This window comes from Mytilus trossulus, chromosome 7 (genome assembly GCF_036588685.1).
Source record: "Mytilus trossulus isolate FHL-02 chromosome 7, PNRI_Mtr1.1.1.hap1, whole genome shotgun sequence".
NCBI lineage: Eukaryota > Metazoa > Mollusca > Bivalvia > Mytilida > Mytilidae > Mytilus > Mytilus trossulus.
Genome location: NC_086379.1, coordinates 71688398 through 71760486, shown reverse-complemented (window position 1 = coordinate 71760486; position 72089 = coordinate 71688398). Strand labels below are relative to the sequence as shown.

Genomic DNA, 72089 nt, shown 5'->3' with positions numbered 1-72089 from the left:
TAGATATCTCCTAAAATATTCATCCAGTTTAGTTCTTTTGTTTTAATTGGACACCGTCCTGATATTTAATTTTGCAAACCATTCAGTCTCTTGCTTGCAAATGGTGCATGAAAATAGGATGGGTATGGCAGTAGACAAGTCTCTTTAAAGTGGGTTTGTGCCCTGAAAAAAAGTTTTATAACTTAAGTTTAATTGAAACTTGTGCAACACATATACCTAAATAACTATATAACATAGAAGAGAGCATCATTCATGTCAATGTTTTGTTCCTGTTTACATTGTCATTGATATTTTTTCAGAAAGCCTGAGGCATAGCTCATGAATTCCTGTCATTAGACATTACATCCTAAATTAACATAATTACTGCTAGAATGATTATCAGTATGATATACGTACACTATCATTGTACAGCCCAAGTCTTCAGTATATATAATTGTTGCATTCATTCACTCCTGTGTTCAGTCGTTCAAAAATTTCTAAACATCAACAAATGAACTTTAATAACAACAAGAAAACACTAGAAAAGATACGTACATACAACCCGTGTTTAAGTGTATTTGAAAGAGAAATAAATCTGGTTAAACGATGTAAAAAGGAGAAATATATCTGGTTAAACGATGTATAAAGGAGGAAAAATTGTAGATATTGCATTACGATGCGTTCTTCCTAATAGCACGTGGATATGTGTTTACATATTTAGACTTGACCCAGTATGACCCGTACCTTGTAGGTCACCGCCGTCGTTTAAACACTTGACTACAGTCGTGTATAAGCTAGACAATAAAAAGCTTAAGCCTGTACTATTTGTGTGAAGTAAATGTGTTTGTTCTGTACATTTAAATTGTTTTACCTGATAGCAAGAACGTATATCTATCCGTTTCCTTCTCAAATCACTTTGTCAAATTCTTCGAGCTTCTTCAAAACATACGTATTACTGCGCCGGAAGTGAAAAAAATATGAGAAATCCTCGTAAAATAATGCTATTTTCAATTTTGTGGAATCCATTTTGTTATATTAATAATACAAAGATAAAAAAAGTTACGATTAATTATGAATTTGCATATCATTATACGGAACGTTTATGGACTATTTTTTAAGGCGGTCATTTTGGCGGTAAATCATGTACACATACACACGTAGATTGGCTGGTACCCGATTGTAATGTTACACATCAAATATATCAAATAGCTAATACCCGGAACGTAGTACCGGGAACCAGGATAATACGTAGATAACATACATAACTAATACCGAAATTGAAAACGCTTTACGGTTTCTCGTTCATAAACCGAATTCCGCTTTGAATTATAGAAGATGCAATATTAATCATGTTCAGTCGACTTTTCATTGTTATATCAACGTCTGAACTAATTAAAGAATCTTTAGATGTCAGATAACACTTGAAATTGACCCGACCTCTTTCCACACGGAATATACAACTATTGATAGTTTGTAGTCAGGTTGACTGCTTATAATGCAAAATACACACTTATAACAAGTTCTATAAAACGAACAATACACACTGATCGTTTCTTTAGTCCCCAATGTAAATGAAAGAAACAAAAACCATATCATACCATAAAAAGAAGAGGAGAAATTCGAACATTTCCGGATCTATTTCTGGCCAAAAGACCCCCAGCATGGATTGCGTATGAAAAGATGAACCTCATGACTTAAAAGTCAGGCCTTAAAGCACTGCCTTTAAAAACAATGTCCAGTATAGTTTTCTGTAGTTGCAAACTGATATGATGTAACTTTGTCAATATGACAATGTATTTAATTAACCTACTTTCATAAAAAGGTTTAAATACCAAAAATATTTCAGACATTTAAAAATCCTATTTACATGTACCTTGTAGAATTATGATTTTTTTTTTGCTCATATGCCTGGCTTCAACCATGTGTGGTTGAGTACATGCTGATGTTATGTTGTCAATTGGCCTGAGGTTTGCTTGTTAGAGAACAACAACATGGCTGGCATGAGTCATTGCAAGGATTTTTTCTAATTCAGAAAGCAAATCAGTTTCAATCTAATGCATTATAATTAAATTAAGTCTCCATCCCCACTGGTCGTTTCTGCGTATTTATACACCCAACACAGTCAGAAGACACCTCACTCTCTATAGTGGGTTTTAATACTAATGGAACGATTGAAATCAAGGTAATTTAAACTTATTGAGAGGAGAAATAAAGTTTGTGTCATGCATATTTTTAATTTACATATGTGCAATTTCTTTGATTTGATCCTTTACAAATGTTCTTTAAATTAAATGTATTTACGGGAAAGGTTGCTGCTTTTAATTAATAAGTTTGTAATTTTGGTGGTCACTGTTGTACTTCAAATATAAATCTATGCAACAGAGGTATCAAATGATTACAAGCAATTGCCATTGTAAATTTGGTCACATTTATTTATCAATAATTTATCATACTCAAATATATTGAGACATATTATATATTTTTTCAATAAATTATCGATATCAAATGGCAGCAAAAGGACTTAAGATCGAGCTAAAATATTAAACACCGCCACATTCTGTATGTACGTACCTGTCCCAAGTCAGGAGCCTGTTATTCAGTATAGTTGTCGTTTGTCTATGACATACATGTTTGAATTTGTTCATTTTGTACACAAATTAGGTCGTTAGTTTTCTCGTTTAATTACATTGTCTTTTCAATGCCCTTTATAGCTTTCTATGCCGCGGTACATGCTTTGCTCATTGTTGAAGGCTATACAGTGACCTATAGTTTTTAATTTCTGTGTCTCTTAACTTAGTTGGGAGAGTTGTCTCATTGGCAATCATACCACATCTTCCTTTTTATAATAAATATTTTTACAATATTTAAACTACAAATCAAATAAAAAAAATCATTCTATTAATAATTAAAGGGCCCATCGGTACATATTAATTACAAACAAGAAAATAATAATAAAAAAAAAATACTACTTAATATTAAATTGTTATTTGACAATTTACATAATTATTCTTTTCTCTGATTTGCCTAGCAAATAATATAAACATTACGCCTTCTGTCATCTATTATGTAATGCAGTTCATTGGGAATTATATTATGGCAGTTAAAAAATATATGGAACTATATAGCTTTAATTGTCCTGCCGACTCTGAATGAAGCTATTTTTATTTATTATCCCGCATAGTGCCTCAATAGGTTTACCTGGAAAGGGAATTAACCCATATGTCTGAATTACAAACCAACAGAAATTCTACACTGTCGATAATAGTTATCCTCGAGTGATTGCGAGCGAGTGATTATCAGTGTGAAGAGTATACTACTATAGTTTTCTTCGTGAAGAAATTGAAACACAGTATTAAATAGAAAATAATTGTTAATCACCGATATCAAAGTTGTAAAATAGGAAGACACTTCTACGGAGCGCCGATTTTATAATTCCAATGAGAAAATATTTCATGTGGTTTGTAACGTCGTGAACGTTCACGGCTATCTTTTTTCTCCTTTTTTTAGACGAAACATACCATCTTTACCAGGGTCGCGCCTTGCTCATGTAGAACAGATCAACACATATCCAACATGATTTTACGGAGAAAATATTCTAGATTTTGGAAAAGTATGGATCCCCCCGTTATTTTTAGAAATAACACTTATTTTTGGCAAAAACATTAAAAAAAATGCCGTTAATATCAATAATTTCTTACCTTCTTCTACAATTTTACTCGAGATACTTACAAAATCAGATTCCTGGTTTATTTCTGCATTTGTGTGTCAATTTTCGTTGTCTGTTTACCTTTCTATAAATAGCGCGAGGAACGGAAAGGGTTAGCATTTGTCTGTCTCGATAGCTGAAAACTGACGTTTACGGCAACTCTTATCGTAGTTCAAAGATTTACTGCAAGCTAATATACACGTTGAAATATAAGATTATTACTGAATTAAAAAGCGCAGATACTGTAGTTTCTCAAGCTATTTTTATTTATTTTTTACAGTGAGGGAAAAGTTGCTTATTTTGCAGTTACAAAAACGTTGCAAATGCGAAAAATGCATTGCGGCAGATATAGGTTTTTTAACGTGACGTTCCTACAGAGTCCCTGGCTATATGTAAGTATATCAACCGTCCCCGAGGGTATCACCAGCCCAGTAGTCTATCAATAATGCGGTAATTTTTATAAATTTCCTGCTTACAAAACTTTGAATTTTTCGAAAAACTAAGGATTAAGGAAAATTTTTCTACCCAGGCATATATTACCTTAGCCATTTTTGGAATTTAGGATCCTCAATGCACTGCAACTTTGAACTTGTTTGGCTCTATACATATAGATTCTTACATTGATACCAGTGGATTATCGGATTTATCCAATCGAGATAGTTAAATTATCAATTTTAAAGTCCGAGCCGAGATTGGATAAATCCAATAATCCACGAGTAACTATGTAAGAATCTGTTTCTCTAATGATTAAAAAGACATTTTCTTTTTTTGTTAACCGAAAATCCCCTTCGAGTGCCTTTCACATTGCACGAAATTGTCAATTTCATTAACACCTGTTATCGTATTTTGTTTCATTCAGTTAGCTAAAAAGGTCATGACCCTCAAAATCATCCAATGATCTTTTGAGATCACCAGCAACCACACGTTGATTAAATTTTTTTATACAATGGGTTCGGAAAGGGATAAATTTACATAGAGTTAGAGAAATATTTTTATATGAGCGTCACTGATGAGTCTTATGTAAACGAAACGCGCGTCTGGCGTACTAAATTATTATCCTGGTACCTTTGATAACTATAATCATGTAGTTTTTCTTTAGACAATGGGATGATTATACACAGTGGTTTAACGTGGAGGGGGACACATCATAGTCCAAGTTGATCTCATTTATTAGCACTGTATGTTTAAAAAAAATACTTCTATTATCTTAAAATGTTAAAATCTGTTTACAATCATATATAATATGAAATTAATTTTAATCTATCATATAAAAAGAAAGGTACACATGTTCCAAGAACATCAACAGTTCTCATTGTTCTATTGTGAGATTTGTTACTAGATTATAACTGCTTGTTGTTTACACAGAGAAATAAGTTAGTAAATACGATCTTGTTTATTGAGATTATGGTGAATGTCATTTCCTTGTGTAAATTAAGGTTTATTGTAAGTGTCAACATAATTCAGTCCAATCTTAGTCGTCCCTGATTTAACTAGAAAATTAACATAACTTCGTAAAATATCTTAGAAAAATATGTAGGTTTACTTTTACAGATGTGTTGGAATCAATTTTTGTAATAGTACAAAGAAGTGTTCATTTTGAGTTTTGTCGGTCTGTAAGACTCCACTCAAAAACACATACATTGTAATGGCACACAATACAACACTGAACACTGTGGAAAAACAACACGGCTGACTTTAAATGAAAATTCTGGAATAAGTTTTGATGCACAGAATTAAATGATATGGCACCGGTTGCTTAAAACATTTTTTTTTTACAAATTTCTATAACAATGTGGAAGAAATTCTATTCACTTTTATAATAATAAATAATACATAATACTTAATAATCAAAGGTCATCATTGTGTTATACTTTACTTTAGTGTCATTATATTTGTAGTCCAACTTCCATGTATTTAGTTATGATAAAATTGAGAATGGAAATGGGGAATGTGTCAAAGAGACAACAACCCGACCAAATAAAAAAAACAATGTTCAGCAGAAGGTCACCAACAGGTCTTCAATGTAGCGAGAAATTTCCGCACCCGGAGGCGTCCTTCAGCTGGCCCCTAAACAAATATATACTAGTTCAGTGATAATGAACGCCATACTAATTTCCAAATTGTACACAAGAAACTAAAATAAAAATAATACAAGACTAACAAAGGCCAGAGGCTCCTGACTTGGGACAGGCGCAAAAATGCAGCGGGGTTAAACATGTTTGTGAGATCTCAACTCTCCCCCTATACCTCTAGCCAATGTAGAAAAGTAAACGCATAACAATACGCACATTAAAATTCAGTTCAATCGAAGTCCGAGTCTGATGTGTTATTGTGTTATTGTTTTATGATAATTAATGTATCATTGTCTTTCGTTTTTGCTAATGGTTTTGTCTGTGTGGCTTTTTATGTTTCTTTCTTTAATGTAACGAATCTCTGTTCTGATACATCCAGTCCTTATGTTATTGTGTCACGGTCATTGATTGTTGTATTTGTAATTTTGATCGGATATTGTTAAATGTCTTATCGTTTATAGTTGTTATTCTAATTCGTATGTAAAAGTTGAAAATAAAATCACCCAGTTAATTTTTAAGATTTAAGTTTAAAGCATTTATATGTACACTGATTATATGTTTTCCTGTTTGATTTAAATAAAAAAAAATACCGACATAGCTTGATAATTCAAGTAATTGTCTAATAACTAACACTAATATGTATTTATGTTCCGGACCATATGAGTATTTGGACCATACGCGTATGGTCATGACCATATGGGTATATACTCATATGGTCGGGGACTCGGGGTAATTAACACTCTGTTACAGTTTACTTTTAATACTTCTAAACTCTTCATATGGTATGACCGTTCATTCAAAATACGCTATCATATAGGTAATTTTATCATTATATTATAATAAAAAGATAAGCTAAATAAAAATAAGAAGTTTCACATAGTTAATTTTAATTAATTGTCAAATTTAAAGTAAACACATTTTATACCGATGGTCATTACCGATTTGTTATTACGAGTAAATGGCAATATGTCGACTAAAAAATTAAATTCCAAAAAATTCTTAATGAACTGTTACATAAGAAGTCACTGGAAAGTAGCATACTATTAGTTTATTTAAGTTGTGTTGTGAAGATGGTGTATTGCAGTCATTTTACGATATTTGGGATCTAGAGCTTCTTAAAAACACCGTAGACATCAGAATTGCCAAAGACCTCGGTATCACTGTACGCAGCTGCAAAAAAGGCTTGTTTTTCACTCGCAAACAAAATATGTAAATGAAAAAGATCGTGCACAAATTTCTTGCAAATGCAAAAAAGCTATGATACCGTGTGGAAGTGAATGTCATCCAAACCTATATGCACTTATGTAACTAGCGATGAAAACTAACTATGGCATCAATATTAAATTTTTACGTAGTTTTTTTAGATTATTAAATTAAAAAAAATGTCAAGTTTTAAACCATCACTGTTTTTTTAGATAAAGTTTTTGTATTATTGAAACGTTTATAATGTAATTTGAAAAAAATATATATACCTATATGGTCCAAATACTAATATGGTCCGGCCCGTTAATAACCAAACGAATATTATACTCATATGGTCCGACCATACGCGTACGGTCGGACCATATGAGTATACGCATATGGTCATGACCATATGAGTATGGTCCAAATACTCATATGGTCCGGAACATTTACATTATTGTCATTGTCATAAAATACATCAAATAACATAGTAAGAAACCTGATCTTGAACAGTATCAACATTTTTAAAATGTACATGTGACGTCACTTTTGTGGCGTTGAAAGTGTGAAAGACAGTTCGTTGTTCTGTTGTGCTGTTTTGTGTGCTGTCCTTTGTTGTTTTATGTGTTAGTTTTTATTCTGTGGTTAGCATGTCGAAATGTTCTATTGTATTGTTTGTTTGTGTATTTTTTCAGTCCTAGATCTTCTTCCCTTTTCACTAATGTGACCTACCGAATTAGACTATTTACCGGATGTGTAATAATATAAGCAACACGACGGGTGGCACATTTTTGGTGTGGTTCATGTAGCGTAGTTTTTAGTTTTGTATTTTGTGTCTTCTGTACTATAATGTTTCTGTTTTTTTTTTTATTTTAAGTCCAGGCGTTGTCAGTTTATTTTCTATCTTTGAGTTTGACTCTCCCTCTGGTATCTTTCCTCCCTCTTTTTGCATATTTTGTAATGTGATATTTTAGTGTTATCATATACTTAGACTAAATAACATATGATTTTTACTGTATGATAATATCATTAAATCAACGTAAATTCCATATTTTTCGAATTGGTGCTTAGCGGGCTGATATGAAAAGTTTATCACATGCTTCGAGTGTTATCACATGCCTTTCCGTAACGTTATCGCATGGCATTCCGGTGATGCTCGGCAAATTCCGGAAAATATACCTCAATGCTACATTTTCACTAAAAAACTTACAAAGTAGTGTACAATCTCAATTTTATTAACGAAACAATTATTTGGATACTGGAAAGTATATTTTGTAAAATAATAAAAAAAATCAAAAAAAAAAAAATCAAATTATTAAATAAATGCGTTTTTTTAAAGTTTCAAACATAATTTAGAAAGTTACGTTAAAAAGTTCACTTTTTCAAACAGTGTTCATTATGTATATTTTTGAATAATTTCTTTTGTCGTTTCGTCCATATTAAAAAAAAAAATTCTGTTGAGGCATCTGATAGAAAAATTTCATATCGAATGTACTAAATTTGGAGTCCGACGTCCGTGAACTTTTCACTCTTTGAAATTCTATTTGGGAACCACGTAAAATGATCAATATATGAATCTGTGATTTTTTTCCATTGTTGAAGCATATGATAAAAAGATCATAACATGTCATTTTTCATATCGCATGTATTATCAACCCTCGGTCAATATCAGCCCTCGAGCCATGCGGCTCTTGGGCTGATATTGAACCTAGGGCTGATAATACATGCGATATGAAAAATGCCATGTAATAATCTGATATTATATTTAACATTGCCATAAAAAGTGCGATATTAAGCTAGTCACAAAACCAAGATCAACCTACTATTTGATATGTTAAAATGTCTTGAACCAATGACAGCTGTTATCTTATAGTTCGTTTCTGTGTGTGTTGCATTGTCTTTTGTTTTTTGTTCATTTCAGTGTTTTTGTTGTTTTCCGCTTATAGTTACTGTGTTTCCCTCGGTTTTAGTTTGTAGCCCGGATGATTTGGTTTTGTCTTAATCGATTTATGACTTTATAGCACTGTTGCCTTTATTTCCAATGAGATTTTTTTACATAGTACAAGTTGTATACCCACTTGATAGACAACTGCAATAAATTAAAGCTATTATTTCCCATATGAAACCATCGTTAATAATATTATTAGTTCTACATCATTATTATTAGAGAATGTCTACAGTACATTATATCTATAGAAGGTGATATTTATCAGACTTTCAACAGGGCTTAAAGCATTTTGTACTTTTGACTTAGCGGTCAAGTATTTACAACACATTGTAATTCTTGCATGAAATCATTTTTCAACCGCCCTTTGATTTTAGAATAAGAATGATATGCACTTTTGTAGTAGTTTATGTCAGACGGATTCTAAACTTAAACGCATACAAACAAATAGCACTATTGCAGTATAAATTATAGATCCGCGCTTTCTTTACAAATAACACTTTTTTAGTATGAAATATAGAATGCAGCACGCTTAATAAATTACACGTTTGTAGTATAGAAGATTGGGTTCAGTACTTTGAATACAAATTGGACCTGTGAATTGAATTCTTTGTAAAGTTTTGATATCAAAGAGGGTTAACAGATCGTCCAAGTTATTCATTTCTGACAGAGGTCAACACGATATGTTTTCTTACCAAATATACTCCGATATATACAATAGTAAATCTACATCTAATTCACTATGTAGTTTGACGGCATACTAATGACAAATAAAAGGATCAGAGTATTATTGTTTTTTATGACACAGAGGAGGATGATGAGAAATAAACGACATTTTAAGCAAACTGCTATCAGGACGTAATTTTTATAATCTTACAAAGACAATAATAAGAGTTTAAATGTATATAAAACGGAAAAAATTACACAAACAACCGATTATGACGGAAGTTATACGATGTTATTACAGAAGGGAAACTTTATTGCGATTTTGATATGATGCGCCATGATATGCTGTCAACCGTTTCTTTATTTCTAGTCGGTATATGTTTGTAACCAAATTAAGGAATATAAAGATACTCTATATGCCAATTTTATATGGGTATAATGCTTGTTTGTCTAAAACATAGGAACCGACGTAATTAAAAGTAAATAAGTATGATGGTACAGTTTACCAGTTTCATTATTCAATTGATCTTATAATGAGACAGAGGTACCTGGAAGCCAGAACAAAACCCAGTATCACCATACATTTTACATTACAGAGGACAACAGGTGCAGACGAGCAAAACAAAAACAGTTTTATTTTACCTGTTATATCTCACACCAGAACATAACATAGGCAAGCACCACACAAACAGTTTTATCATATCTGTTATATCTCACACCATGACATAACATAGGCAAGCAAAACACAAACAGTTTTATCATATCTGTTATATCTCAAACCAGGACATAACATAGGCAAGCAAAACAAAAACAGTTTTATTTTATCTGTTATATCTCACACCAGAACATAACATAGGCAAGCAAAACACAAACAGTTTTATCATATCTGTTATATCTCACACCATGACATAACATAGGCAAGCAAAACACAAACAGTTTTATCATATCTGTTATATCTCAAACCAGGACATAGAATAGGCAAGCAAGACGATGTTATCATTCAAATTACTTTACAACGGGTCAGGAGTACAGATAAACAGGTCAAAAAAGTAAACTATTAATAATAAATTTAACATGGTTTTGTATTTTACACATTAAAGGCATGTCCTAACTGTGACATGCTACGAGATTAAAAAAAGAAAACAAAAATATATTCTAGTTCTATACGAAAGAGCAATGACCGTGAATATTTCCACAGATAGACATGCATGAATATTTATGTAAATATAATAGTTACAATTTTCCTTTTCGTCGCTTTTTAATCTCACAAAACTTTTTCATTTATACAGTTCGTACTAATGACCGATTCCACAGGAGTTAACTATTTCTGATCAAATCAAAGGAACAAACGGGAAAATATATACGTCATATTAAAGTGGGCTGTATACATAGAGAAATATTAATCTCTACTCAATTGCATATGAGCGAATTTGAAATAAAAACACGAAACTAATGAACAATAAACAAATTTAAAACCTTCCTAAAACTTCACACAGTAAAGAATCAATGACAACATATTACAAACATCACTATAGAGATTTCAGATTTGTTTTTATATTTGTATGGATTATGTAATTTTTGTACTTTTTTCTGTCTAATTTTGTTTTCAGTAATTTTCATCTTATCTAGAAAATCTCCATTTAATTACACAATAAAGAGTTATAAGTCTTTCACGACGAAATCACAATACCAAGTTTGTAACCATATAGGTTGGGAGCTTAATCAATGTTTACGATTGTGTGTTAAAATCCAGAAATTTCATAATCATGTGATGATGGATCATTCAGCTTCATATATCCCTTACCTTGGTTAATAAAATTAAAAGCTTAGAACAATCAAGATACTTTTTTCTCCAATATTTAAAAATTGGTTCATGGTTTCTTTACTAATTACAATGTACTAGTAATTTACACATTTCCTTAATGAATAATTCAACCTAACTGTACAGAATAACGACACGAATTCCCAATAAAGTATCTACGGAATAGAAAAGCCAACCACTTCAAAGACAAACCTTAACTACCATCATTTCCATTCACATAACTTTCTTTCCTCTGGAATTCATTCAGTTTTGCATACTAATACCTTAATCGTCTAGACTTAAATAGCCTTATTTCATTATATACAAATGCTCAATTATAAGACGCTCTTGGTGCATGACGTCAGACTTAGCTAACAAAGACCAAAAAAGAGAACTTTCTATAGTTTAATTATGAGTATATATCTCAGTAACACGTCTGTATTAAATATGTCTTATCACTTCACCTACTCATGTTGCAGTGTATACCGATCATTTTGTCCCTTCGTTCATTAACCCATTTATCAATTAACCTGGTTACTATACACAATCCACCGACTTCAAATAATATGTGTGACACCTATAAACTTTTAGTTTATTCAAATATATGATGCTCTTTAGAATTTTTATACAAATAAATGACCTAAAGAGTGTGCTAAAAGAATTGATTCCTTCAGTGGCGGATCCAGGATTTTTCATAAGTGGGGCCCACTGACTGACCTACGAAGGGGCCCGCTCCAGTCACGCTTAAGTGATTCCCTATATAAGCAACCAAATTTTCCCCCCAAAAATCCGCCTCTGTTCTTGGGGGCTATGCATTTGTGGGCTCGTGATAAGTTTTTTGTCGTTCATCGTGGTTTTGTTAGGAATTGTGAAGATCAAATTGAATAATTTAGTTTTTTTTTGTGAAACTAAACAAAAAAAATCAATTTCAGTCGAATTTTTGGGTACAATCTTTTGAAAGAAACAAAATGATAAACATTATACATCTTTGTATCTAATAAAGATAAAACGATAGTTGTAATTTTATAAAATGCTAGATTGAATCGGAAGAAGTTTTTCAATAAAAAAACGAATTAGCTCCGTATATGATTTCATTAAATTAAATAACATAAGTCTAATAATTATCAGATGTTTGTATCGAACCTCTCTAGACATTTATCAACATCCTAATACAACAATCAGTGTAATGAGAATATCTTTTAGCAACATTATTTACATTGAGTTGCATATTATGTAAATCATATATTTCCTTTATAAAGTTCAAACCCGGACATGGCACTAGGTGCGGCATTTGCAAAGCTTAACAGTTAAGTTAAAACAATAAAAAATGGAGGGCATATTTTGTACAGCAGTAGTTTTGATAGTTTTATTCGTGTAAACAAAATTATACACTCTTTGGATCATCTTTTACTGAGAAACACTAGAAACATATTAACCCATATACATATTTATCAAGAAAAGTAATACAATATTCCAAAATGTTTGGTTCTGAAATAAAATACTTGTATCTCTACAAATGTGTAAATAAGTTAAGGTAGATAGGGTGTCTTCCTCCATTTTGGATTTGGAAATACCAGAAAACAAGGTCTAGATCTTTAATAGAATGTGCACATTGGAGAGTAGTAGGAAACTCATGTGTAAGAACTTTCATTTCAATATAGGAAATGACATGTGTTACATATTTATGGTTGTATTTTACAAAAAAAAACCTTTTGTTTTGTTAATTTTTTCTTACTTTGCCACATAAGGGGAGCCAAGTCAAATGCAAGAACAAATAATTCAAAAAAAGGAACTTTTACAATAGAATGTAACATTGGGGTTTCCATGCATAATCTATATAAAATCTGTCAATTTTGAACACCGGGTATCGTGGAAATAAGCCCCGTGATCAATTCTTTTTATTATTGTTTTTTAAAAAGCATGATATAAACTACATTTTGGAAAATTATTAAAAAAAACTATGGATTATAATTTAGACACCCTTTCATCCTTAAAAGCAGACTTTTAAACATAAAACAGTCAAAAATATAAATAATTTTATACATTTTATATACATGTTGAATAAAAATGAATAAATTTAAAAAAAAAAAGATGACAATATGCACGGGTCAGGAGATCTCTATCGATTTGCATGATAAGCCTGTTTTGATTGAAGCAAAAATGTTTATATTCAATATTAATTGTAAAGAGTTTCTACTGTACGCGATCTCCTGATTATACAAAAGTCACGAAGTCAGATCAGAGGCTATGAGTGCATGTCACGTGTACTGAAAACTACTCAATCATTCTATCACAACATGAAAACAACATTTAACTGTCATTGATAGACAAAATCCAAAAATGGAAAACATTTAGTTCTAGGCATTTGTTATATGTGTTTGTTTAAAACGATTTAGGATATCAATACAAGTTTTTCCTACTTTATTTTGTAGAGAAAACGCGACATATTGTCATATTTCGTTTATTTCTTCCTACTTTTATTAGAATAAAAATTGATTTTACATTCTTTTGTAATTTCTCTTTCATGGTATATTAAGTAAGATATTAACTGGCAATTTTATAGGACATTGGGTGACATTGTAATAGGCGTAACAAAGAAATTACAACGTTAAGGAAATATATTGAATTAAAACAAACACAGAAGATAGATGTACATGCTAAATTCACTTAACGATTTTCCAATCAAAGCGTCACACAATTTTTCTTCTTATACATTGTTGATGTGTTCTGTAAGTTTACTTCTCTGAACGGATTATGTCTTGCTTTGAATCTGTATACAGCAAAGGACACGAAGTAGTTTTGCATTGTTTAGTAGTAATTTCATACTATACCTACATAATGAAATCTATCAATTTGAAATTAGTACAATGCTTTAATAGAAAAAAGAAAAACAATTAGAAAAATTATTTAAAATCTATAGATTTAGATGCATTACATTTAAACATGCTACTATGATGTTTTATCATTTGGATTTGTTGAAAAAAAATGGTGATGGTTGCTAGTTTACGAGGGTATTAATTGCTCCGTGATTAGTACTCCGGCACTGACAATAACTTATTCGAATGCCTTTCTTGAATTCTCCGTTGGTATATTTACAAGGACTAAGGTCCAAACTCCCCTGATTGCCATGGTTTCTTTTGTCACGTGTTCATACATTCCTGGCTTATAATCTGTAGAACTATCCCGATGAAGATCCACTATGAAAATTGTTTTGGATGCTCCAAATATACAAATCTTCCATCTTTTACGCGCGTCTGGTGCAAATATAAAATTTTAATCCTGGTATCTATAATGAGGTTATTTACCACTGGGTCGATACCCCTGACAGAGGACTACATAACCCCGAGGGTTAACACATTATCATAAGCTCATTAGTCAGTGATTTGTTACCGATGTGATTAAAAAGTATTTTATAACATACCTTTCTTAATCGCTCCGTTGATAAATTAAAAAATGATTAAGAAACTGAGGTTCAACATCTCTCCTGCAATGTGACCTGAATATAGGTTGATATGGCTCTTTGGTAAGTTCTGTTTGATGCAATAGCTTTTACAGTTATTACACAATATACATGTTTGGCTTTCAATTTTGTTCAGTTTGAGTGTTCCTTTTGAAGATATATCTAGAAAATCGATTCATTGAGTGTTCCTTTTGAAGATATATCTAGAAAATCGATTCACACGTTCTGTTTTAGAGTATCATTATATTTTCTCATCGTTATTATGTTTACATTTGATGATGTATCTTTGTTATTAATTTTTGCGTTTTTATTATGGATCTTAATATATGTTTTGTAGAAATAATGAATAATTGTGAAAATTTACTGTAGTTTGTTTCTATAATGCAACTAATCTCAAAAATTAAATTATGTCTTCAAGCCAAAATAATCATGTTACAATAATTTACGTCGTAACTACAATCCTCTTCCCGTTCATGAACATGACCTACCGAATAAGACTATTTACCGGATTTGTAATCACATAAGCAGCACGACGGGTGCAGCATGTGGAGCAGGATCTGCTTACCCTTCCGGGGCACCTGAGATCACCCCTAGTTTTTGGTGGGGTTCGTGTTGTTTATTCTTTAGTTTTCTATGTTGTGTCATGTGTACTATTGTTTTTCTGTTTGTCTTTTTCATTTTTAGCCATGGCGTTGTCAGTTTGTTTTAGATTTACGAGTTTGACTGTCCCTTTGGTATCTTTCGTCCCTCTTTTATATTTGAACTCAAAACATTTTTTAAGATTCTAAGAAGGATTGTTTGTTTTTTTTCCTTTTCCAATGTAGCAAATGTTTATCACCGATTTAAGATAATCAAAATTTTCAAATTTTATTTAAAGAAGTAAAATAACAAATACATTGAACTCCAAGGAAAATAAAAAATGGAAAGCCCTTAATCAAATGTCGAAATCAAAAACACATCAAACGAATTGTAAACAACTGTCATATAACTGGCTTGGTACAGGCATTTTTTTTAATGTAGACAATATTAGATTTAACAACGGTATTGCTCTTCTCGCTGACCAGTTCCTTTATCCATATGACAATGAGCTCACCAATGACCTTAATACACTTAAATCACGTTTTGTCCAAACAGAACTAATCGGTTGCACTTAAATCACAATATTTTCAAGATAAAATGAACTTAAAAGCAAATAAAAAAAAAATCAAACTCAAAGAAAACATTTAAATGAAAATTCCTTGTCAAATAGCAAAATCTGCAGCTGAAACGCATCAAACGAAACAATAACTCTCATTTTTCTGTATTTTTTTTATGTAGAAAACGGCGGATGAAACCTTTTATAGCTAGCCAAACTTCTAACTTGTATGACAGTCGCATTAAATAAAGGCAACAGTAGTATACCGCTGTTATAAAATCGTAAAGATATGGCCAAAAAACCAAATTTGGGTAACAAACTAAAACTGAGGGAAACACATTAAATATAAGGGGAAAACAACGACACAACATGCAAATGTTACACACACAGAAACGGACTAAGCCTAACAAATATAACATTAAAACCAAATACATGAATTTTGGATAGAAAAGTATCGTGACACGTTTTATAGTAATGTGAATTCACACTCAAATATAAGAGAAAACCAACGACACAACGAAAACACAACGTTAAAATGTAACAAACACAGAAATGAACTATGATATAAAAATGGCCATTTTCCTGACTTTAATTATTTTATATTGACAACTATGTGTGAAAAAAACCAAACAAACATAAACAACAAATGACGGAAATGGGTTAAAACCAGTCATCATTGTGTCATTATCTTGATTACAATACAAACAAATAGGCATACTGGACAAAACACTTTAGCATAGATGAGCATACCATACCAAACATTGTGTCACTTATGTCTGTATCATCTATACAAAAAACTAGTGTTTGGAATAATAATGAAAATTTATGAATACTAGATCAACGGCAAATGACTATAACTCATGAGTGCTGAAAACTGGTCTCATGACACGAATATAAGACAGGCTTAATACATATACAATGACCTCTAAAGAAGAACGAAAACAGATAGCACCATCATTCAACTACATTTAAGCTAATAATGTATGTATGTCTGTATCCCATATATGTTCAACTTGTAGCAAAAATGAAATCCTTCTTTCCTCGTTTATGATATATCCAGACAATACCATCAATGAATCTGTCTTCAGAATAAACCTATCCTCGTCTAGTAAAAAAAGTATTAATCACAAGCATAATGAACTCCGAGGAAATTCAAAAAGAAAAGTCCCTTATCAAATGGCAAATTCAAAACCTCAAACACCTCAGACAAATAAATAACAAGTGTCATTTGTCCTTGAGTTATCTTATACCTCTCTTCTGAATTTTGCTTCATGAAACAGACCAACGTAGATATAGGTATCTTGTTAAGGATTGAATAAATGAAAAATAAACATTCTGTTTTATGCAAGAACATATTTCAACTGACTAAACTGAAATCATCATTATGATTGAATTTTAAAAAGCCACAATGACAAGCAATGGGGGACTTATCTGCTGAACTGAAAAATGAGTTACCCTTCATTTACGTATGATAAAAGTATGTCGTATAGAATGGCACATGACAAGTCTTGAAAAGCTTGATATGAAAAAAAGATGTGGTATGATTCTATAGATAAGCAATTTGTGGCTTTCTTTGCTTTACAAAACGTGAATCTTTATCAGCAATCAAAGTTAGACTATTTAAAAAAAATCTAAATAACAAAAGGGCAAAACATACCATTGGAGGTATCAAATGATGTGTTCAAAGGGTAACTAAGTTTATATATTACCTGATGAGGGGATTCACATTGCATATATTATAAAAGAGTTCTTGAATTGTAGTAATCACATCTGATTTTCAAAAACCTTGTAAAAGATAGGTTTAGATTATTTCTGTGCCGAATTTGTAACTATTGGTAAAGGACAGGTGATAATTTTTAAACATATTTCTTGTAGAATAAAAAAAATAGTCAAATTAATGTTCCAATAAAGTAACAGAAAATGAAATTGTTTATCTTTGGTTGAAATTTCACAGAACATCCAACAGGTTTACATGTCGAAATGTACTTTTATATTATTTATGTATTTCTCTGTCTTAACTATTCTTGTATTTTTTTGTACTGTATTCCTTCAGGTAAAATTGCAATTTAAGTATTATATTTAACATTGACATAAAGCGCGAGATGTTGCTAGCCCTAGCCATAAAACTAAGTTCAACCCACCATTCTATTATTAACATGTTATATACGAAGTCACGAATATATGCAGTTGTTAACTAATAGTTGTTCTATGTATGTTGCATTGTCATTTGATTTTTGTTCCACTTCAGTGTTCTACTATTTCGTTGTATTCGTCTTATAGTTGACGTGTTTCAATCGATTTTATTTTTGTAACCAGGATTTGTATTCCCTTAATCGATTTATGACTTTTGAACAGTGGTATACTGGTGTTACCTTTATTCATATTGTTCTGGATTTCTACCGAGTGTCATCTATACTATTAAACGAGAAGAACTCATTTTGTGTGTCGCTTCTCTTCTTTCCACAATAAATTAATCATCATGCCTCTGTGTCCTATAGGTACAGTGAATAGTCACACAGAAGTAAATACACTTTATTTATAGTAATGAATGTTCATAATATACAGATAAGCGCTAAAATTATTCATGTGTTATTAGAATTAAAAAAAAACATGTAAATTTTGAAAATAAAGTAGAAGCCGGGCTAGAAAAACAATTGTCTTGTCCCAAAGTACCTATGACTTATGATACGTTTTCTGAACCTCTTAAGTCATTAAATCTTTTACAAATTGTTTTACAAAAAAGATGTGGTATGCATGGTGGGATTGCCATTGAGACATTTCTCCACAATAGACCAAAACGATACAGAAATTAACAACTAAATGTCACCGTACAGCATTCAACAACGAGCGAAGCCCATAGCGGATAGTCAGCTAAAAAAGACCGCGAAATGACAATGTAAAACAATCCAAACAAGAAAACTGACAGCCTTAATAATGTACAAAAACATGAACGAAAAACAAATATGCAACACATAAACAAACGACAACCACTGAACTGCAGGCTCCTGACTTGAATGTTCATAACATACTAAATGTATGAACATATTGAAATTGATAGAAAATAAAAAAATAAATGGAATTTTGCAGGAGGGACAAAAAACACCCAACATTTTTCTGTCCCAAGTACCTTTGACTTCAAATAATTTTCTTCAAATTCTCCAGTCATTAGATATTTGAAAAAAATCTTTCTACAACACTTTACATACTTTAAAGCAAGCACTGTGTTCTAGTTATATTTATTAGAATATTTGTGTGCTGAGTAGTAAAATCCGTAGAATGTGTGGTAATATTTGGAGTGATTTTCCTTTGATTTAAATAATTATATTTTTTAATATTTACTTCAGTTTATTGCAGAATTCTAATTTAAGTATTACAAATTTAGTTTGTTTCATTTTTTTTCTCCATAGAAGTCTGTCATTCATGTAAACTAGCAGCTGATACTTACTTTCTAGTTATATTGTCTCCATTTATAACTCGTATAGTACACAACCAGTTATTATACATTGATTAAATTGCTCCAACCCCTCGTTTCTTACATGATTAAACTACATGAGATTTCTTCCTGGAAAACAATTAAAATCTGTTTATCTGTCAATACCAGTCCTCCTTTTCAAGCATTGTTGAATACGTTTGTATACATAGTAATTATTTGCCCCAAAGTGTTAATGACACATTGCATAATAATAATGTAATATTCACTTATAAGGTACAGTGTGTTCGTATTGTTACGTAAGATTATCTAAAGTGACTTTCTTTGGATTGTTTTCGAAATATCATTAGAGAATACGTCATTTTAAAAGTAAAACTTGTACCAAGGGAACGGTTAGTGTAAATGCATGTTTTCTATTATCTATAATTTAAAAAGATCTTTTCTTATTTTGGCAATATACTCATTTTCAATAGGGCAGAGTTGCCACAATACCTTTCAATATAGAAATAGTATAATACAAAACACAGTTATTGCCTTTGGATACTTTACGGCATATTTTGTTTTATAGTGAACATTATGATAAAAACGTTCTACACATATTTTTACTGACAAGATATTTGTTGTATTAGAGGTAGTTTTTTCCATCAAATTATCGGCATTCCCATGTGAACAAGCTGTGTGCTTCATCTTGCGATCTCTTTTTAATTTCACATTAAAATATACTGTGAGGTTCTTTTTATCAACGATTTATATTTTTTTTATTAGTTTCATTAATATATCATCCAGAAATAGAAACAAAAAACATCAGACACGGCTTCTTATCCTTCTTTTTAGACTTTAATCTCGAATTTGACAAAAGCGGTCCTCCTATTACTCGAATGTATGAGAAACGAAACGATCTAAATTTTTAAAATTAAAAAAAAATCCCATTTCTTCACAACAATATACCTTCTTCACCTGCAAAGCAGATATACATTTCAAAAGTCTCGTCATTTTTCCAAATAGTGTAATCAGAAGATACTAATACCTTGTGTATAAATATAACGTGAAAAATAATACATAATGGTCTTTAATTTAAAAACAAATATGATGTGGCATGACTGTCAATGAGACAACTGTCCACAAGAGACCATTATGACACAGACATTAACAACTACAGGTCACCATACGGCCTTCAACAATGATAAAAGCCCATACCGATTAGATAGCTATATATATAAAGCTTTTAAAGGATAAATTCAAGGTACTGATGTTGTTTATTGAATTGCTTGTTATTGTCTTCTTTTGATTTGTCTTTATTCATTTCTAACCTTTACTGTATAATCGGTACAGCGGATATAGGTACTAATCAAGCGGGCGTGATGGATTTTGACCTTTAACGGTAAAAGTAATCTTTGTTTTGTTCACATAATATCAATGTTTACTTCAATCTAAACATAGTTGTTGTTTTAAGCAATTATTTGGTCGTAGGTTGATGAATAGAGAAGTCCCCATTATTTTCCCAAGTCAAGAACGATTACGAAAAACATGTTCAAATACTTTTCAAAGAAGTTGGCGCTCGTCTCATCCGATATGATTCTATATTCATTGAAACTCTTTTTCTGATAGAAGGCTATTATGTGTGCGTAATAATTATAGCTGCTTCAATATTTCGCATTGAAATCTTTCATACATATGTATTTTTGTAAAATTTTATTCCGAAAGGAAGCGTTGTATACGGTGTATAGCTGACCACATGAATAATTCTGTACGGTGTATAGTTAAGTGACTGTACACCGTACACAAAACTATATTTTCACACTTGTTTATTACCCAAAACGAAGCAAGGAATAAGTAATTACAAGTAGGTTTATGATTTACAACTATTACTTTTGTACTTTTTCTTTCAGACAAAACATTTAAATGGCTCGACAACTGTATCGAAATTGAAAGTTGATGTTGACATTCACAACTATATGCGCATGTAAACGTTAATTATTCTGATTAGAATGTTAAAGTTGTCTTACAAATAGGAAAAAACCGATTCAAAAATTATTTGGGAGCAGGAATTTCAGATGTTGAGAAATTTACACTGAATGAAGATAAAACAAAACAAAGATTTTCGATACCGTGTTAGGTCAAAATCGATTATGTCCACTTGGTTTGTACTTATATCTGCTGTACCAATAATAAACGGTGTGTGTATAGGCAGTTCCTTATTCATGAAATGGTGAATTTAACCTAAGTACTGTCAGTTTGTCATTTGAACACCTGAATGATTTAGGAATACACGCCACTGCAACTCACTACTTGTATCCAATGGAGGTCACTCTCTGTTGGTCAGATACAGTAGACACAAATAGGTAAACAGGTCAGTTCGCTTTGTGAAAGTACTATCATAACGGTGACAATTATCAACACACATTGCTTTCAGCTAAACCTCTAACTTGTAAGACAGTTGCGTAGAGTTAAATTAAATTAACAACAGGTAAAATGGTCAAAACGTGGGGAATTGGAGCCAACATTGTCTCATAGTTTTATTCACTATTAAACAAATAACTATATCACTGTATATTTTAGCACAATAACACAAAGGCGGGAAATACAAATACCGAGCCACGTCAATATTATATTACCAAGAAAGGACTACACAGTAAAGATTAGAAATGTGCAAAGACAAATCCAAAGAACACTTTTTAAAACACTTTATTCAAATGATAAACAACATCAGTACCTATAATCTATACTTCAAGACCATTATGTATTAGTTCAATTACATAAAATCCTCAACAAGATCACGCTAACTCGATTGATTTGAATAAAAAAAGTAAAATATTTAGGTCTTCTTTTTTATCATTATTTGATAAATTGCAACTGTTATCACATTTGAAATAAAGTGTGTCCTGGTAATAAAGTCAATAATTATAAAGCAAACACATAAACTAAAGTTTTAATGTATTAAAAGTAAGTCGAAATATTCCCAGGCGTTCGGTATATTTGTGATTTTACTTGTTCGGAACGATCAAAAGTAATGTGTTATTTAACCATAACATTTGAATACAAAATATTACACAAAAAAACATTTTAACAAGTTTTAGCAATAAGGTCAAACTTTCACAGCTAATCTAGAAATTTTAATTTAAAGTGACATATGATTTATTATGCGTTCGACAAGCTATCAATAGTTCATCGTCAGAATGACTCTTATGTTGATATATGTTTCTTTTTATCCCATTTGTCATTTTGACATATACTGAAATTGAATTCTCCTGAACAATATATATCTTCTCCAGTTTAAACGCAGTCCAGACATGACTACAATCTTTTGTTTGTTAGGTTATTAATGGTAAGAAATGGACTATTTTCGCTCTCTTTTATTTAATAAACATATGTTATCTATCCGATTATGTTCAAGTGGATTAATCAATTATCAGTAATATGGGTTGAATGAATTGTGTTAACCTGAAAAAGTAATGGATGAGAAGAAAATGATTGGTGTGAAGATACGCAAGAAGGAAGATGTCTTGAATACAAAAACAAAGTAGCACGGTTTTGTTTAGTAAATCGTAAATTTGTACGACAGCTGTAGAGTCTAGTACAAGAGTAACACCATAGCATATCCTTCTTCTTATGGATGACATGGTTTGTTGTTCATGCTACACTTTACGTTGGTAGAGTGAATGTGTTCTGTACTTGTAGTTATGCTCTTTTATATTTAACAGTTTTGAATTGTTTGCTTGTTTGGAGACAGATTCTCCCAATGTTATCTTATTGTGAATATGGTTTAAGCTGTTTATTTTGATATTGTCACATACTTATTTTCCAAATTATGCGTTAGTTGTTTTGTAAACAGTTTCAGTCCTTCATCCTGTCGATTAATGTTGATGTTAATGCACAATGTCATGCTTTGTCATACATATTACAATGCCTTAACACTTAATGTGTGCAATTAGAGCTTAAAATGGATTAACTATTAGTTAAAATGGGAACGATGTTGTTTTTAGTCATTTTGTTAGTTATTTTAGTTTACCTTATGCCTTCCTGATGTGTAAATTGAAAACATGCAGATGTGTTATGATTGCCAATAAGACAACTATCAAATGGAGTTCTAATGACATGGAAGTAGAAAAAAGTAGGTCATCGTTCAACTTTCAACAATGATCAATAGCTTTATCAAACTGATTTTTAAGCCACTTTATGTTGGTCGAAAGGAGTCTGTAATTTCGGTTTTTATGCTGGTTACTGTTAATGTAAAGCACATTTTTTTGCTATGATTGCCTTTTGGAATAAATCAAGCCATTTGTCTTCTTCTTTGAATACTGTTTCAGAACGTGTCATGCCCGAGGTATTTATAGGTAACTATGTGGTATGCATTTTTGCTGGCTGGCGATCGACTGCCTTGTACTTTTGTCTCCTTTGGTCGCATCCAAATAGTTATCTCAATGGTAAACAAACAACATATCTGTATTTTTATAAATCTAAGAGAGTACAATAATAAAACAAATAAAAAATCGGCAGAAGATTAAGAAGATACAAAGCAACTTTGGCAATCACATAAACTCATTAGAGATAGATCATTAGCCTCAACAGGGTAATTATCTTCTTATATGCATGTAGATCAACCGTGCCTATTCATACTCAATAAAACAGAGACGAAAGAAACCAAATAATTATTCAAACTCATAAATCGATAATTAAGGTGGTACCCAACACTACAGGGAGATAACCCTGTAACGTCAGCTTAATGTTTTAATTACGTTGTGCTGTAAATGGAATATTAAGCTTCTCAATGATCAAAATTGGTTTTTGTCAAAGTACTATATAACCAGTGTAATTTTTCTGACAAAACGGTTGGTTCCAAATTTTTGAAATTTTTATATTTTTGTTTAAGGGTCAAAGTAAATACTTTGACAAAATTTTATGAAAATTAAACAGCCAAATTAATTTTAGTGAAAGTGTTGGGTACCACCTTAATTGACGATGCCATGACAAACAATGTGCAGAAAAACAGACGACCTACAGTATACAAAACACAACAAGACTGAGCAACACGAACCCAAACCAAAATTATGTGCTACTAAAGGGTGAGCAGATCCTGCTGTAGATGTTGAAAAAAAGTAAAAACACAAAAATACTGAACTCCGAGGAAAATTCAAAAAGGAAATTCAAAAATCGAAAGGCAAAATCAAAAGTCCAAACACATCAAACTAATGGATAACAACTGTCATATTCCTGACTTGGTACAGGCATTTTCTAATGTAGAAAATGGTGGATTGAACCTGGTTTTATAGCTAGCTAAACCTCTCACTTGTAAGACAGTCGCATCAAATTCCATTACATTGTCAACGATGTATGAACAAAACAAACATACTCAAAGAGTAAAAATGGATCCCATCATGTTGCTCATGTCAATACAAATCCGGCGATACCAAATGGTAGGTAACATTTCAAGACCATAAGAATCAAAACCAATAAGTAAACAAAGACTCCAACAAAACAAAGGACATTTACATCAACAGTTATAAATGATAGATAAGAAACAACACGTACTCCGCTAAAAACAAGGAGTGAAATCAGGTGCTCCAGAGAGGTAAGCATTTCCTGCACCGTAAACGGCACCCGTTGTGTTATTTCTTTGTTCAGTTAGGTAATGATGGAAGGTTATTATGACTGAGGAAGAATATCAGATATGATTTCTGACACACTTTTGAAATAATGGCCAAACAGCTGATGATGGCGACCGTATGCGTATCGATAAAAACTGTTCTTATATCACATAGTGATATTGGCTTATATCAATTGTAAATATGCAGACATTCCATGCGGAAAATATTGTTTTTGGCAACGAAAAATTAAGAAAATACTAACTTGGAAACTTATTGTGCAAATCCGGCGATAACCAAATGGTAGGTAACATTTCAAGACAATAACAATCAAAACCAATAAGTAAACAAAGACTAAAAAAACAAAGGATATTTACATATTTGCATTTTCTTCGCCGTATACGGCACCCGTTGTGTTATTTCTTTGTTCAGTTAGGTAATGATGGAAGGTTATTATGACTGAGGAAGAATATCAGATATGATTTCTGACACACTTTTGACATAATGGCCAACCAGCTCATGATGGCGACGGTAAAATTTCTTGAGTTATAACTTTAATTTGATTTATTGATTTATACCCCTGTCTTAGCAATTTTTTAAAAAGCAGTAGTCCTCGTTCAAAAAAATCAACGTACTTTGAGCTAGCTTTTGAGTAACAATGTTAGAATTAGGGATTAGTTAAAATTGGTAAAATTGCAACTCAAACGATTCTACTGTTTATCAAAGATATGAAACACAGACACATTGTTATTGTCACTCAAATCGTTTAGGTGAATGTAATGAAACTGATTTCATCGACGAAACGAAAACCGTACGTGGTGAACATGTAATAGACTGGAACTTTACACATAAAGGCCAATCCTGAGTAACACGAACCGTCAAAACACAAATTTTTACTTTTTCGGAATGTTCCGTATGCATTATATTATTGCATAGCAAAATAATATTTCCCACAGAAAGAAACCAAAAGTAAGCTTGCAATAAATCATTAAAATTCATGACGTCATCAACGACAAAATCTTAGTTTAAACCAGTCTTTACTTTCAAATATTATATTGCTATACAATAAAAAGGTTATTGATATGAATTGTGGAATATTGTCCCTCGTAGAACATATATTGCACTCGCAACATTGTGTAATATTAAATTCTACTCAGGACAATCCGTTTCGTGAGTAAATATTTCAGAGACGACTTGAACCTTAAATAATTTCCACTTGATTTTTAGGGTTGCCATGTCTTATTTTGTAATTATAGAAATGCAGTTTGTCACATGTTCTTCGTTGATCAATTGACATTTATTGTATCCAAAACCAGCAAGTAAGCAATATAATGCTTGTAATGAGTGAGAAAACAAAAAAAAACAAAAAAAAATGTCAAATAAAGCATTTTCTTTTTTAATTGGGATTAGAAGTAAAGTAAAGTTTATTGTCTTAAAATGTTTTAAATGTTTATCATGGGCTAGTTTTAGGGTAGATTATTTTCTTCACATTTAAGTCATTTAAATGGAAATAACAAGAAAGATTTTTTTTTAGCATAACACTTTTTATTAAACGAGCGGGAGATATTTATTATTTTCAATCTACATTTGGAATAGTTAGGGTTTGAGCTTGTTCCTGTTGATAATATAGAAAATATAATAAGTGTTTTATAATATATTTGTTTCCAATTTATTTTAAAGTCAGAGGTCAAATGCTTATAAAGTCAGATATATGATGTTTTTTCGTAATTGATTTCAGACTTTCATTATTCTTTATTTGCCCGTCACTGGCGAGTTTACATAAAAACAAATCACAAATTACGAATGAATATACGAAAAATTACGCCACCTCCAGTGTATGGAAGAAGCGCATCGATAAAAAAATGTCTTATATCACATAGCGATATTGTCTAATATCAATTGTAAATATGCAGACATTCCATGCGGAAAATGTTGTTTTCGGCAGCGAAAAATTAAGAAAATACAAATTTGAAACTTATTGTTCAAAGATAAACAACAACTGAGTCTAAATATACATTCAGAAGTTTGCTAGAAGCAAACGTATATGTCCGTGTTAAAATTGAAGTGCTGTTTTTTTTCTCATATACATAAATATACAAATGCTATTATTTCTAATATCAATGCGATACTTTTAAAATATCATAGCGGTGTTTCTATAATATCAATATTAGAACTTATTAGTATTAATATTTGACTGCTGAACCCATATTTTGACAATTTTACCTATTATGTCTGTTTTGTTCCACACATCGTTTTAAATATGACAGAATTTGACAAGACTGTCATACACGTGAGAGGTTTAGCGCTATTAAACCAGGTTCAATCCACCATTTTCAAAATTTGAAAATGCCAGTACCGAGTCAGAAATATGACAGTTGTTATCGATTCGTTTGGTGTGTTTTATCATTTGATTTTACCATTTGATCAGGGACTTTCTGTTTTAAAGTTTTCGCGTATTTTTTTAAATTTTACTTCTTAGTAGTATTGTATGTAAATAAGCAGTTTTAAGACCATTGCTGAAATTCAAATTGTTTTTAGGTAACATCTTACAAATTTCTCAATTGGTTTTGGAAGCAAAACTTTTCAAATAAGGGTTTAATAAACAATGCCGTAATCAAATAGCTTAGTATCAAAATGATTGTTCACCATACATAACATTTAGCAAATTTTATAATGAACGAACCGAAATAACATTTATCCGATATGCTCGCAACGCACGCATGGAAGACTTTCTTTATTGATAACAATGAAACTAACTTGTGACAAAAATGAATCATACTGTCCTCGTTCAGATTGATTCGACAAAATCTGACCTGTATTTTTGAATCTCCCTTTTTATACAAACTAGACCGTTGGTTTTCCTGTTTGAATGGTTTAACACTAGTAATGTTTTTGTTCCTCTATATCGTGGTGTTCGCTGTGAGCAAAGGCTCCGTGTTTAAGGCCCTTCTTTGATATATAATGGTTTACTTTAAACACATTATTACTTTGATGGAAAGTTGTCTCATTCGAACTCATGCACCATCTTCTCTTATCTATAAATCATTAAAATTTCCCTTATAAATAACTGCTTTCCAGTCCTCAAACTGAACTATCTAAATTTTTATAAATATAGAAAAGATAAATACACATTTCTAACGTCAAAAGACATTTGCATCTTATTTATTTGTGTTGTAAACATTTTTTTAGTACTCATTGAAGAAATGAATTCATAACAAGCGATACGGATTGTTATTTTGTACTAAGAAATGTTCGTGTATTTATACGATCGGTTTACTAGTCAAAACGAAAGTTAAATCTCTGTGGCATCAATACATCGGAATACCCTATCGGTCATCGCGAAGTAAAAGAGCGTCCACGCGACGAGCTGATTATGTTCGATATCGATTTACCAATGAGAAAAGTCTTTGATATCCAAAAAAGAACTGTTTTCCTTCTCAATATTTGTTTCTATGATTATAATAAATAAATTTTCTGTTTGACAAGATTTTTGATTTTCGTTGTATCTTAAGTTGTCCAATTTATAGTCTGAGGCTACTCAGTTCGTGTCTTCAAAGTTCGGGACATCGGCATTTGTGCATTTTAATTTGTTTGGATTATTTATTTTACCATTTGAATATTCATTGTAACTTGGAGCTGTATTGGATTGGATTGTTTGAATGAATCTTTCTTTTAATTAATGATATTTTTCGTCTATTTCGATTTTACAAAGGTGGGTAGGCTATAGCAGTGTGACCAGAAGACGTTATTGTAGCTTGTATTTTAAAGTTAGATGGACCTATAGGACCAGATTAATGTGTTTTTTTACATTCTTATCAATACTTGTACTAGTACGCGTATATTTTGATAGTTTGAGTCTTCAGAAACAATGTTGGAAAATGTCAACGTTAAGTTTGAAATACTCAGCAGACAAACATATAAACATTTAGTTACTTAAAACGTTATAATATGTATATGAAATTATATTTTCTATATTGAACGGTTAATTAATAAATTAACCGTTTAATATATAGAAAATGTGATTTCATATACATATTACAAAACAGCTGCTAAAATAATATGTCATGTATTAAAGTAGGTTAGGTCATGCTGATATATGATTTGCTGTGAAAGATAAATGCACAAAATCATATACAAGACCTGCAAAATATCTCATAAAATAAAGTGATGGCCAAATGCTATATCGCCTATCACCTGCTCTTTAACAACATATCTAATTTATTGGAAAATACTTTCATGTAATGTTTCGATGCTACATATTTTACACATGCATGACTGACAATTGTGTTTGTAAGCGTTTAATCAGGTGGCAATGTTTTGTGTGATCCTCCTACTTATATTAGATAAGTGAAATTAATGATATTTCTCTTCATTTTAGAACGAAGGGAGAAATGCGCTAAGGCCCAATTTTGCAGAAGTACATTACGAAACCATATAAACAAACATAGATATAAATCATGTATTTGGTTGTGTCATGTGATATATATTTACGAGTTCAAACACTAAATAAAATAAATGTTGCTCTTCTAAATCGTTTGAAATCTCGGATCGTAAACTAACTGTTTATAATTTCTTTAACTTTGAAATAGGCATGCATGTTGCTTATAAATGTAAGAATTAAATTTTCTGCTAATAGAATAAGCCAAAAATAACCCGAATAATCATAATATAACACATTTTTCTTGAATAGACATAATATCCAAAGGTAGCGAAAATAAATACATGTACGCATTACAACTATTAAAGATGTCACCTGCTACATGGTATTTAATTTACATATTATTCTAATGATATAAATACTCGTGGGTATTGAATGTATGCCAATAGAGTAAATGGGGTATAATTCATGGGAGTAAATTGAGTATATGTCAAGAGGGAAAGGTGCAGTGGAGAACAATACCAATATACAGCAGTCCATCAAGTTTGATTAATTGATTTTCATACCGCACCATAAACAGATTCGAATGTTAAAATTAAACATAGACGATTTAAACAAAATGGCGCTAAAACTATATTGTTGAAGAAATGTTATTGCTAGAAACTATTTTACTAGTTATAACTTATGTTCGACCTCCTAAGAGTGATAAGGATTATAACAAAATTTGATAAGCATATCTATAAAAGGATGTTAAAATTGTACCAGTAACGCAGAGCAGGGCAATAGCCATATGAAACCATCTGAGATATATAAGGTAAATTCTGGGACGTCTTGTTAGGGTATTCTACTGAAAAAGATTTAAGTGTTAAGTAAAATAAAGTGACATCTGTTTGTGTATAGTAAATTGTGGAACATCAATTTGTGTCCCATATGAAGTCATTAGAAGACATAAAAAATCATCAAAAAATAAATAAATGACTCCTATCTATGACTGAATATCTTTTGGATACAAATTTTCATAAACAAATAAAGTTTTATTACATAACATAATTTGACAGTTCTTTATAACGTTACGATTGCTACGAAAACTCTCTTTCTATGACTGTAACGTCCTTGTTATGCATGTTACTGATAAAGATAATTTATATTTCATATTCAACAGCTTTTATAATCTGTTTGTTTTGTGTACCAAGTAGGTATGGTACTTGACAAAACAACAATATAGGATCCTTTTTACATGAGCGATGCAAGTATTCTCTGATTTTTTTTATATTTACAAACGTAAATTGTTCTACAATAATTGTCAGCTTTGCTAGAAATAAGTACTGAAACTTGTTCTACAATATTTGTCAGCTTTGTTAAAACTAAGTACTGAAACTTGTTCTACAATATTTGTGAGTTTTGTTAGAACTAAGTACGGAAACAATTGTATTCGCGTTTTATGTAGCATATCATCAGTTTGTATGTAGTACACCTTCTTATGTACCTTACTGCTCTCTCTAAAGTAGTGTTACACTCATAATTTATATACAAGTCATACATGAGCACATTCGAGACAAACGTTGTGTATCACAACAAACTATAGTTTTTTTGCGTAGAATTCAACACGCATACTCATTCATAAATTGTTATAAATAAAATAATGATTTTATTTTCAAGCACCGAGTTTCATTAATTAATTCTGTTCATGGTATCAAATTGACCATGTCTCTCTTCTCTCAACAATGATATTCAAACTATTGCAATAAACAGTAATTCCCACAACTATTTACGTTGAATCCTAGATATTATTTCTTAATAAATGTATTTGGATCGTATAAATATGAACAGCTATAGTAATCGAACTGTTATCTTTTACTAGTACGTTAAAAATAGGAAATGTTGGTGCCATTAAAACTCTTCTTTTTGATTTTTTGTTTTCTAAGTAAAACAGTCTGCCCTTGCATCCTTTCTTATCGTCAACTTATATATGTATCAATCAAACGGCTTTAAAGTGAGGTTGGCATCGTTGCGGCATCATGTGATCCATATGAATGTCCATACGAGTAGCCATTGTTGTATACATTAGGCTTTTCCTTACATGACACACAGTGCCAAACTCGCTGGATACCTACATTAATACAAAAGATAATATTGAAATAAAACTTTTTATGTTGGCATCATATTTTGAATTTTTCGGTTTCAAATATTGTACAACTGTTTTGTTTCGAGACATCAGCACTAATTTGTTTTTAAAATGTAGAAGAAAGTAAAATATCATAAATGCCGTTTTTTCATAACGGTAAGTCCATAAACAAATTAAAAAAAAAAACACGATTTGAAAACAACTGTCATATTCCTGACTTTGAAAATGTATTTCCCTATGGAGAAAATAGTTAATTAACCAGGTTTTATAGGTAGCCAAACCTTTTACTTGTATGACAGTGAAGTGAAATTTCCTTATATTGACAACATAGTATGTCCTATCAAATAATTCACTTGATTTCGTCGATGAGTTTTAAAAAAATCACTAGTACGACACATAACTATCAATGGCAAAAATGGTCTTGAAATAAACATTTAAAAGTATTTCTTCCCATTGTCCACAAGTTGAATCCAAACCTTTCTTTTCTTGAGGGTAATGTTCCATTGGCTCAGGCTTAGAATAATAATACTTGTTACAGTTTGTCACATGATGTAATCATTTGAATTCTTATTTTTAAGTTTTGAATAGATTACCTTAGGCGTAGAAAGTGTAATTGTGTATAAGCTTCAGTCGTTTTACAAATATTTCAATTTAAAAAAAAAACATCCTACCTCATGAATAGATCACATTAGCTGTATTTGGTAACACTTTTAGAAATTTATAGTCCTCAATGCTCTTTAACTTCATATCTCATTTGACGTTGATACCTTTTATTTATTCGAGCGTCACTGATGAGCATTTTGTAGACGAAACACGCGTCTGGCGCAAAATTAAAACTTTAATCCTGGTATGTATGACTTTATATGATTATTTTGACTAAGAGTTCAATGGTTAATATTTGAGTGTATGGAGGCTTTGTCTTTTAAGATTTGGTACTTATTTGTTCTTTGATTATTGTGTTTATGATTTTTTCCCCTGTGTTTTCATCTTTTGTAATGAAATTTCGCATTCAAAGGATTTTTGTTGTGTATTTTTACTTGTACGTTTTGTTATTTCAATGATTAAAACAAACAAAGTGACATTGAATAATTCTGGAATAGAAACTACTACTTTCCCTACTGCTACTGAAGTTCTTAATTAACCCTGAACATAGTAGTTAGTAGATTATACGCGTAAAAGCAAAGCTTAACATGTTCATACCTCTTCTGAAGTTTTCGTTAAATCCTGTATATATTAAAGGATTCAAGGCACTATTCGAGTACGCCATCAGACGTGCTGCAAATGTCAGATCATAGTACCAGTCACCGAGCTAAAACAAAGATAAATAAGTCAGGTAATATAACATTTAAATTGAAACTTGATATGTGTATAATGAATATTAAAGTATTGACAGATTACAAAATATTCAGTGCTTATATCCGCATCGAATGCCTTGAGAGGAAAGATTTAGTTAAAAATATTTATTCTTTTATACAATGTAATTACCTGGTCAAATGATGTATTGTTGACCTAGTCTATCTCTTTAGCATTCAATAAAGTCAAAGTGCATTCATGTCTTACAGATTCTTGTCTACACAATAAAAATGTCTATAGGCAAATTAACCCTGTCTGTAAACCGACATCTTCGTGAAAGGAAGATTACAGTCTCTATATCTGTACTATAAACGTGTCAAGAAATATCGACAGCTTACAAAAACTAACATTGAAGATTTGATTTGAAAATCGAAAACTCCTTTTAGGCCATTCAAGGTACGTAAAATCTGCTTAAACTAATAAAATTGACTCAATTAAGTTAGTGAAGAAGGAGCGTTGATTGAGGTTTTCTGTTTCTGTTTCTCGACCTTCACATAATCAAGACTTGCCCATAAAGGCATCGTTTCTGTAATTATCCTCTATTGTCTACCGCATGCCTGATTACATGTTAATTACTGATGGAAGGGTTAATATCAAATTGATTTATAAACCTATGTTTCAAGTTTACATAGATTTTACGGTTAATGTAAGTTACTGACAAGTACAATTACAAGAAATGTAAAAACTGCATTGTTCTACGTGGGAGAGAAAACGATGATCATCATTTTTTTAAAGTTTGATTAATATGTAGGAACTTGTGGGTTTGCTATTGAACATGGGAATTTGTCTGAAAAAAATTATAAAGTATTTGAACATACATCTGCAAATTTTGCGGACACTGCAAGAGTAACTGATCCTGTAAACTAAACTAAAAGGTCCAACATATTTATCTCGAATCAATTACCAATGGATCATTTATAAACAATTGAAGTTGATTACCTCATCCCGAATTACAGGATATCAGAAATTGTTCTTATAATGTATTATAAATATTTCAAAAAGTTATCCTCTGAATCTACTAATCAAGATATTACTCTTTGTTCTGTGTTGCATTTACACAGAAATATTGTTTTTGTATCATATTCTACGTCACTTGATCTTAAATCATGGGTCAATATTCAATTGTGACAACAAGTTATCTTGATTTTTCTAGTTCGACTATTGTTACATCATGGAAAAGGCAACCGTTTTTGGGAACTCTGCAATTGCTTTGAATAATAACCAGTTTATATTTCTCATGGGAGTTATCATTGACGATATCATTTGTGAGTTTGTTGATTTATCACATAGAAACGTCAACAAACCACTTTCCTGCACAGTGAAATAAACGAATGCATTCATAAACCAGTAACCCTTGCAGTATTATTGCCCATTCTAGCGATAAAATGTTCTACTATCAATGATATTACTTTCATCTGTCTCATAGCGGGAGTTATGTAACCGCTTAGATCATGCACCTTTTATATCAATCATCAATCAGCGAAGAAAAACCAGGTATTGCATTTTAATGAGAATATTCTTTCTTAAAAAAATAAAACTATGTACCTTGTTTCTTTTGATCACTGATATATGTGATATATTGATAATTAATAGCTTTGAGAACGTGTCATTCCTACTAATAATATTCCAATGCAGTTTATACAATGTGTTTTGTTGTCAGAAAAACATATTCAATTCAATTTTGTTACTTTCCATTATTGATAGTTTGAACTAATTCATGCTGGAGATAAGTTATAGTTGCCATAAACACAATTTGTATTAGATTCACAAAATGAACACGCTGTAATACAGTGCAGTTTGAAGCTCAATTTATTTTTTACCGGAACAAGGCTTTTTTGTTTTGGACTTTTTTTTTTACTTTTTTTTTATTTAGCATTTGATGCATGCAGTACTTTGAAATGAATCTGAGAGCTTTCCCACTGAAAGGTTGCACAAATTTAAGCGCCTCCCCAAAACACACAAAACAGACACATACAAAATACATTTTTGTACCATAAACACAAAATACATTTTTGTACCATAAACCTTTCCATAACACTTTCTTATGATAAAACTTACCGCTTCTCTATTTGAACGAAGTTCACTGTATAGTAATATTATTTGAAATGGTAACCAGCAAACAGCAAAGACAACAAGTATAGCAACTAACATGACGATAACCTGAAAAAAAGTCAATACTCTATATACATACATGGCTTACACTACGTAGGAAAGTACATTGAACGTAACTGGAAAACAATAACAAAATTCTATCGTTGGAAATAAGTTATGTGTATCTTATTGTTTATAAGCTTCTCCAAAACAAAGCTGTACTATTTGTAAAACGATAATTCAGGTCTGTATACTTTGGTATTAGTAAACCTTCTGCAGAGTGGTGACGATACAAAACCCTGTCATGAGAACTTACACGAAAATACAGAAAACATTAAACCTTTATGTAATTAACCATTGGTTGCTATTCAAACATTACAGTGTGACCCGTTAGAGCAAGAATGTGAAACTCACTTGTAATAAACAAATAATGTTAGGGAGCTCGTTAGGTAACACATATTTTATTGTATTTCAACACCACAACAAATTGTATAACCAACATTAAAGACGCAGACTACTCAAGAATTATAACCATTTTGTTTGTAATTTTATCGGAATGTAAAAGCGTAGATCATTTTAACTGATAAGTAGAAAGAACCACAACCACAAGACAAAAATATATACAAGAAAACAAATAAATTCGTTAGAACGAAAGAGATCATGGGTTCAACACACTCTTGTCCAAATAGATAAATTTCGGTTAATCGTTTATCCTGTCCCATTGCTAAAATTTTCTCAGAACAGAAAAGTTCTGACCCTGATTTATGTCTGATTATGCATTATAAAATATATAATTTGGGCAACTGTGCCATAACGTTTAATTGGAACATTTTAGTACGTAGTTATTACAGGCATAACGACGTACATTTTTGTTACTCCTCAAAAACAGATTTATACAAAACAGATAAATCGTTATACATTTGTATGTTAATCAACGTAAGAGCGTTGACATTCAGACCACGGGATTTTTTTTTATCCTTTTTCATGACTAGTAAGAATTGAATTGTGGGAGAAATACGAAAGAGCCTATCTACTTACCGTTAATTAAATAAAGTCACTTTACATGCATTTCCATATACTATTATTCTTACATTTACTTGTGTATTGATTTGCCTGTTAAATAAAGCTTTACGGCTATGTTTATACAAAACACTATCGACATGAAAGGATATGTAAATGTGTGAACATATTCTTTATAGACTTCATCTGTTTATACAAATAATCAACTTAGAAAATAGCTGAAAGCTTTGAAAATATCTAAATAAATAAAACCTTATTACGTTTAATAATTGTTTTGTTTAGCCACCTTGAAATAGGAGAAATTTGAATAAATAGCATTTTAGGACTGACTTCATTTCATTGATCTTTTATTTGGTATAATTCTTTTCCAAATTGTTCAATACTTTTTCGTAAAAGATTAGAAAACAGGTGATGTTGGTGTTGATGGAGTATCATTGACAATTCCTGTTAAAACAAATTTTATGTCTTTTTTTAACCATTGATATTTAAAAAATAAATACCAGTGCTTTATTAAAAACTTCAGTCTGAAAATGTACGAAAACATGGCAATCAAATCTTCTAACATATAATTAAAACGGTTTGTTGAACTCAAAATTTCTTTCAGTTATTTGTATTGTTATGGTCCTGTTATCAGACGTATATCCTACAAATCCTTTTATACATTGTTATCATTTGATAATGGACTGTAATCATGTTCAAATGTAACATATGGTGCCAATACTTAACAGAGATTTACACAAAATACGACAAAGATAAAAACTTTATGAACCGAAGGATATCATACAAAGTGTAACATTTGAGACCTGATTGTTTGGAACATTCTAGATGAAAAGAACAAAGCAATTTTGGTAAAAGTGCGTCAGAATCGTCCACAACTTCTAAAACGCAAAGAACGAAGTATGAAAGCGAAGTACTTGAAGAACGTAAAGCGTTATCTGCTCATTTTTATAAATTTCCTGTTTACAAAAATTGAGTTTTTCGAAAAACTAAGGATTTTCTTGTCTCATGAATAGATTACCGTAGCCGTATTTGGCACAACTTGTGTTGTATATTGGATCCTCAATGCTTTTCAACTTTGTACTTGTTTCGCTTTATAACTATTTCGGTATGAGCATCACTGATGAGTCTTATGTACACTTATTTATAACCCTGGTACTTTTGATAACTATTTACACCACTGGGTCGATCGATGCCACTGCTGGTGGACGTTTCGTCCCCGAGGGTATCACCATTCCAGTAGTTAGCACTTCGGTGTTGACATGAATATCAATTATGTGTTTATATTTATAAATTTCAAGTTTACAAAACTTTGATTTTTTTCGAAAAACTAAAGATGTTCGAAGTTGATTACCTTAGCCGTTTTTGGCACAACATTTTGAAATTTTGGATCATCAGTGCTCTTCAACTTTGAACTTATTTGGCTTTACAACTATGAGCGTTATTGATGAGTCTCATGTAGACGAATCGCGCGTCTGGCGTACTGAGTTATAATCCTGGTACTTTTGATAACTATTTATGACAAAACAAGAAACATGTTTCTAGAGGTAAAACAATCAATCAAAAACGAAATGTCCAATTTCTGAAAAGGTTCAAAAAGGGAAAACACTTCCTAGAAGGCATGAACTTTCTGATCTTAGTTGCATCGATTAATATTATATAACATTAAAACATATCTGAACATTTATTATAATTCTGCATGTTCTATTTTAATTTATGTTCATATTTTCATGTTTTTTTCGATAATGCGAGACGATAACACTAAATGTGTGTTACCCGCTAAACCATGTGTTAAATTAAAATACTACCTTCGTGGAAATCAATGAAAGTGAGAGAAAAAACACAATCATTTTGACATGGAATATAATCTAACGATGCAATCAAATACACACCGAAACTAAGCAGATAGTTTGAGAACCGAATGGTAGATTTGTGATTAATAGTACACGCTCATTCTATCGGACATCATGTTGACGGGTTGTTAACATGAACCTTCTACAAAACCGACAAACTTCGCCAACTATTCAACGTATCGGTTAAGAAGGTACCAATAAATTACATGAACTCATATCTCCCTTCCCGGATATTATAATCTGAAAAAAACTGTCGCAATTGGTATTTAAAAAACGTGTTGAATTTGAACGATATCTCGATGATTTTGGTTTGTTTTACTGTATTAGTTATTAAAGGTACCAGGATTACAACTAGCAGATAATTGTTATACTAGGTATACACGAAAATCCTAAAAATGATTTTGTTACGAGGGTTTATCGTTTTGAAATACCCACGGTTTATTTCCGTTTTTTAAACTCATTACAAAATATCAGCCGATGCTTAGATGTGTCTTGGTTTTAATAATTTAAAACGTCAATGAATCACAAATTATTGATTGAGATTTACCACCGAACGCTAGTTATTATTAGAGGTGTATTCAAACTATTCACTGGGCAGATGGGTTTGTCACTAGCCACCAGGAAGAGCTAAATAACTATTGAATTTGACGTCAGTACTTATGTAATTGTCTGACAAGTGTATATCTCCCACGGAAACATATGGTAAACATTGATATACCACGGAAATCATACAAGCTGAAACTATGACGTTTGATTGACAGGGAGCACCTGTTGTTGACTAAATCATAATTACCTAGCAATAATTACTGATATTATTGTAGAGTATATAGGAAGTTTTAATTATCAAAATTGGAAGCAGAATCTTACGTTAATTGCGAACGACTTTTCTGATGCTGTTTTTAACACCAAATATTTCAAAATTATTAATTAAATACGCAGGCTCATAAAATTTCACAACACCTGGCGTAAGGCTGTCGTTTACACCAATTTATATTTACAGTACATACTTATTAGTAGTGTTGCTTAATGGTTCAGAGAATGTACTAAAATTTGATATTAAAAAATGATAAAAAAAATAAAATAATATACAAACAGAGAAACTATATTGAGGGGAACATATTGTTTTCCTTTCGATAGAGAGAGAGCAAAGAACCAAGATCTTTCAACCTTTTTTTTTCAACAAGCACCTAATTTGTTCTGCATATAATCTGATAACATGCTATTTTAAATGTTATGTCATTCCCCTAATAGTGCAAATTAAAGTTCCTTCCATTTCAAAATATTAAGAGAAACGTACTATAAATTAACAAGTAACACACACAAATAAGTAAAAATGAATTCATTTCTGTGATGTTTTATGTTATTATTATTTTTGCAATCCTGGTTATTATTAAATATATCTTTTTTAATGCATGGGAAATGATCGTAAAGTCATCTATGTTATTAATCATGTTGTTAAAACTCTGATTGTTCTTCTTTTATAAAGCCTTTTCAACATGACATCAGTATCATCAAATTCAACACAAACGCATATTTTTATTTTTCAAAATGCAACACTAAAAAATATTCTTAAAACTTCATTGGAATTTTTTTTTAAAGATAGTTAAGAACGTAAACATAAGTAGATCATTCCACATAATAATAATTAAAAGGTACAAAGAGGTAACGTATCGAGAGAATATTTCCTATACCGTAATGTAATCAATGCACAAGCAATCTGAAATAGTAGAAAGTTACTCTTTTCAACGAACGTCACCAACACAGACGAACATAACAAATATTCAACAATTAAAAAATATAACTGTAATGTTGAGCCGCAGGTCAACAGAAGAGAATTAAACGTGCTACAAATGAAATCTAAATAATTACCATTTTGGTTGGTACTGAAAGATTGGTGGTTTCAATGAACACAAAGTTAATAATACTGTTTACGATAAAGGTTTATAAAAATAAGAACAAATCAAGGACGCAATCCAAGAAAGACAGTAACACGATGATATTACTTTTTAATAGGAGAGGATGACGATGAGAAAGCGAGTTATCATAACATATCTTGTTTTAAATATCAAGACATTACATTTCCTGGACATGAAGAAAAGATATTCAGATGATTATCATAATTTAAAAATTAAAAAAAAACGGTAATTATCTTTTCGAATTTAGATAGGCACGACTATTCGATTAAACAAGGCATTTTCTTTCCTGGGGCATGTAGTTTTACTGACAAAAGTATCTGTGCACATCAATAGACAATTAGTTTTACATATTAGATGATGATGAGTAGATGCTAAATATCAAGAAGCATACATTTCCCCAATGTCATGACGAGTACATGATTATGTGATATAAATAAAAGGAACAGTATCATTACATTGTTCAATAGTCATAATTCGATTAAACATAAACGAATTCACGTTACAAACTAAAACTGAATAAGGACCCTGTTTAAATAAAGACCGAAATGCCCACAAGATCAAAAGAAATGTTCTAAAGTTGATCTTACTTTTCAATGATTCGGTCTAAGCGAATATGTAGCATACTCATATCTTCAAACAGAAGATTTTCAACTGAATATCGAATAACATGTTTATCAGATAATTGTCAACTGTTAGTTTACCCTCAGTTTTTGGTTTTGAGTTACATCTGTTTCCTTTTGGTTAGATAATGTTTGTAGGTTTTTTCTTTCATTTTGATTTGCATTATTATAATCAAGTAAGAAGATATCTTACACTTATTCAATTAATATTCATGTTGATTTCGTAAAGCAGGTTTAACAAGATAGGTAATCAGTTATCACATATATTTAAAGACTTATGTACATGTAATAACTTGGAAAATATAAGATATAACTACCATCTAATTACTAAACGTCTACTAAACATGTGCCAAAACATAATTTCAAACGAAAAAGATTTAAACGACCAAAACATGATGTTATTTGAACTCTATTGTCCTGGCTTGGGGTTCAACTCTTTTATCGATGAATAAAAAAGTATGTTATTATTATTGATTACCCTACTTTATATACCTTCTTTCTTGCCCTAGCTTGGGCTTCAACTCTTTTATCCATTTTTTCTACTGGTATCGCACTCATCCATAATTTCATTATTATACGAGAATAGGCGAGTGTCATTACAATCATTGGTATAAAGTACAAAACAACAGATACAGTGGCATAATATGCAGTCCGTGATGGTATTGAATGTGTTGTTATATTGTTGTCAGAGCCAATAGACACGGGCCAGTCATCGTCACACCAACGTTCTGTATGATCCTTCCAAACACGTACTTTAAGTTGTCTGTAGATTAAAGTTGGACAAGCAATCAATGCTGAGGATAACCAAATAAGAATCAATGACGTTCGTGCCCTCCTGTCAGTCATATGAGCTTTCAATGCAAATACTATACCAAAGAAACGGTCATAGGCTATCAATGTCAAGGACAACACACTGGCTACAACGGACAATACTGAAAAAGAAATTAATAGTTATCTATTATTGGATCAAAACTAGAGAAATAGACTTAACGTACTAACTAAATTTTTGAAAAACTAAGGATTTTCTTATCCGATGCATAGATTACCTTAGCCGTATTTGGCACAATTTGTTGCTCTTCAATTTCATACTTGTTTGGCTTTATAACTATTTTGTTATGAGCGTCACTGATGAGTCTTATGTAGACTAAATGCGCGTCTGGTGTATTAAATTCTAATTCTCGTACCTTTGATAACTATTAATAAATAATTGTATAACGATCGGGATTAAAAAAACATTAAAGTAACAAAATAACAAACTCTATATGAAGGGGACCATAATAATAACAATGCATGTTGTATTTTTTCTTTTTACTTTTGTTTGCTACTATTTGTGTGATCGACGACCTGATAAACAGATAAGTAACCCCAATCGGAAAAAAACGTGTGAATAATCGAATTAAAGTCATTAGAAAACAAATATCATTCAAGTAAACATCCGGACAAAAGATAAAAGTAATTTATCATTAAAATTGATTATCGATTATTAATTATGTGTAATTATATAAAGGAAATAAACATTTTAAAATCAAACTATGTTAATACTTCATTTTTTTTTTATCAAGTGTTATATTCAAAATAGATAGCTAAAAGGCATACGTTTCCTTCAATCACTTAGACATTGGTTATTATGGATGATTATGTTATAAATTGGCAATTATCAGGGCAAACCGTTTTGGGAATAAGATATTCGACCAACAACTCAATATGCACAATTGTTTCATTCTCATCTTTAGAAAAATAAAAATTGTATTACTTTTATGTGGTAAACCGTAATGATGGCTTATCATTTGGACCATTAACTTAGTTGTTACTTTGGTCATTTGTTTATGCCATGGAATCGGAATTGAAGAAGAAGTTTATGTCCCTCAAAATGAAATTATCAATTTTGGATTTTCATTTATTTTTGTTTGGCCTTGAGCATAGAATTGGTACAACTAATGCTATTATATAGCAACAGATTAAATTCACAACCTCAAAGGAGTTTCATATATATAGTATTCTTCAAAATAGTAGAATTGATCCAAAGGCGAGAACGCAGATACAATAACCTCTTCAACCAAACGCAATATATAAAACTTACATATTATACAATTAACCGATTATGACCCTTTAGGCGAAATAAGGGACATTGCTATATCTCTTTCGCTTTGCTCTTTGGAGGATAAATTTTGACCTTGTAAAACACTCATGGTTATTTTGTAATTAGCAACAGACACATTCGAGTGTTAATTACTTACCAGGATTTCTGCTGTATAATTTGTTCCGATCATTAGTACAATAATTGAACAGTAACCAAAAATGTTACTAGCTGATTTAATTTGACCAATCAATTAGAAGCTGACGAGTTTAAATTTAGAAAATGAACAATTGTATAAATAAAGGCAACAGTAGTATACCGCTGTTAAAAACCCATAAATCCATGGACAAAAAACAAAATCGGGGCAACAAACCAAAACCGAGGGAAACGCATTAAATATAAGAGGAGAACAACGACACAACACCGAAACGCAACAGCACACAGAAACGGACCAAGCAACAGACAATACACCACGAGAATAACAAATATAACATCAAAACCAAATACATGAATATGGGATAGACAAGTACCGTGCCACGTCTTATTTCAAAAATAAGAGAAAACAGAAACGACTCAACGTTAAAATGCAACACACACACAGAAACGAACAATATTATAACAATGGCCATCTTCCTGACTTGGTACAGGACACTTTTAAAGGGGAATAAAAGTGGTGGGTATAAGACAGAAAGGTCAATAGGAAATATCTATACCTGGTATCACTGAAGAGAGGGAAAAGAAATAGTTGCATACATTTTGCATATGTACGTCTTTATGAGTTTTGAACAGCGGTATACTACTGTCCCCTCCATCCTATGAAATAATTAGAGTAATCAAAGACTATCAGTGTCTGTATTACTTCAATTAAACAATATTAAAGTAGTCGTCAATAATATACAGCAAATCCATGTATCAAAATCTCGTTGTTAAATACCCAAATTCTGTCATACCATTATATCTTTATTGTAACAGATGTGACTCAGAAATTTGTCGTCTTAAAAAATAGTACAAATCTAGGTCACGCGAAACCATTGTGATTTTAAGCTCGATGTTTAGCTTCGAAAAAAAGTTTTATGTACTATCTAATGTGTTTTAACGGTTGTTTTTAAATTTCATTCTCACTATTCACTTTGTTTTATAATCTTCTTAATGGTTTATAATTCAGAATAGGTCTAAAGACGTAGGCGTTAAGTAAATAAAAGCACAGTTAGATAAGGAAACCGTGGTATTCTGCTGTTATTGGGCTATTATATCAAGAACCAGGTTTGTTCGTGTATAATACAATAGTATATGCTACAAATATTGTGAAAACAAAATAGTTAGTGTTAAAAGCAAGGTGATTTGCTGTGTATTGTAAAATAACAACTTTGAAAAAAAATATCATAATAACGACATTTTCTTCAACCACTTCAGAACATCAAGAAGACAAAGTAATCTTGATTAATTAATTTCATATACTAGAACAGTTATTTTGATGATTTTTTTCCATTAACAAAACAATCTTTTCTAATCTTGTCCAATGCATATAATAATAATATACTCAAAATATTGCTATTGACGACCTTGCCGATTTACTCCCTGCTACGTCTTTTTGGTTAACGTTTGTTTTGAATTATTCTATATGTACGTTTAAAATTTTGAAGTCAGTTGTGTTTAAACATGTTTTTGCTGATGGATGCCAAATATTGATACATCAACTTTTTATATATTTTTGGGTGGCTCACTTTTGTCATTTGTAAGGACTTTCCTGTTTTAATTTATCTTTGAGTTATACTGTAAGCTTAAAGATGGCTGGTGGCAATACAAATAGAAATTCAGAATTCACGGAAGCAGAATTTAAAATGTTTAAATTTTGTTCATTATGTTCTGAAACATTAAAGAGATTACACTGGAAAGATAATTTCCATCTTCGAGAAAACAAGAAATCAAACTGACAGCCTGGAACGACTTTTTTGTTTCCTTTTCTATACTTCTGACAAGACATAGCTCATACACGAAGCAGAGATAACTAGATTAAAAAAGGTAAGCTGCCAGTGTTTTCCCTATGGTAAAGTCATTTTTATTATTTGAGGCTAATGTTTAACGATTATAAAGAAATCATTTATAAATGTTTCTTTCTAATGACATTTAGATGTTTCGTTACGAAATTTTTTCCAAATCTTAACAATTAAAGAAAAAAAAATCTTTTCCTCCTGGATTTGTTTGACGTAGACATGGTACTTTATAATAAAAAACGTTTGGAATGATTACATGGACGTATTAGTCTGTTCCTCATACAGTTAATGAGCTATCGTACAACTCACTGCGAAAATGAAGGAATAATAGAAAGCTGTTAGTGCAAACTAATTAGAAAAATTCCACATTCGTGTAGAAATATTATGATTTGATTATCCTTACAAACATATTGATTGATTAAAGCAGTTTATGATAAATGCAAGAATAAGTGTTATATAATACACTGAAAAGCTATTTCTGATAAAACTAAAAATGTCTTGTATATTACGCATGATACTTTTGTTATTAGATGAGACAAGTGTCTCAAACTTTTAGGAATTTTGGTCTCAATGCTGTTCAACTTCGTACGTTATTTGACATTTTAAATTTTTTTTGGATTCGAGCGTCACTGATGAGTCATTAGTAGACGAATAAACCCATCATAGAAACCAGGACTTAATTTAGTATATACGCCAGACGCGCGTTTCGTCTACAAAAGACTCATCAGTGACGCTCGAATCCGAAACGCGTGTCTGTCGTATATACTAAATTTAGTCCTGGTATCTATGACGAGTTTATTTCAGTCATTCACGTTTTTTCATAAGAGACTTTATAAACGGCAAATGCTAATTCAAAACTCAACAATACACGAACAGAATTGATCCAACAGGTGTTTGTCTCTAGACATACAAATATGAACACCGATAAGACAAACACATACACACACAAAATATAAATCGAAATAAATTTTCATAATTTTTTCATATGAGAAAGCGCATTTATGGAAGTCACTAGTTTCATATGTTAATGTTAAATTAAGTATACACATTGTCCATCTAGCCACATTAATTTGAAGGAGGAGAAAACGTGACCTATAATGCATATTTTTCAAAAACATCAAAATTTTTAAAATATAATATGTAATTTTAAGGAAACAACAAAATTGATATATTCATTTTGCACACCGTATCAATTGACATTTCATATACTTTGGATAGATTGACTTCTAACTGAATTAATGTAGGTTTTAGTACAAATGATATATTTATATGTTATAACCAAAAAAATATAAAATATTTAACAACATCAATAGCCTTTTTACATTTTGTAATGAAGGCGATAAACCATTACATAATGCGACTGCAGATCTCCTTATGGGACTGATATTTGCTATTCGTTATTTCGTATTCGAGGGACAGCTTTGTTAGACATTGATAAATATCTTAGTCAATGGTAAATATGACAAACTGATTAGTTAGTTGTCTAACCCGATGACATTGTAGCATGCGTCAAAACGTCAAAAATTTGCAGAAATCGAAACTCAATTTATATTACGTCAGACAAAGTCAAATATTGAGAAAATATGAAAAATCCTCGCAGATGTTTTTGACAATATGTGTCAGTTGTTGTGTTTACATTAGTAATTGTCAGATTATACAGCGGTAAAACATCAAGGCATATTTATCAATTACCGTACATTATCGATGCGTACGTCTTGACATAGTATGTAAATATCTGCTAAATAGAAATACTTAAGCTAATATCTTTCTACTTGTACCAAATTAGTTTGAGTATAAAGAAGGGTTATTAGAACGTTGAAGGACAAAAATTATCCTGGGTAGTAAATAAAACCCAAGAGAAAATAGACCTGGAAGCTTCCTTTTCTTAGATAGTTGACAATATACTTTTTTTTCTTCTGAAAAAATTTATCCGTAAAATATTTCGGAAATCAATTAACAGCATGGTGTTAAGTCATCTAATATATATCTTTGATATCTTTAGTTCTTCTCTTGTTTGTTTCTCTCTAGACAAACAGGGCGGTTATATTAATGTAATGGTACGAGACCCCCATTGTCGTCCCTTTGTTACAAATATAGTCCCTAGTGTTGACAGTGGGTTACTTGCCATTAATTTTTATACCCCTTCCAAATTTATTTCTCCATGTTTAATGCTTCAAATTGCAAGTAGGGGGATGAAATTACACTGTAAAAGAAATTGGGTCCAGAATTTTTAAGGGAAGTAGTGATTTGGTCCAGCTGAAAAAGGTTAAAAATTAGCACTTCGGAAGCTGTCTAAAGATTTCAAGAAGCCCTTAACATAAAATTGTCCATATTTTGAGTTGGAGCCGATGAAGTTTTCTATAATTTTGTTATAATTTGTCCCAAATGCAGTACAACACACTGTAACAGTTTCGTTGAGAAAGCGCATGTGAGATTTTTTTTATTTTCATTTATGTTCTAAAAGAAATGCACTACGAAATATTAGTTTACCGATTTAACTTAAACTATAAAAAAAAAAAATATAAATAAAAGTGCATTGATTGAAATTGTAACACATATCTTAATAACGCAAATAAGTACATTAATCTAAAATTCAAACCAAAATGTGAGTGTTTGGCGACAGTTAAACATATAGTGTATATTACAAAAGTGAAAAACAACAGACATAGAAACAGAAACAAGTAAATTGAAATAAGACGGCAGTATACCAAAGAATAAACAGGAACACATTGAAGTGAAATTAAAATGGCATTGTGCCTGCCTATCAATTATGTTCCACCAAAAACATGAACGAAAAGTGCACAAGAGAACAAGGACCTTATTGGTTAAGGAGATTAACCAATATATTATTTGTTAAGGTAGTTTGAGAATTTTGATTCATATACAGAGAGAGTTCCAGTTGTGAGGTGAAGGTTTTAATGCTTCGATTAGCAATATTAAACCAAAAATCCTAAATTAAAAAGTTTAATCAAAAGAGATTTTCATGTTGATTGTTATTATTTTTAAGGTTGACAATAAACGAATTGCCAATATATGTAATACATATAAGAGTTGGATCTTTTTTTTTTGCATTCCTAAAAAGACTTTAGTTATGCTCGTCTAATTTTTAAATTGTAGAAACAATCACGACTGCCTCAAAGTTGACATTACTGAATAAGAAGTCATCATATTCTTACTTGAAAATACCGGGATTTTTTTTGTTTGTGTTGTTAAATCTCAAGTTATTGTTGGTCTTTAGTTGATATAAGAATTTCGATACTCTCTGTTTTAAATTGTCCATGGAGTATTATTTTTTTTTGCATCACCTCCCCCTGTTGTATTAGGTAAGTGTGTTTAAAACAAACCGTCTTTTTCTTTGAATGAACATTGATCAGTTGACAATACATGATTGTTCTTCGTATCTTATTAAATGCAATCCTATCTCCGAATTGCACAAGTTATAGAAAAAGCAATTACACCAAAAACGCTTCTTAACGACTAAAGTATATTACCTGAAATCCAATTATCTCTAACATATTACACCTTTTAGATAACATTTACAATGACGACTAAAAGGTGATATGTACATAGAAATTGCACATTAATAATATATTTAACACAGGTCGCACGCTAATTGTTACAAAACTTTGCCCAGGTATTTAGAAAAGTGTTCTTAATTTAATGTGCAGCAAGACTGTTTGAAAAAAAACATGCTCGTGCATGGCTTAATCTAAACGATATTTGCAGAATAAGTAATTATTTCATTACACTTAACCATTACTTTAGTAACATCATCATTCTGTTAGAACGTACGAACTGAGTTTTTTCTGTTGATGTTATTTAAAGATGAGTACCGAACAGAAGTCTTGTATCTGATAGTTGTAATCATTTTAACAACGTCTATGTTGACTACCTGTATAATTTTAGGTTTAACATTTTAAATCCATGGAATTTAATTACTTACTCATCTACCATTGTCAAGTTTGATGTACAATTGTGTTCTTTTTTTTTTTTTAAATAAATGTTAGGCAACATATGTTTACTTGTGTTCAAATCTTATAAATCTTTTACAAATATACAACCCAGGTAAGATAACAACAACTGTGATAAATTCTAAAAGGTGTAAGACAAGCTGTGTTGATAGGGTCCGCATCTGCTAAGCTTAGAAACTTCACATTATCATGATTGTGTTAATAAACGCACAGATTATTTAAAGAAAAGTAAAAGTTCTACAAATAGGAGTAACTCAAAATCCAGTTAAATATATCTTGAAAAGTTTTATCATTTAAAGTTATGATTGTAATTTGTTTTCATTCAAGGTTGAGCCGAAGATAAACGTTAAATTCACAAATGAAAGAGTAAATAAGCTTTAGTTATCAAATTATCTACCACAAATACTAAAGTTCGTACTATATATATTTTGTATTACCTATTGGATAATTGATACAAACATATACTGTTATAATACATAACTCTCTAGATATTTCAAATCATCCGCCAAATTTTAAGAAACAGTACACAAACAATGCCCATGTTGAGATGGGTTTTTTTCAAAACAAAAATAAAATGGCATTTCTTCTAAATATGAAAGGTAAAACATAATTTAGATGTCAAAACAGTAAAAAATAAAATGGCAAAATTCCTCAATATGAAAGGTAATACACCAATTTAAATGTCAAAACAGTTAAAAAATTAACACCTACATGTAGAGACAGAAAATGTCGACACATCAAAGTATTATAATGAAAACTGATAAAACACAAAAGTGTAAATAAAAGCAACAGTAGTATACCGTTGTTCAATAGTCATAAATCGATTAAGCGAAAACAAACAAATACGGCTTTCAATCTAAAACTGAGGAAAACAAATCAATTTTAAGAGGAACAACAAAATAACAAAGTTTATATTTGTCACAAAAATCAAACGTTAACATACATTGAAACGGAAAATTTGATGACAACCGTCGTAAATGCAGAAACATAAAAAAATAAAACACAGAACATAATAACTAACTATTTCGATACAAATAAATATTTTTTGGCTTATACCAAGGAATGAAAATAATCAGGTAAAATGGATTGGTCAGACTGTATCGTGCATAAATCTTCGATGGAACACAGTTTTAATTTGAGCATGCAGAATTTCCAAATGTATAGCACTTAAGACTCTTGCTTTTGAAATAGGATGACACGAAAAAATACTTTTAAAACTTTTATGATGATGAAGTGCTACTGAAACGCTCTTAACAGCCTTAGTTTTATGTTATGGTGAATACAAATAGATGCTTGAAAATAACGCACAAGGTTGTAAAGAATGCTTGAAATAGTTGTGAGATAGTCAAGTATTCGAGTATTCACTTTCGACACTCCAGTTCAGGTGCCATTAATTAACATTTTCTTGTATTTTACTTGTTCTGACATAGAAGTGTTCAGTATTGTAATAAGAAATAACTTTTGAATTTGTTAATGTTTTCACAGGTATGGCATATTTTATTAATCATGAATAATATTTTGTTTGTCGTTATTGCGCAATGAAAGAGTGCATTTATGTTAATGACTTATGTCTTGTCATGTATCCAAAGTTTGAGGTGTAGACGCAAAGTTATAAAACTGTTCTCAATTTAGTTTTCCGAAAAAGCAGGTGTATTATGCATAAATGAGATGTAGAATGTGCATCAATTTAGAAAGGACATCTTCAGTTCAACAAGCGTTAGGAGAATATCTAATAGAACTCCTTATTGATATCACAAACAACTACTTAAAAGAGAAATAACAAAATAACAAACTCCAAGGAAACGCAAATCGGAAAATCCCTTATCATATGATATAATAGAAAGCTCAAATGCATATAACGAAAAGGAAACACCTGTCATATTCCTGACTTTGTACTGGTATTTTCATATGTATAAAAGGATGGTATTAACCTAGATTTATAGCTAGCTAAACATTGTTCTTGTTGGCAGTCGCATAGAGAGAGCTATAGCATATTTTCAACCCTGTGTGATCAAAACGTATGGCAAAATAAAAAAAAAGCTAAAACACATCAAACGAATGGAGAAACAACTGTTATATTCCGGACTAGTACAAGAATTCCTGTATGTAAAAATATTAGCTTAAACCTTGTTCATAGCTAGCTAAACCTCGCACTTGTTTGACAGCCGCTTAAGATTTTATTATATTGACAACAATGTGTGAACAATACAAACAGAAATAAAAGGTAGGAGTGTAAAAAAAAGGGCTACAGCGGTCAACATTGTGTTATAATCTTAAACTCTATAAAAGAACACACGAATTATTAGTTCACGTGTTCTAAAAATAAATTGATTGTGAAACCTGGATCAGTTAATAACAAGATATAATTTCAAAGAAGAAACTTTAAATAATTCGTTTGAATCAAGTAGACGCTTTTTGGCTATGTATGTTTTAATATTTTAGAAATCACTTTAACTGCTTGTTTATTGTAATAGCTGATATGTTTTTATTGCCCGGAAACAAGTTATAAAATAACTAAGTAAATCAACCGAATTTATATTTTCATCGTTAAGTAATACGTAGCAGAAGTTATTAGATGTTCGTAAATTCATTTGGATAACATATTACATGTAAACATGAATGTATCATCTTAAAACCCTGAGGGGAAATGAAATGTTCGATATTAGACACTGATATTAAATATGAGTGTCAAAATGATGAAATAATCACTAAAATTATCAAATACATTATGACCTGTCTTTTAAATCAAACCAATTCATATGAGAGTATTGTTTCAGGCTAAACATTTGTGTGATGTGGCATGAATAATTTCACTTATTTCTTATCTACAATTAGCAAGTATAATCAGGAAAAATGTTATGGAAAACAGAAATAATTCACATGCACTGCCAGGAACACGACATGGCTTGTAAAACACGTACTTGTTACTATAGAAGAGAACACCAAATAGAAACACTATTGACTAATGCAGCTGATTGTATTTGCATGTGGAAGTAATTGTTGTAATTTCCGATACGTATTTTGTTTTCACGAAGTATCAATTATATTTTATGAATTCATATTGTCATTTGTTTTATTCTATTTTTTTATAAATAGGCTTTGAACACTTGTTCGTTGACTCTTATACCTCTTTAACCATATCGGCGCACTTGGTCTCGTTTCCTTTTAGTTTTATGTAATTCCCTCAGCTTTTGTTGTTTTACTTTCATTTGTATCCTCATAATCTATTTAAGTAGATTTGAACACCAGTAAATACACATTGCTTCATTTACTTCATTGCTGTAAAAAAAAAGTTCGACTTCAAAAACTTTGAAGTCGCCTTAAAACCGATGATAAGGATAAGGAATAACCATCCTAAAAGATGGACTTATAACTCTTTAAACCACTTCAAGACGAATGCATTCATATTGAAAAGAAAGGGAAATAATGTTGTGTAATTGTTTCTCGTATTTCGATATAAGGCATTCGAAACCACCATTAACGTTTAAAAACTATAAATTTACACTAAATACATTTTTTCGACCGAAGCGCTTTTCTGGATTAACCTTCATCAGAAAAGGTTTAATCCGGGAAATTGAAGTCCAAACTAATTATTAGAAGATGAAATATTATTGACAATGAGGCAATTATCTACCAAATATCAATTATGGTTTCGAATGGAGGTTTGTCTCTTTCACAATCATCTCCTTAAGGTTTCGATTGGCATGCTACACAAGTGATCACATGTAAGACTGTATATATGTGCCAATTGAAAAACAAATAACAGTAAGAAAGATGGGTAATGTGCCTTTTGTTTTTCTTTACTTTTCTTGCATTCGAGCGTCACTGTTGAGTCATTGTAGACAAATAAAGGAATCAGTAGTATACCGCTGTTCAAAACTCGTAAATCTATGGACAAAAAACAAAATCGGGGTAACAAACTAAAACTGAGGGAAACGCATTACATATAAGAGGAGAACAACGACACAACATTAAATTGTAACGTACACAGAAACGGACTAAGCATAAGACAAAATCCGATGAGAATAACAAATATAACATCAAAATCAAATACATGAATTTGGGATAGAAAAGTACCGTGAAATGTCTTATAGTAATATGAATTCCCACTCAAATATAAGAGAAAAAAACCCGACACAACGGAAACACAACGTTAAAATGTAACACACACAGAAACGAACTATACTATAAGAATGGCCATATACCTGATTTGGTAACGCGCGTCTTGCGCAAAGACAAAATTACAATTCTCTTATATATGATGATTTTATTTGTATGAAAATGATTATTAAATGATTTCATCCTCGCTATTGTTTAGCAGTGGAATATTGCCACCAAATAACTCAGTTATAACAATAACCAATAACTGCATGTTCCCGTTTACAAACGACTGATGTTGAGCATCCAGGAAATGAAACAGCGCATTTAATCTAATTACATAAAGAATAGATATAAGAAATGTTTATTTATATAAGCGGTAAATATTTGTATATAAACTGTAAAAACGATACATGAAGAAAATGAAATAAAACATCTTTGAATGGGAGTTAAAAAATGTTAATGTAGGAAGTTATTCTGTAATATTGAAGGATGCGTTGACAAAAAGAACCTGATATATTTGAGTTATCATTATGGTGTTTATCATATCCTAAAGTCTTCCTATAACACAAAATGTTTGATTATTTTATATTTAAATGAGAAAAAAACATCTGAGTATGTGTAAGAACCCAAATTTACTTATCAATGAAATGATATTATACTGAAGTGTAAATTTCAGCCTAAATATATTGGTCCGTGAAGTCATATTTACTACGTATACTTAATGTGGTATTACGTTCAAAACAAATGATAATTATTTATTGGTGGACGACTTTATTTGTACACTAATCTGCTTCTTTATGGTTATATAAATGTTGCTCTGGACAACCATGCATGCGTCATAAATTTTTATAAAGATAACAACGCTACAGTGAGTATTTGTTGAGTTTTGCTGTTTGGTTGCTGGGACATGGACATTAGCCTCGGTTCTATCTTTCCGTTCAGGAAAGCAGTGCGTACTTTATCCATGTCGAATCTATAAATCTTTAATGCATAAATTGGACATGCATGTTAATATAAAAAGTAATACAGCCTCTTATCTCATCATTAAACACATTTTTGCTGAACATAAATATGTAAACATGCGATGACCCTGGTATACAAAAAGTATACAGACCTAGAGTTGTCTAGTGTTCAGTTCAGTGTCAATACAAATTGGTGATGCGGAAATTATATTTGAATATATTACCTCTTAATTGAGGATTTTTTATTGTCACATTAACATGTAAATAATTGAATAAAAATCTGGATTTTCAAATGACATTGAACTTGAATAATTGAGTCTAAATCCACAAGTATTCTATGTCATGCATATTGCATCGTAAGTAAATACACTCTTTAATTGTTTCTGATATATTAATTGTTACGTGGGAAGAGCTAAAATAACATAAACAAAAAAAAACATCCTCCATGAAAATTTTTAGACGGAAAGACCCTTTGCAAACAATCAAACAACATCTCAAACACAGCTAACAAAGGAAAAGAACTGTCATATTTCTTACTTTGTACGGGCAATTCCTTATGTGGGAAATGGTGGATTAAACTTGAATTTCCATTATTTTGACAACAATGTGAGCAAAACAAACCAACAAAATTGGCAAAAATGTAAAGTTAAGTGTACAGCAATCAATTGCTATTATTATTGTGTTATTATCTAAGTCACTATAAAACACAAAATGGCATGTAGACATAAACTGGATAATGAGTATTCATCTACAAGGTATTAAATCATATGCAATTATACTAGCTTAAAAGGTATTTAGAGCCAAATGATGGAGACATTATCTTTCAATCAGTTTAATTGAGGTCTGGAACTGGTATGTCAGTAATATGTTGAGTTATGTATCATTGTCATTTTGCTTAACCATTTCTTTTGTTACCTATTCTGATCTCGGACTTCCTTTAAACTGAGTTTAACTATACGTATTATGTGTTTCTTTATTCTGAATTGGCTAGAGGTTTAGGAGGAGGGTTGAGATGTCACAAAACATGTTTTGCCCCGCCGCATTTTTGCGCCTGTCCGAAGCTGAGTTGCGCTGCGTTGGAGACCCATTGGTCGACCTCGGCTATTGTCTGCTCTTTGGTCATGTTGTTGTCTCTCTGTAACATTTCCCATTTCCATTCTCAATTTTATTAAAATTGATATATTATTCTCATCTAGAATCCATGCATTACATAATTGATTTCCGAGACATTCGAGACGTTCATCATTTAAATTTCAATCGTAGGAACATTTGTTATCTTTTATAAATTATTATACAATTCGTTATCAAATTCCTGGTACAGATAAATTCTTAGCAAAACAAACTCGAAACGATTTCCATTAATTCATTCAGAACGCGTGCACTTGTCTGCATGTTACTGATATATTTAATTGGTCTTTTTGTCATGCAACCATGAAAGATCGTTCGCTTATCTTAGCATTACACGGCAGGGAAATGTGCTGTAATTTGATTATTTAAAAAAATAGTTTTCATTGATAAAATTCAGTTTCAAAAGGAACACTGGGAAATGAATTTGAAGTAGAACTTAAAACAGTTTTGAGCTAGTTTGGTTTAACTTGTAATCAAATGTTAAAGAGACATTATAATTCCTACGTACAATGATTTGATATACAGTGTATGTATGTGAAGCTAGTGGCCGGTTTATTCGATATTGAATGTCAAACCGGTAGCAAGCGTAGATATTCATGTGATTTTCATATGAAATTCAAGTGTTATTCACGTTAGATTCACGTGAAAACAAATAGGAAAACAGTTCACGTGACTTTCGGGACTCGTTTGAAAAGAAATTCACATGAGCAAGACTCCTTTTTGCGTATTCGTGTAAAAATTTATGAAAAGTTAGGGTGCTTCACTCCAACTGAATAAGGCCTTCACACTGTACTAATTGAGAAGATATGGTCATAGTGGTTGCTTGTTATAGGCTTTGAACTATATTAGAAGTACTCTTATATCGGGACAATAGTTTTATAGTTGTTTTGCGACCGGTGCCACATGTGGAGCAAGATATTCTTATCCTTTCGGAGCATCTGAGATCAGTGACACCCCCAGTTTTAGGTGGGGTCTGTGTTGCATATTCTTTGGTTTTGTATGGTTTGTCTTGTGTACTCAATGATCTTGATTATTAAATAGGTGGTATCCTGAATGACACCATACCACCAGCTGTTACAACGGTAGATTCCATACACTATATCGATATAATATGATTCCCGGCCGACATTAAACATCAATCGTGTACACAATAAAATTGAGAATGGAAATGGGGAATGTGTCAAAGAGACAACAACCCGACCAAATAAAAAAAAACAGCAGGAGGTCACCAACAGGTCTTCAATGTAGCGAGAAATTCCCGCACCTTGAGGCGTCCTTCAGCTGGCCCCTAAACAAATATATACTAGTTCAGTGATAATGAACGCCATACTAATTTCCAAATTGTACACATGAAACTAAAATTAAAATAAGACAAGACTAACAAAGGCCAGAGGCTCCTGACTTGGGACAGGCGCAAAAATGCGGCGGGGTAAAACATGTTTGTGAGATCTAAACCCTCCCCCTATACCTCTAACCCATGTAGAAAAGTAAACGCATTACAATACGCACGTTAAAATTCAGTTCAAGAGAAGTCCGAGTCTGATGTCAGAAGATGTTACCAAAGAAAATAAACAAAATGACAATAATACATAAATAACAACAGACTACTAGCAGTTAACTGACAAGCCAGCTCCAGAATTCAATTAAACTGACTAAAAGATTATGATTTCAGCATATGAACATCAGGCACAATCCTTCCCGTTATGGGGTTTAGTATCATGCCATCATAACATATATGAGAAGAACATAACCCGTGTCATGCCAACAACTGTTTTTAGAATAAATGTGTTTAGTTCCGAAAATTTCTACTGTCCCCTTTGTCATTGCAGCACGATGCTGCCACAGTGCCGTCAGCCGGTTAAAGGGCAAAATATAAGATTACTGTATTTGTTCTTTCTTTTGCTCAGCGGTTTTCTGATAGTGTTTGTTTTCTGTAGACATTATAATATTTTCTCAAACTGCCACTGACATATTGACTTTAACTCTGTACCATTCAAACACACATGTAGAATAAATCAAGGTGTGTTTCATTTACTGCTGTCTATTTTCACCAATAAAAAAGGCAGTAATTGAAATTCCGGTTATAGCTATTTTATGCATTTATTACTACATGTAATTAGAATAGCAACGTTGCCAAACTATATAAAAAAAAATTGAGCGAACACCAGTTATTCAAATCAATAACTAGAAATCAATATAATAGTTTACCTTATTCAAATAATTTTCTATCAGTATTTCTATAACAATACTTTAAGTCGTAGATCCCATAGGATTATTGAAAATCTGTCAATATTACGTCTAACATCATTATATATATAAAAAAGAAGATGTGGTATGATTGCCAATGAGAAAACTATCCACAAAAGACCGAAAGGACACAAACATTAACAACTATAGGTCACCGTACAGCCTTCAACAATGAGCAATAATTATTGTGATTATTTATATGTACCTGTAGACTAAAATATTGCCATCTCACGGGGTGAACATCATCCATGGCATGAACTTGTATATTACAAAACCATGGACAGACAAAATATCTTATATTATAAAAAAAAAGATGTGATACAATAGATATTAGACCACTCTCTGTTAAAACCATATTAAATACATAAGTAGGTAAAACATTTAGTTTTGTAAATACTAATATTGAATCAGCGAGAAATATTGATATATTAAAGATAAAATTCTCAGTCACGTGTTGAAGTGCTAAAAATTAAAATCGCCCATTTATTGAACGAATGGAAATGGAAATTAGTGGTTTATGAAATTACAGTTTAAAGGACTGTCAAGTGATTTGTCACAGCTGTTTTGAATACAAAAAGGTTAATATAAACAACCTTTTCATTAAAGTTAAATTCAAAGAAATAATCATAAACTTATATAGATCAAAGTCAAAATAGAATATTAGTTTACAAATATGTCAACAAATGTTCAATTTTATTAAGGCATCTTGTCTCTTTCCAATCTCATTTGAATAAAACAAAACTTCCACAGAAAATAAGTTATTCACCATGGAACTCTATCAAATAAATTTTATCAAGAGTTAAGATTTAAGAGAACTGTCACAGTTGGTAATTTTACTATTGAAACACTTCATTGAAATTATTATTATGAAATATTAATATATTTTTGGTTAATAAAATCTTAAGGCAAATGATTTTTCAGAGAACAGTTTTTCTCAAAAGTATATATACATATAACTAATTTAAGTTTATAAAAGAGAGAATTCTAAAAAATATCTTAACTTATATAAGATCAATAGTATAAGAGGATATAACAAGAATACAAATATGTCAGCGATTGTACTAGTTATTAAAGACATCTTGTGTTTGAGTGCCTCAAAAGAAACTATGATGGAAAATAATGATTTTATGTCACTAAACAAACAACTTCAAACGTATCTTGACCATTTCAGAACCGTAAAGAGATAATTTCATTGTTAGTACAAGATAAAAATGATTTTACGCCATTAGTTTATATTTTAGTTTTCTATTGCGCACAAACCGCTGTAAAATAGCTTCACAATCTATAATGTGTATCAGTAAATAAAATAATTAAAAAGTTCCTTAGAGAAAATTCAGTTAAATGAATAGATGTTAGAGAGATTTCAGTCGTATGACTTAAAATTAGATAAACTCTTCAGAGAAAATTGGTTAAAATACTATAACAATTTATTAATTTATGAATGTCTCAGATATATCAAGAATAATTATGTTCGTGCAAAAATATGATTTTATAGCATTTAATGTTATTAAAAGCAATATGAAAACAAATTTCAAATCTTAAGGAACGTTGGAATTTTATTTCATGAGCACCATAAGAAAATATTGTTACACCTTAGAATGAGTACTTATAGTTTAAATTCCAAACATCCCTTAAAAATCAACGTTTTCGTGTTCACCGTTGAAACATATACGTTCTGCATACCTCATATAATGAGCGTATTGGTGTACACCTCCTGGAAATAAACGTATTGGCTGACACCTTGAAAATAAACGTTTTGGTGTACACTTTCGAAAATAAAATAATAAACTTTTTGGTGTACATCTTCGATGATAAACCTTTTGTTGTACTCCTTTGAAGATAAACGTTTTGTTGTACACCTTTGAAGATAAAAGTTTTGCTGTACACCTACAAGGCACTTTGAAGATAAACGTTTTGGTGTGCAATTTAAAAAAAAACCAGATGTCTAGATCATATTTAAAATGTTTTAGATTCTAACTAAGAAGCATTTCTGTAAACTCTATCTCGAATATTTGAATTCATTTTGTATATTTTATTTATTAACAGTGCTATTTCTCTCTTTGAATATTAGTCACGGAAAAGACGAAAAAAGAATGTCATATGCAATCGCATGATATAAAATATTGCTTTGGCGAAAACAATATTAACTACTAAATCAAGTATTCCGTAGAGATAGAAACCGATTTGACTGAAGCACATATTTATGCCTATGTATTGAGATTTTGATTTAAGACAGTCAACTTCAGAATGAGGTGTATTGCCGCTAACCATGCAATGTTTTTATATATTAGTATATTAATTTATACAAATGTGTTATCTATTGTCAATATCACAATTTTATTTTTTGCCAATATCTTATTGCACTTTTGATAAGTAGCTCCTTCTATTGAATAAATCGTTTGTTTTGTTCCTCTCATATAAATGAAGTCAAACTACAGTACATAAGACGCACAAAGCTCGAATCAATATCAAAGGTAAAAATCAAAGGAAGAGACAATCGAAGTATTTTGCTATGTTTATTTATGCCTAGGAGAAGAAGGATCATTGTTCAACTTGCCTGAGAGAAGAAGGGTCACCTACAATGTATGCTTGGGAGTAGGGAAATCTTTTCAGTTACAATATATTTTATTATCTTATTGACTGCAAATTTAAGAAAAATTATCATATCAAAGATATTTCTATGCAGTCCAATATTCGGATGATACATAGTATATTAAATTATCTAGAGATCTCTAACAGCAGACAAGTGTCTTTGAAATGTGTCAACGTTTAACTACCCTAGTCAAAATTTTGAAAATAAATATAGAATTAAAATGAATTGTAAAATGTATAATCAATACAACATTCCGTATTAAACAATAAGATATATCCATAGACAACCAATGCCGAGCAAATATGGCAAACTTCAACTATACAAAAAAATAATCCTTTAAATCTCAAACAATGGAATGATTAAATATAATGACTATATAGACATTCAATAAATATCAGTACAAAAACAACACTAACTCTCTAATATATGTAAGAAAAAAACAACAACCCAGCAAATAAACATAAATACAAACAATAGTACTTCTGATTACAAATCACAGATTAAAAAAGGTCTCGCTGTGACTGTAATATAAAAAAGAAGATGTGGTATGATTGCCAATTAGACAGCTCTCCACAAAAGATCAAAATGACACAACAGTTAACAACTATAGTTTACCATACGACCTTCAACGATGAGCAAAGTCCATATCGAATAGTCAGCTATAAAAGACTCCGAACTGACAAATGAAAACAATTCAAACGAGAAAACTAACGGCCTAATTTAAGTGCAAGAAATAACCGGAAAACCTATATGTAACGTGTTTTGAGGGTATCACCAAGCCCAGTAGTCAGCACTTCGCTGTTGACATGAATATCAATTCTATAGTCATTTTCATATTTCCTGTTACAAAACTTTCTTTTTTTTCGAAAAACTAATGATTTTCTTAATCCAGGAATTGATTACCTATGGCACAATTTTTGGGAATTTTGGGTCCTCAATGCTCTTCAACTTTGTACTTGTTTGGCTTTTAAGCTATTTTGATCTTAGAGTCACTGATGAGTCTTATGTAAACGAAACGGGCGTCTGACGTAATTAATAACAATCCTGGAGTCTTTTTCACAAAAAAAAACTTACGACTAAGATTTATCGTAAGTACACTGAATTGATCATGACTTACGATCATTCTTAGTCGTAAGTTTTTTTGTGAAACCGACTCCTGGTACCTTTGATAACTATTAACACACCAACAAACGACAACCACTGAATTACAGGCTCTTGACCTTGGACAGACACATACATACAGAATGGGGAGGGTTAAACATGTTAGCGGAATATCGACCCTCTACCTACGTGGGACAGTGGTGTAACAGTATAACAAAAGAACGAACCATCTAAATCAGATGAAAAAGGCTTTTAACTCATCAGATGGATACAAATAGAAAAACATCTAACAAAATCACAGAGTGGATGTGGTCGGGTACTTGTAAATCTTATGCATTACGTATTATATGATACAAAGAGTCAATATACAATACATAAAGTCATGATCTTTTGTGATATACAGTATGAAAAGTTACGATATTGGCAATATTATAAAATGCAAGAAGTCATGATTTTGGCAGTATACAATACAAGACACGATATTGGCAATATGCAATACAAGAAGTCATGATTTTGGCAGTATTTTATACAAGAAGTCATGATTTTGGCAGTATTTTATACAAGAAGTCACGATTAGGGCAGTATTTTATTCAAGAAGCAATGATATCGGCAGTATTTTATACCAGAAGTCATGATCTCGGCAGTATACAATACAAGAAGTCATGATCTTGACAATATAGAATACATAATTCAATACAACAGAAGCCAATACAAGTCTCGAGAAGGATAAAAGTAACATACAATTATTGTATAAAACCAAAAATAAATGACTCGCAATGAATGAATAACAATATAAAAGTAAGTTTCAAAAAAATCTCTAAAGTAGAAAGAAAGATTTAACGAACAATTTTCAAACTTGTTTGCTCTGAAAATACAATTGCTGTCACAAACATATGGTGTTCAATGCCAGTATTTATAAAATGTCTGCAGATAGTATCGTGATACAACAATAAATCTATGAATCTTATTTTGATGATGTAAGTGGAGATTTAGCTATCTTTGATATATCCGGGTCACTCTTGTAAAGGTGTTTTTAATGAAACCATTATTAACAATAACATTCAATGAAATATGAGATGTTAGTGCGAACAAAATGCCTGAAAGTATTCAATATGTGAAAAAAATCCTTGAATAATTTAGCGAGGATTTGATTGACTATAAATTTACTTCGCTGTTGACTTTTCTCAGAATTTCAGAATAATATAATAGTAGTTGACGTAAAATAATACCCCTTCCTTGTATCTAAATTATTAATGAAAATTTCAATTTTAGCAGATTATAAAACACGTATCTTAGATTCGAATGGACTTATTGTGTATCTTGATAACCAAACAGATTAAGGGAAAGAATATTTTTTTAGTATTAGATATTAAGACTTTAAAATGAAAAGCTCCATCTTCAGAATTTCAAACTACATTCTATATAGCTTATTACAGGATAAGCTTTCCTTTGTATTTAACTTTCAATACTTTCAAATGTTTTACCGTTAAGATATTGAGCTTTTTTGCATAAATAAAAAAAATTGTGTTGTTCTTATTGTAAACAGTATAGGTTTTACTCATTGTTTGAGGCCGTTTGGTGACTTGTGGTGGTAAATCTCATCGTCTTTCAAATTGGATCACGGGTAGAAATTTGAATTATTTGCGTTCGTATCAAGTCTCCTTATAAATTATTGATGTCAAGTTGTGTTGCTATAATAGGATATTAAGATTATTTTAGAAGGTATTGTATCGTAATAAACGTATCCTTCGATCCTAATATCAATGAATTTTTTTTTCAAAAATGATTTTTTTTATTTATTTACAACTTGTTGGGTTTCTGTCACAATGACATAACATCATGTCTCATTTTGAATGATATGCAAAGAGGACGTTAGTAACAACAATATACAATATATCCTAACCTTGTGTGAAAGTGTTGATCTTGCAGAAGAACGCTCCAAGTACCCATCCTTCAGATACGTCATCAACAAGCGATACCCACATACAGCAGACGGTCACGAGCAGATCGGCCACAGCCAAATTAACAATGTAATAATTGGTGGTTGTTCTCATGGACCGGTTCCGTAATACAACGACAATTATCAGAAAATTTCCTACCAGTGAAAAATATATAATAACTGCAAAAAGTAAAGATTTGAGAATAACTTCCCATTCTGGAACTTGTTTAAGTTCTCCCATATATGGATAATCGCTGTAATCCTGTCCACCTTGGTCAGTTATATTGTATGTCCCGTTGACTTCAGAACTATTATAAACAATTACCTCCATTGTGTAATATATTGTATCAATTCATTGTTCTAATATAAAACTATCTGTTTGGAACTATCCAATAACTTTATATAAATGAAGACGTGAAGATAGCCTGTGTCACATGATACAGATCCACGTAAATCACGTGGAATCGATCATTAGTTCTGGAGGTTCTCATTTGATAAATTATCCTTTAGGATTGCCATGCACCTCACTCTCTCAACCCTAACCGTCATAATTAGCATCAAGAAAATTAACAAAAGATGAATATTATCATACTTGCCAAAAACACTTTTAAAGAAAACATATGCTAATAAATAAATGCATAAAAATGTAATTTTTCTTCGTCTAAACTATGTTTATTTCTGCATTTCGTTTCAGTTATATTGCAAGTTAAGATTAATAGTATTCTTTATTCTCAGGTCGTTTTGTCCTCCAGTATGAATTTAATGTGTTAAAAACTATAAAATATTATGTTTTTATAGATTTCATAACCCGATATAAACAAAACGTGTTTTCTTTGACGGTGCATAATAATTAAGTACACAATTGCCTGCATTAGTTACACCACATATATTCACAACCTGTGGTTTTCTTACTTCATAAAGAATTAATCAAAACTAAGGTGAATAGAGTCGTTGGACGTCTTAATAGTTATAGTAATATATTTATTGATGTCAAGAAGCATATAAATAATGCAGTTATCTATGAAATATTACTTAATGAACGATATATAATAGTGTATACTTCATGTAATTTGTAAAGTATGTTTATAGAAGGTAATGCCTTAATTAGTTTATTTTCAAGTTTAAATTTGTAAGATTTTGATTTAATGAGCAAAATTGATAAAGCTCATCTAGTATGTGAAGATAAGAAATATAAGCATCTAAGGTCAAAGCATTTATCTTAGTTCCATAAGAAAGATTGTTTACACAGCTACAAATTGATGCTTTTTTTTCGTGTTTTTTTTTTAACATAATCTGTCATGTTTTCTTTATGTTGTTGTTGGAAATGGAACATTTTTTAGTTTTTGCTAAACCACATAAAATTGAGAATGGAAATGGGGAATGTGTCAAAGAGACAACAACCCGACCAAATAAAAAAAACAACAGCAGAAGGTAACCAACAGGTCTTCAATGTAGCGAGAAATTCCCGCACCCGGAGGCGTCCTTCAGCTGGCCCCTAACCAAATATATACTAGTTCAGTGATAATGAACGCCATACTAATTTCCTGTTTTTTCATATTAATTATTATTTTTTTCAGAAAATAGGGTTACTGATTGATATTAATGTCTTAGATGCATGATTTTTTTTATTAGTTTGTTATAAGCTTTGAACTAGCTGTCAGTAACTGTGGATTCTCTCAGGTCTGTACTGTGTGTCTTTTTTGTTGTGTGTGGGGGGGGGGGGTAAATATACTGTAACGTCCGGTCTGTAAGCTTAGACCTTTTTCTACTGATATTTATAGTCTGTTCTTATGTTGTACGATTAAACCACCGTCCCAGGTTAGGAGGAGGCTTTGAAGCCAACAAAGTTGTATAACCCTGCCACATTCTGTACTTGCCTGTCCCAATTTAGGAGCCTGAAGTTCAGTTGTTATCTTTTATTGCTGTGTATCATATATGATTTTCGTTCATCGTTTTGTACATAAATCAGGCCTTTATTTTTCTAGTTTTAATTGTTTGTATTTCCGGCGTAGCCTCTGATAGCGGACTGTAGAGTTGTTTCATTGGCAATAATACCACACCTTCTTCTAAAGTGCAAATAAAACAAATTGATATTCAATTAAAATTCTTTAAACAAATTGAATTAAAAAAAGTATCTAGAACTATATGTTTTGCAATTATTATTATTATTATTATTATACAGTATTTATAATAGCGCATTATATAATATCAAAAATTACCCTAAGCGCTTTACAACATATTCATACAGATATACAAGTATTAACAATAAAATATGAAAGCCCATGTTATGAGATCCTAAAAACAAACATATCTAAAATAAATGGCATATAAAAGTGTACTATTAAGTTTACTGATCAACAATCAAATTTAAAATAAAAGGAGACATTGAACCCGTATAAATAAAAATAAGTTAAAAATATTTGCTTAAAAATTCAAAAAAAATAAAATTATATATTTGCTTAAAAAATAAATAATATATTTGCTTAAAAAATTCAGAAAATATATGCTTAAAAAATTCAAAAAAAAAAAAGTATTTGCAATCAGTGTCAAGGGACCCAAAGTTACATGTTCCAAACCGGTAGAAGTAAATTATTTCCTTTTTCTATAAAATAAAAGTGTATAGAAACAATACATTTTTGTAATCAGCTTTAAGTAAGCTATCGCTGGACATTATAAAAGACTGTTTTCAGTTTTAGATACATATACAATATATGTATGTTGTCGGAATGTATGAGCTTTTCTCCTGTTTCGTATAAAAACAAATAAATTGTATATTTTCAGACAATGTACATAATTATATTGTTTTTATCCTGAAATTACTCCCAACACTCGAAAATAGTTATTGAAATCTAAATCATTGTCACTTATTTCTGAGAAAAAAAAATCGACATAGTTTGAACGCGGACCGCGAAGAGGACATCAAAATGAACTGGTTAGGAAACAGAAATATTTATATTAACACTAGCTCAACATGTTAGTGGGATAACAGGAGACTTTATTTGCACAAACACAAATAAAGCAAGTACTTGTTTGTATACCTGTTATTTGTACAATAGTTGGCAAATTGCAGGATACATGAATATTTTTATTAGTTGTTAGCAGGCTAGCTTTGAACTAGCTGTCAGTTTATCTCAGATCTGTACTTAAGAGTATTTTAGTGTTTTGATATACTATACTGATTTTTGTTAGATGAATTACAATGTGTATCCATCTGATGAGTTAGGCCTTTTTTCAACTGATTGTTATAGTTTGTTATTGTTATGTAATACTTTGTACACCACTGTCCAAGGTTAAGTGAAGGGTTGGGATCCCGCTAACATGTTTAACCCCACCACATTCTGTATGTATGTATGTGTCTGTCTCAAGTCAGGAGCCTGTAAATCAGTGGTTGTCGTTTGTTGATGTGTTACAAAATTGTTTTTGTTCATTTTTTGTAAATAAATAATGCCGTTAGTTTTCTGATTTTTATTGTTTTACATTTGTCAGTTCGGGGCCTTTAATAGCTGACTATGCGGTACGGGCTTTGCTCATGGTTAAATGCCGGATGCCGGACGGTGGTCTATTGTTGTTAGTTTCTATTTCATTTGGTGTCCGGGGAATAGTTGTCTCATTGGCAATCACACCCGATCTTTTTTTTTTGTATTTCAATATTTTCATTCCTAGTATGTGCATTTGGGATAAAAAGTATTTCAACTGTTCTGACCAATCGTTCTTTTTTTTCAATTACAAGTATATTTATTTTTAGCTCGTTCCCAAAATAAATAAAACAATAAGAAAAGGAGAAGATTTGGCTCTCAGATTTTATATGTGGATCAACTGAAACACAATACCAGGTTAGAGATTGTAGGAGCCTCTAGTTTCACATTGCCAACATTACTTGATGTATTTTGTTCTGTGATATGTTGTTATCGTCACATACATTTTTTATTTTAGGAGAACTATAACGAAATAATCTTTTTTTTATTTTTGACCTTGTTACATGTTATCGTCCTTACAACTTATCTTCATTTAGCAACTGTCAAGATTACACGCAATAAAACGCTAGTCTGTAGTAGAAATAACGTTATTTCCTGGTTGTTGATGAAATGTCTGTCTCATATATATCTACTACATGCCTCTACTTATTCAAATCAGGAAGTCAAAGTATTATAATAACTTACTCGAATTTTTATTTTATTGTCAATAACCATATAAACAATTAAACCCAGACAGAGTTATTCAGATTAAAAATTGCATGCCAAGGACACAACAAATATGTCGTCTAATAATAATGCATCACCCTCATTATAAACCGTTATTATAATTTGCTCTTTGTAACTATTACTGAACACTCATGTTTTGAAATTCAAAAAAGAAAAAACATAATGAAAGTCGAATGGAGATCGATTCCCGAGGCAGCTGCATGTATGTCCGAACTTGAATTATAGATAACTCAGCATTGTTATTTTTTTGCATCGGACATGCAATGTACCTAGAATTGAATAAGTTATCCAGTCTCTCGATAAAATAGAATATCATGATTTCTTGATGTATTTTCGTCGCACAATAACTCTGACAATACCTCTATTCAAGTCGAAAAGAATATACAGGAACAATGTGCACAACCTTGCAATATTTGAAAAGCTGATTTGCTTTGTCAATTGATTTTTCCTTATAATTAAATTATACTTATGTTTCATTATAATACCTTATTCTGATTGGCTACACTGCAATCCCGCGTTATTCCATAATCAACTTCATTACACAATAAAGTTTATCATTCATAATGACACGAGGTCCCACAATAAAGACTTTAAGTGCACAGATAAATTAAGGGAGTTTGCTTCTCAGTTTCAACGTAATTAACTTTTCAAAACACTAGTTTATATAGACAGGGGATTAATAAAAGGAATCCAAAGAGCAAAAGAAATAATATAAGCCACCGTGCTTGTTATCGATATTAGCCATTGAAATTTTGGCGGGAAAATATTCTCTCTTGACTTTTCATAACTTTATCATTGTAAAGTTGAAATTCTCAAAAACTGTTAAAAAGTAATTAATTGTTTTAAGACTTTTACAAATGGCTTATCATTATACATGTAAAAGATTTACAAAAAGAAAAATGGGGATCACCAGGCAACTTTTTTCAAGGCATACAAATGGATAAAACCAGAGGATTCCGAAAATCTGACAAAAATTCTAAAACATGACAAGCCAGCTTCCTTAAATAAAAACTTAATTTTTTTTTGTGTTTTCATGATCCTAGCTATAAAAAAATGTAATTATGAGTATTGAATTTTTCTTTTTAGTAACTTCATATATATAGGGTTGTAAAAGCGTTGACCGTGCGCACATTTTTATAATTTATGTTAAATTCAGTCATTCATGCAACTGCCTCGGGAATCAATCTCCGTACAAAAAGAACTTCGGTCAACGTTTTTACACCCCAATTAAGTTACAAAAAAAGCCTTCATTCTTAAACATCAAAATAATCAAATATAAAAAAAAATCAAACTATCTGTAAATATTCAATATCTATTATTTTTAAACTGACATCTTTTCTTTTGTTCGTTTGTTCGTTCATTCCATTGTTCGTTCGTATATTCGTTTTATATTAATTATTTATTTCATAATTACAGCCATTGGCCAGGAACTGCTTATCCTCCTAAGAAACCTCATTTCCAATTCTTTATGTGTTTAGGCCGAGTCTTTGGTTATCTTTGTAGTATTTTGTCAATTTTACCTTTATAATTACCTTCTTCGTTAAAAGTTTTTTGTTTTGTCCTATTATTGTATATTCTTCAGACTTTTTATATCTACTTTTCATCACCTTTTTGTCTTTGGCAATTCGAAATTGATAAAAACTAGTAAAAATTTAAATTGCCAAAGACAAAACCTGTCACGAAACATCTAAAATGCATTATTGATTAGAAATATATTTAAATTTGGATATATTCGTTTGCTCTGCACTTTAAAGAAACAAGCAAAGTTTTAATTCGGTTAAAGGAGTTTGAAAACATTGCATTTTATTAAACGATCGGGCACTTGGACTGATTGATAACACAGTCAACAACTGTGTATATTTGTCTTTCCTGACATTTTCCAATTCTGTGATTTCAATTTTCTCAAATTCAATTAAATCTAGAGAGTGTGTCAAAGACAGCAGTACATTTCAATATGAACAGGTTTTTTTCCACAAAGATATTGACATCTCGTTTTGGAAAGCTTGAGGAAAAATACATTTATAATAAATGGAGAAAAACAACGGTATGGATGAATGCTTTAAATAAGTATTTTGTTTATTGGTGTAGCCTTTTTTTTATGTACAAGGAACAAAATTCGGTCAATAAACATTCTTATTGAAATGGAAAAAAAAGAAATATGCGCTTCCGGTGATACACTCAGTGGTTAAGAATTAGTGGCATGAATAATGTAAGATGAAACGCATTCTAATCGTATGTTGATATGAAGGATTATGTTTTAATTTCTGTTAAACTTTTATTTTCTCCTTTTCGTGCAATATTTGCTAGTAATGGTTAAATTTCGGTCAATATGTAAATTGTTTGAAAAAAAATATTTCCTTATTGATTATATTAATAAACTGTGCTGTGAGTGTGCCTTAACACATGCTAATAAAAAAGTTAAGTGCTCATAATTTTGCTAAATCTCGCTATGTGTCTGTCAAAGTCAAAAGCCTTCAATTGAATGGTTTTCGTTGGTTGCTGTCTGTCATGTTGGTTCATTTTTTTTTTATTTCAGCATATAAAAAAACAACATAAGTTTGATTAGACTGTCATATAAGTGACAGGTTTAGCTATCTCTTAAACCAGGTTAAATCTATCTTTTACTATATAAGAAAAATGCCTATAACAATACAAGTCAGGAATAACACAGTTGTTATTTATTCCGTTGTTGTGTTTGTGCTTTTGATTTCGCCATTTGATTAGGAACTTTCGTTTTTGAATTTTCCTTTGAAGTTCAGTATTTTTGTGATTTTACTTTTTGCATGTCTTTGTAAATAAACTGATTACGAAGACAAGTCAACATAGCATACACAAACGGATGAAAACGCATGAACTCCAAAAGGAGTGAAACCGGAGGTGACGCATTAGTAAGCGTTTACCCTTAATCAGTTTTCTCTTTTGAAATGTTTCATAGACAAAAACATTAACATCGTACAATGGTATGGGTTTTACTTATTGTTAAAACCCTATGACCTATTATAGTTGTTAATGTCAGTGCCGTTTGGTCTCCGTGATGAATTATAGTGGTCTCATTGTATTCCAATGGTGATCTTTTGAATCAGATTTGTAACGGAATTTGACAGAATTTGATTGCTTTTTTAATGTAATTATTAAAAAAATATGTTGATGTTTTGTACATATTTACCCATCTTTTAGATCTCAGAAATTATTTTCAATCTATAAAACAAATGAACCGCTGAAGACGTGTTAATCCATACTCCATACTGTATCGACACCAAAATGAAACTTTTTCATCAGGGATCGTTCACTATATCAACACATTTCAGAGGTGCTGTAAATGTCAATTCCTTTTCTCTTCGAAGTAAATTGCACATCAACAAATCCTTTGGGAACAAACAGGAAGAACGGACTGTTGGCAGACTTGATCGATCTGCTGACCGTATTTACAAGAACTTTTACAGTAATTTTCGAAATAAGGCACTCTACGTTTTTTATCAGAACCAGAAAGGATAAATGAAGTCTATTTTGATTGAAAGTAGGAGCATGCTTATTAATTACTGAATGCTATAAAATTATTTAATATTCCCAACATTGAGCATAAAAAAATCAGAGTAACAATAATACACTATAAAGCATCTCATGGCGCAGCCTGTGTCGATAGTGTGAAGAAATCCCCACAGATACCAGGCAAGTCAGATCGATATAAAAGGCATGTCAGATACACACAGTTGACAAGTCAGATACACACAGTTGACGAGTCAGGTGGACACAACGAACTTGTCAGATGGACATGGTGAACATGTCAGATGGACACGGTGAACGTGTCAGATGGACACTGTGAACATGTCAGATGGACACGGGGAACATGTCAGATAGACATGGTTAACATGTCAAATGGACACGGTGAACGTGTCAGATGGACACTGTGAACATGTCAGATGGACACGGGGAACATGTCAGATAGACATGGTTAACATGTCAGATGGACACGTTGAACATGTCAGATTGAAACAATGCACCACAAATCGGTTTGCCACAGTCGGCAGTTCAATTAGTTAAATTGGACTGACATAGTTCAAATTTACACCGTAAACATTTGAGATGGACACAAGTGACACTTTAGATGAACACAAAAATAACTAGATGAACATAATGAACATTTAAGATGAGCACATTTGGTATTTCAGATTAAAAATTCGACACGTCAGATGACATAGTGGACATATCAAATAGATACAGTAAATATGTCATACGGACATAGCGAGGATGAATATTGGACGTTAATGACAGGTCTGGTCGAACCATTTGACGTGTTGGCTTGACTTAGCAGACATGTCCGATGGAAACATTGAACAGGTAAAAGAGACACAATGGAGATGTCATATTGACAAATTTAGCATTCCAAAATACACAAGGTTTATGTTAGATTGACGCATTAAAAATTTCAGATTGCACAGTGGACATTCCAAATATACACAGTCGATATGTCAGATGGGCACAATGAACATTTTCCGATTTTTACGTAAATATAACTTGAAGATATTTGTGTATTCTCGATTTATTGTATAATTACACCTTATGTAAGAATCCGGGGTTTTGATTGGTTGAAGGTCATTGTATTTTTCACCAATTTACTGTTATCAAATGAATATCGTTCATTTTTAATGCTGCCGGGGTATTTGCTAAAAGAATATGTCCTTTTTACCCTCTCTGCCGTGGTATTTGCCAAAAAATACTCTTTCCGACTGGACGCTTGTAACGTCACGATCATCAATGCGTTTCAGTACATTAACATTTGGTGTAATTAAACAGATATATCATGTTCTTGAGGGGTATTTGCGAAAAATACCAGTCTTGAGAATGAATTTCCCTCGCCTTACGGCTCGTGAAATTTAACGTTCTCTCGACTGGTATTTTTCGCAAATACCCTTCCTTAACATGATATTATATATCTGTTCAAGATCCTTTTTGTAATTAGATTTATAAACCAGTCCTATATCCATGCACAAGAAAGTGAAAATTTCATATCTTCTCTCAATTATAAAATGGTTAAGTAGGGCTATACATTTGTCATTTCATACTGATAAGGCGACCATTTATATTACTTAACAAACAGATGTTTTAAACACAAAATTGTAACATTTTGAAAGTTTTAGAAAAATGCACAGAAACATTGGGGTTGAAAAGCCTCCCCCTTTTTTTAAATTAAAAAAAAAAATTGAGGGGGGGGGGGGGAATATTCTTTGAGTTTGTTAATCATAACTTTCAAGGTTTATTTGAAAACTAATTATTTTTGTAGATGGTTTTTAAATTATTCTTATCTTGCAAATTTAGAAAGAAAACAAATATTGTAAAAAAATCTAAATCACATACATTTGTATATATAATGAAAAAAAAGATACTATTCTTGATTGGTATTGTGTATTTCATTTATATTTCTTGCAACAATTTTCACCTATAAATTGAGAGAGAAACCATGTG

General features: G+C 31.1%; 1 protein-coding gene across 1 annotated transcript; it reads right to left on the bottom strand.

Moving 5' to 3' along the window:
• Nucleotides 1-30318: 30318 nt before the first annotated feature.
• LOC134725726 (tachykinin-like peptides receptor 99D) lies at nucleotides 30319-62974 on the bottom strand. The gene is made up of 5 exons (XM_063589762.1): nucleotides 62389-62974; nucleotides 40804-41243; nucleotides 34873-34974; nucleotides 32662-32770; nucleotides 30319-31446 (listed from the first exon to the last, which is right to left on the bottom strand). Exons 1-5 carry the CDS (start codon nucleotides 62753-62755, stop codon nucleotides 31325-31327), a joined length of 1140 nt encoding a protein of 379 aa, XP_063445832.1. The 5' UTR covers nucleotides 62756-62974; the 3' UTR covers nucleotides 30319-31324.
• Nucleotides 62975-72089: the final 9115 nt, after the last annotated feature.

What these genes read in the sequence shown, in the direction of transcription:
- LOC134725726 (XM_063589762.1), bottom strand. Translation starts at nt 62,755, where the DNA reads ATGGAGGTAATTGTTTATAATAGTTCTGAAGTCAACGGGACATACAAT. An exon ending in AAGCTAGGGCAAGAAAGAAG is followed by an intron (nt 34,975 to 40,803) that starts GTATATAAAGTA and finishes ACTTTTTTTCAG; the next exon opens with GTTATCGTCATGTTAGTTGC. An exon ending in TAACGAAAACTTCAGAAGAG is followed by an intron (nt 31,447 to 32,661) that starts GTATGAACATGT and finishes GTATTAATGTAG; the next exon opens with GTATCCAGCGAGTTTGGCAC.